Source organism: Saccopteryx leptura, chromosome 1, assembly GCF_036850995.1.
Source record: "Saccopteryx leptura isolate mSacLep1 chromosome 1, mSacLep1_pri_phased_curated, whole genome shotgun sequence".
In the NCBI taxonomy this organism is placed as follows: Eukaryota; Metazoa; Chordata; class Mammalia; order Chiroptera; family Emballonuridae; genus Saccopteryx; species Saccopteryx leptura.
In genome coordinates this window covers 257,151,490-257,223,578 of record NC_089503.1, presented here as the reverse complement: position 1 = coordinate 257,223,578, position 72,089 = coordinate 257,151,490, and the positions used below count along the sequence as shown (strand labels likewise).

The following is a 72,089-nucleotide window of genomic DNA, read 5'->3' as shown; positions in this document are numbered from 1 at the left end:
CCTCTGCCCCAGGCTCTAGAGTGGCTCTGGTTGCAACAGAGCGACGCCCCAGAGGGGCAGAGCATCGCCCCCTGGTGGGCGTGCCGGGTGGATCCCGGTCGGGCGCATGCGGGAGTCTGTCTGACTGTCTCTCCCCGTTTCCAGCTTCGGAGAAAAAAAAAAAGAGTGGGAATAAGGGAAGGGGAAGGAAAAGCCAGATCACTCATGTGGTCAGTTATCAGAGTTAATCAGAGTTTTCTAAAAGGAAAATATTATAACATGTTAATTCTTGTATAAAAATGATAAGAATTTTGTGTATATTCCTGTGTGTAATTCAAATAACCTTTGGTCCCTAGACACATCCATTGTCTAATGTGAACTTTCTCTCTTTGTTATTATTGAAATTGCTTCTTATTAAAAGTAAAATTGCAAGGACCTCTGGTCAAGATGGCAGCATAAATAAATGCAGTACTTACCGCCTCCCCATAACCACATCAAAATTACAAGTAAACTACAGAACAATCACCATTCACAACTGCCTGAAATCTAGCTGAATGGAAGTCCTACCACTCAGGATTTAAAGAAGAAACCACATCTAGACAGGTAGGAGAGGTGGAGATGTGGACTGGGTTGGTCTCATGCACACAATGGTGGTTTAAAATCAAGAGGGATATCTTTGCTGCACATGTCCTCCTGAAGACTAAGGGGTCCCAGCGACTCACCTGGCCCTCCAGCCCAGGGTTCCAGAGCCAGGAAGAGAAGTCCCCATAACTTCTGGCTTTAATAATCAATGAGAATTGTGGCTGAGAAAGAGCTGCAGCGTCCCAGGCAGCCTCCTCTTAAAGGAAAGAGCTGCAGTGTCCCAGGCAGCTCCTCTTAAAGGGCCTGCACATGGACTTGTACTCACTCCCTCTGAGCTCCAGCTCTAGGGCAGCTGTTCAAAAGGAACTGGGGACATATGGGGAGGAAGCAGATTGTCTGGCATTGAGGCAAGAGCTGGGAAAGAGCTGCTTTCCATCAGATAAAAGTGTTGGCAGAGGTCCTTGGTCCTTTTCTGAGCCCCTCCCTCACAGAGCCACCTGGTGCCACCATATCTGAGTTTCCATCAACCTGACTCACACTTTTGCCCTGCCCATGTGATTCCCTGAGGACCCACCCCAATTTGTGGGACTACCCAAGCCATTTTTAGTGGCTTTTTCCATACAAAAGACATGTCTTGGCTCATGTTTCAGATTTTCCTAAAATCTTTCTTTTAAAAAAAATTTATTTACATTGATTTTTAAAATTTATTCATTTTAGAGAGGAGAGGGCGGGAGAGAGAAAGAAAGAGAGAGAGAGAAAGGGAGGAGCAGGAAGCATCAACTCCCATAGGTGCCTTGACCAGGCAAGCCAGGGTTTTGAACCGGCAACCTCAGTGTTTTCAGGTTGATGCTTTATCCGCTGTGCCACCACAGGTCAGGCTACATTGATTTTTAAAGAGAGGAGAGGGAGAGAGAGAGAGAGAGAGAGAGAGAGAGAGAGAGAGAGAAGAGAGAAGCAAGAAGCATCAATTCACAGTGGTTGCTTCCTGTATGTGCCTTAACCAGGCATGCCCAGGGTTTCAAACTGATGACCTCAGCGTTCCAGGTCAATGTTTTATCCACTGCACCACCACAGGTCAGGCAAGATTTTCCTAAAACTTTTCAAAAAGGACCATGGCCTCTGTGTATCTTATACCTTTTGCTAAGTGGCCCTAAGTCTGACCCAAGTGGCAGCCAGCCTTGGTTCTCAGCTTGGCTGCTCCTGGGCACCTCCAAGCCCAGTGTAAGTAGCAACCACCTGCAGGTTGCACCTTAGCTCATGCCAGGTGGCCCCAGGCAGGGCATAGGTGATGGCTGAACTTCCATCTCTCAGGAAATTCCAGAGCCAGTGCACCCAGTGGGCAGCTTCAGACCACTGCATAGCACACCCCTACCACCTCCATAAGCAACACACTAAAGGGCAGACTCAGTGAGCACAAAAGCCGCAATTAAGCAAGTCCTGCTCTGTAAGGTTGACTCCTACACAGCAGCTCCTCTGCTGTAGTTGCAGCCAGCTCTTGCAACTGATCAGACTGAGGGTTAATACCTGCCAGTGATGCCAACAGCAAACAAGACTCAATTAAAACAGAACACTGCACACAGCCCACATAGTGGTGCACCTGGAGCACCTGAAGCTTGGATGACTGGGGAGGCTATGCTACTGTGTCCTATCATACATCTACTGCAGAGGGCCTATCTGCCAAGTCTAGGAGACATAAGAGCTCCACTTATTACATAGAAACAAACATATAGAAGCACCCTATATGTGGAGAAAAAGAAATATGTCCCAAATGAAAGAACAAGAGAAATCTTCAGAAAAAAAATTAAAAAAATAAAGACAAGCAAATGATCAGATACAGACTTCAAAACAGTGGTTATAAAATGCTCAAAAAACTTAGTAAGAACATAGAAACCATAAAAAAGTACCAGTCAGAAGTGAAGGAACACTCATTGAGATGAAGAATAATTTATAGGGAATCAACAGTAGAATAAATAAAGCTGAAAATGAAATCAGCAATTTGTAATATAAAGAAGCAAAAGCACCCAATCAGAAAAAGAAAAAAGATTTAAAAAAATGAAGATAATGTAAGGAGCCTCTGGGACAACTTCAAGCATGCCAACATTCACATCATGGGAGTCCCAGAAGAAGAAGAGAGCAAGAAATTGAAAACCTATTTTAAAAAATGACAGAAAAATTCCCTAACCTGGTGAACAAAGTAGACATACAAATCCAAGAAGCACAGAAAGTTTCAAACAAGATGAACCCAAAGAGGTCCACAACAAGATACATCATAATTAAAATACAAAAGGTTCTAGACAAAGAAAGAATTTTCAAAGCAGCAAGAGAAAAGCAATTACCTACAAGGGAACTTCCATAAGACTGTCAACTGATTTCTCAACAAAAACTTTGCAATCCAGATGAGATTGGCAAAAATTTTCAAGGTGATGAAAAGCAAGGACCTACAAACAATATCATTCTACCCAGCAAAGCTATTACTTAGAATCAAAGGACATATAAAGAGCTTCCCATAGAAAAAAATTGTAGTGGTTACCAGGGGGAAGGAGGTTGTGGGAGAGGGGAGTAAAGAGGGACAAATATACGGATATGGAAAATAATTTGACTTTGGATGATGGGGACACAACATAAGCAACAGTTCAAATATTGTAGAAATGTTTACTTAAAACCTATGCACTCTTATTGATCAATGTCACCCCATTAAATTAAATTTTCTAAATAAAATTTTTTTAAAAAATGAGTTTCCCAGGCAAGAAAAAGCTAAAGGAGTTCATCACCACCAAATCAATACTATATGACATGTTAAAAGGTCTTCTTTAAAAATTAGAAGAAAAAAATGAAAAATATGAACAATAAAATGGCAATAAATATGTATCTATCAACAACTGAATCTAAGAAAAATCAAAATAAATAAGTAAGCCCAACAGAAACAGACTTATATATACACAGAACATTTTGATGGTTGCTAGGTGGAAGAGGCTTATGGGGATGGGTGGAAAAGGTGAAAGGATTAAGTACAGATTGGATTTTACATAATAGTAATGGGAATATAAAGCACAGCATAAGGAATAAAGTCAATAATATTCTTATAACTATGTGCGGTGTCAGATGGGTATTAGACTTATTAAGGATGATCACTTAGTAAGTTATATAATGTCTAACTATTAAATTGTACACCTGAAACTAATATAATATTGTATGTCAACTGTAATAAAAAATAAAAACAATTAAAGAATAAAACACTAATAAAAAATAAAATTATGGCCCTGGCTGGATGGCTCATAGAAAAAAGTGTTAGGGCCCTGGCCGGTTGGCTCAGTATCAGAGCGTTGGCCTGGCGTGCAGGAGTCCCGGGTTCGATTCCCGGCCAGGGCACACAGGAGAAGCGCCCATCTGCTTCTCCACCCCTCCCCCTCTCCTTCCTCTCTGTCTCTCTCTTCCCCTCCCGCAGCCCCGTTTCCAACCTCAATACAAAAAATAAATAAATAAATAAATAAATAAATTCCAACGGCTTCTTTAAAAAAAAAAAAAAGAAAGAAAGAAAAAAGTAGTAGAGCATTAGTCTGGCATATGTATGTCCCAGGTTCAATTCTTGGTCAGAGCACACAGGAGAAGCAACTATCTGTTTCTTCACCCCTCCCCTTCTCACTTCTCTCTCTCTCTCTTTCTCTTTTCACCTCCTGCAGCCATGGCTCTATTGGAGCAAGTTGGCCCTGGGCGCTGAGGATGGTTCCATGGCCTCGCCTCAGGTGCTAAAATAGCTTGATTGCCACAGAGTAATAACCCCAGCTGGGCAACAGAGTAATAACCCCAGCTGGGCAGAGCATTGCCTCCTAGTGGGCTTGCCAGGTGGATCCCAGTCGAGGCACATGCAGGAGTCTGTCTCTGCCTCCCCTCCTCTCACTGAATAAATGAATGAATGAATGAATGAATGAATGAAATTGCATATCTTTCAAGTTCTAAAACAAAACAAATAAATTAAAAATAAAAGGAGAGCTTCATAAATTGCAACATGAGTGCTTATGTAGTTAGTTGTGCCATACATCTGGCAATATGATTATTTGAGATGATGTCTTTGAAACGAAAGTCAGATACTTACACTACAAACATGCTACTGTGTTTTATTCTTAATTTCCAGTTTTAATTTTCTTATTTAGCTAAAGGTCCAGAACACTTATCATAGGTACTGGCAAAAAATTGATTATCAAGTATATATCTTCCAATAAAGTCTGTTTGGAAATATATGTGAGAAATTCAGAGACAGAAAGGGAAAATAAGGTACATATGACATTCTGAGCTAAAGATGAGATAAGGCACCTGGTGTTTGGAAGAGAGGAAAGACATTGTAGAAAAATAAAAAGAGTAGAGATGTCAAGTAATTAGAAATTTGCCATCTATACATATGTTATGAAAAGTCATCTCTGATTATGTCTTATTATAGACAAGAACTCATATTTAAATTTTTAATTTATTGTGTTAACATGGATTCAAGTGTCCCGCTGAATATAACTCCCTCACCCCCAACCCCTGTGTCCCTTTTTATAACCCCTTAGCTCTCCTCCCCTTAACTCCCTCCCCCCTTCCCTCTAGGATTTGCTGTCCTGTTATCTATATCTCTGTATTATGTATATATAGTTACACTAATACCTTCGACATCTCTGATCCCATCCCCTCATCCCCCTTCCCTCTGACAGCTGTCCCTCGGCTCCCTGTGACCCTGCCTCTGCCTCTACTCCATTCCTCAGTTCACTTTGTTCATTAGATTCCACATATAAGTGAGATCATATGACACTTGACTTTCTCTGCCTGGCTTATTTCACTTAATATAATAATCTCCAGGCCCATCCATGCCATTAGAAAAGGCAAGATTTCCTTCTTTAATGCCACATAATATTCCATTGTGTATACGAACCACTGCTTTTTTACCCACTAGTCCACTTATGAACACTTGGTCTGTTTCCAGATTTTGGCTATTGTAAACAATGCTGCAATAAACATTGGGGTACATATCTTCTTTTGTATCAATGTTTTGGGATTTTTAGGATATACTCCTAAGAGTGGGATAACTGGGTCAAAAGACAGTTCCAGTTTTAATTTTTTGAGGAAGCTCCATACTGTTTTCCACAGTGGCTGCACAAGTCTGCATTTCTACCAGCAATGCAGGAGGGTTCCTCTTTCTCCACACCCTCGCCAGCACCTATGGTGTGTTGTTTTGTTAATGAGCGTCATTCTGACTGGTGTGAGGTAGTATCTCATTGTGGTGTGGTTTTAATGTGCATTTCTCTGATGATTCGTGACATTGAACATTTCTCATATGCCTATTGGCCATTTGTATGTCCTCTTTGGAGAAGTGTCTATTCAGTTCTTTTGCCCATTTTTTAATTCGATTGTTTACCTTCCTGGTGTTGAGTTTTAGAAGTTCTTTATAAATTTTGGTTATTAACCTCTTATCAGACATATTGATGAATATCTTCTCCCATTGTGTAGGTTGTCTTTTTATTTTGTTCATGGTGTCTTTTGCTGTGCAAAAGCTTCTCAATTTGATATAGTTCCATTTGTTCATCCTGTTCTTTGTTTCACTTGCCCATGGAGAAAAATCAGCAAAAATATTGCTACAAGAGATATCAGAGAGTTTATTGCCTACATTTTCTTTTTTTTTTTTCTTTATTCATTTTTAGAGAGGAGAGAGAGAGGGAGAGAGAGAGAGACAGAGAGAGAGAAGAGGGGAGAAGCTGGAAGCATCAACTCCCATATGTGCCTTGACCAGGCAAGCCCAGGGTTTTGAACCGGCGACCTCAGCATTTCCAGGTTGACGCATTATCCACTGCGCCACCACAGGTCAGGCATATTGCCTACATTTTCTAACAAGATGCTTATGGTTTCATGACTTACATTTAAGTCATTTATCACTTTAAGTTTATTTTTGTGAATGGTGTAAGTTGGTGGTCTAGTTTCATATTTTTGCATCTACCTGTCCAATTTTCCCAATACCATTTATTAAAGAGACTGTCTTTACTCCACTGTATGCTCTTACCTCCTTTGTCAAATATCAATTGACCATAAAGGTGTGGGTTTATTTCTCCGGTTCTCTGTTCTGTTCCATTGATCCATATGCCTGTTTTTATGCCAGTACCAAGCTGTTTTGAGTACAATGGCCTTGTAGTGTAACTTGATATCAGAAAGTGTTATACCTCCCACTTTATTCTTCATTTTCAAGATTGCGGAGGCTATTCGTGTTCTTTTCTGGTGCCATATAAATTTTTGGAATATTTTTTCTATATCTTTGAAGTATGCCATTGATATTTAAAAAAAATTTTTTTAAAGACTTTATTTATTCATTTTAGACAGGGGGGAGAGAGAGAGAGAGAGAGAGAGAGAGAGAGAGAGAGAAGGGAGGAGCAGGAAGCATCAACTCCCATATGTGCCTTGACCAGGCAAGCCCAGGGTTTTGAACCGGCGACCTCAGCATTCCAGGTTGACGCTTTATCCACTGCACCACCACAGGTCAGGCACCATTGGTATTTTAATAGAAATTGCATTGAATTCATGGATTGCTTTGGATAAAATAAACATTTTAATGATGTTTATTCTTCCTATCCATGAACATGATATATGCTTTCACTTGTGTGTATCTTCCTTGATTTCTTTTTTTCTTCTAAGCACAATTCACATTTTATTAATTCATTATCTATTTAATAATTTCCAAATACATATAATTTTATTTCCAAGTATTTTTCCAAAAATCAAGTTTTAAAATGAAAATCTAACCTCAAACCATATCTATTTTTTTTACAATTTTTTAATTTATGATTTTAATTTGTGTTTACATAGATTCAAGTGTCCCACCAAATATATCTCCTCCTCCCATTCTTGATTTCTTTTATCAATGTTTTATAACTTTCTTAAAACAAGTCCTTTACCTCCTTGGATAAATTTACTCCTAGGTACTTTTTTGTTGTTGTTGCAATAGAGAAGGGTATTGTTTTCTTAATTTCTCTTTCAGACAGATTATTGTTGGTGTATAAAAATGCCACTGATTTCTGAATATTAACTTTATATCCTGCTGCCTTGCTGAATTCATTTATCAGGTCCAGTAGTTTTTTGACTGAGACTTTAGGGTTTTCTATTTACAGTATCATGTCCTTAGCAAATAATGATAATTTTACTTCTTCTTTTCCAATTTGGATGCTTTTTATTACTTCTTCTTGTCTGATTGCTGTGGTTTGAACTTCCAGAATCATGTTGAATAAGAGTGGTGAAAGGGGGCACCCCTGCCTTGCTCCTGATCTTAAGGAGATTGCTTTTAATTTTTGCCCACTGAGTAGATGTTGGCTGTGGGTTTGTCATAGATGGCCTTTTTTTATGTTGAGGTATGTCCTCTATATTCCCACTTTGCTGAGAGTTTTGATCATAAAAGGGTGCTGGATTTTATCAAATGCTTTTTTGCATCTATTAATATTATCATGTGATTTTTATCCTTCTTTTTATGTGATGAATCACATTGATTGATTTGCAAATATTGTACCAGCCTTTCCTCCCCAAAATAAATCCCACTTAATCATGCTGTATGATTTTTTTCATGTATTGCTGGATCTGGTTTGCTAATATTTTTTTGAGAATTTTAGCATCTAAATTTATCAGGGATATTGGCCTATAGTTTTCTTTCTTTGTAGTGTCTTTACCTGGTTTTGGAATGAGGACTATGCTTGCCTCATAAAAGGAGCTTAGAAGTCTTTCCTCCTCTTGAATTTTTTGAAATAACTTGAGAAGGATAGGTGTTAGTTCTTCTTTACTATTTGGTAAAATTTGCCTATTAAACCATCTGGTCCAGGACTTTTGTTTGCTGAGAATTTTTTGATAACTGTTTCCATTTCATTTGTTGTAATTGGTCTGTTTAGGTTTTCTAATTCTTCCAGATTGAATTTGGAAGAATATATGTTTCTAGGAATTTATCCATTTCACCTAGGTTGTCCAATTTTTTGGCATACAGATCTTCATAGTATTTTCTTACAGTCCTTTGTATTCCTGTTGTGTCAGTTATTATTTCTCCACTTTCATTTCTAATTGTATTTATTTTAGTCCTCTCTCTTTTTTTCTTGATGAGTCTGGTTAAAGGTTCATCAATCTTGTTTACCTTTTTTAAAAACCAGCTCTTGGTTTCATTGATGTTCTGTATTGTTTTTTTTTAACCTCTCTGTCATTTATTTCTGCTCTGATCTTTATTATTTCCTTCCTTCTACTTCCTCTTGGCTTTATTTGTTGTCTTTTTTCTAGTTCTTTTAGATGCAGAGTTAAGTTGTTTATTTGAGCTTTTTTCTTGCTTCTTAAGATATACTTGTAATGCCATGAACTTCCCTCTCAGGACTGCTTTTGCTGTGTTCCATAAATTTTGAGTTGTTGTATGTTCATTTGCATTTGTTTCAAGGATATTTTTTATTTCTTCCTTGATCTTATTGTTAACCCATTTGCTATTTAGTAACATGCTATTTAAGCTTCAAGTGTTTGAATGTTTTTTAATTTTTCTATTGTAGTTGATTTCTACTTTCATGTCATTGTGATCAGAGAAGATGCTTTATATGATTTCAATCTTCTTCCATTTATTGAGACTTGTTTTGTGTCCTAACATGTAATCTATTTTAGAGAATGTACCCATGAGCACTTGAGAAGAATATATATTCTGCTGCTTTGGAGTGAAAAGTTCTGAAGACATCAATTAAATCCAGTTGATCTAGTGTGTCATTTAAGGCTGCTGTTTCTTTGTTAATTTTTTGTCTGGAGGATCTATCCTTTGATGTTAGTGGGGTATTAAAATCCCCTATTATTATAGTGTTGCTGTTGATCTTGCCCTTTATGTCCATTAAAATCTTCTTTATATATTTAGGTGCTCCTATATTAGGAACATAAATATTTACAATTTTTATATCCTCCTGTTGGATTTCTCCCTTTATCATTATGTAGTGACCTTCTTTATACCTTGCTATAGCCTTTGTTTTAAATTCTTTTTTGTCAGATATAGGTATTGCTACCCCAGCTTTTTTTTTCCATTTCCATTTGCATGAAATACTTTTTTCCATCCCTTCACTTTTAGTTTATGTGTATCTTTTGTTCTGAGATGGGTCTCTTGTAGACAGCATATGTATGGGTCCTGTTTCCTTTTTTTTTTTTTTTTTTTGTATTTTTCTGAAGCTGGAAACGGGGAGAGACAGTCAGACAGACTCCCGCATGCGCCCGACTGGGATCCACCTGGCACGCCCACCAGGGGCGACGCTTTGCCCACCAGGGGGCGATGCTCTGCCCCTCCGGGGCATCGCTCTGCCTCAACCAGAGCCACTCTAGCGCCTGGGGCAGAGGCCAAGGAGCCATCCCCAGCGCCCGGGCCATCTTTGCTCCAATGGAGCTTTGACTGCGGGAGGGGAAGAGAGAGACAGAGAGGAAGGAGGGGGGTTGGAGAAGCAAATGGGCACTTCTCCTATGTGCCCTGGCCAGGAATCGAACCCGGGTCCCTCGCACGCCAGGCCGACGCTCTACCACTGAGCCAACCGGCCAGGGCTGGGTCCTGTTTTCTTATCCATGCCACTTCCCTGTGTCTTTTGATTGAAGCATTTAATTTATTTACATTTAAGGTTATTATTGATATGTAGTTGTTTATTGCCATTTTATTCTTTAAATCTACAATCCTCTTTTTCTCAATTTTTTTTCTTTGCTCTCTTTACAGCAGACCTCTTAACATTTCTTTCAGTACTGGTTTGGTTGTAATGAATTCCTTGAGTTTTTATTTGTTTGTTTTGTTGGGAAAGCTTTTTATTTCTCCTTCTATTTCAAATGATAGTCTAGCTGGATAAAGAAATCTTGGTTGTAGGTTCTTGCTTTGCATCACTGAATATTTCTTGCCAATCTCTTCTGGCCTCAAGTGTTTCTGTTGAGAAGTCGGATGTCATTCTTATGGGGGCGCCTTTGTAAATAATTAACTGCTTTTCTCTTGAAGCTTTTAGTATTTTTTCTTTGTCTCTTAACTTTGGTATTTTAATTATGATGTGTCTTGCCATCAGCCTCCTTGGGTTCCTCTTTAATGGAACTCTCTGTGCTTCTTGAACTTGTGTGACTTTTTCCTTTATCAATTTAGTAAAAATTTCAGCTATGATTTCTTCAAACAGGTTCTCTATTCCTTGTTCGTTCTCTTCTCCTTCAGAAACCCCTATGATGAGGATGTTGTTTCTCTTCATGTTGTCACAGAGCTCTCTAGAGTTTCCTCAGACTTTTTGAGCCTCTTTTCTTTTTGCTTCTCTGCTTTCATGTTTTTGTTTATCTTGTCCTTTAAATTGCTGATTCGATCCTCTGCTTCACCCAGCCTGTTATTAATTTATTCTAGTGCAGTCTTCATTTCTGATATTGTATTTGTTGTTTCTGACTGTTTTTTTTTATTATTATTTCAATGTCCTTTTTGCTGCTTGTTATCTTGTTATTTAGGTGCTCATTATGTCCATTCATTGCTGCTCTAAGATCCTTGAGCATCCTAAAAACTATTGTTTTAAACTCTGAATCTGGTATTTTGGTTACTTCCATCTCATTCAGTTCTTTTTCTGGGGATTTCTCTTGTTGATTCATTTGGGTCACATTTCTCTGTCTGCCCATTTTTTTTCAGTGTATTAGGTAGTGTTGTCTGACTTTGAAATTTCTGTGTGGTCTTTATGAAGAAGATAGACTCGGGTGTACTGTCCTTCAGGCCACTATTTTTGTTGTTGTTCTATCAATGCTTTTATTGGGTACTATTTTCTCTCTTGTTGTATGTAAGTATTAGATGCAGTTGATCTTTTCATGGATATGTTTATCCCTTCAGGCTGGCTGGCTCTAAGGGTCAACCTTGATCATATGTATTACACACTGTGCAATGTCTGTCCTGTTGGGCATATTTATTCTCCACAGTGTCTGGTGCCTGCTAAACTCCACCTTTGGGTGTGCTGCTTGTATAGGTAGTTGAGTCTAGGGTTGGTGCTGTCTGCCACCCACTACCAGTAGTGTTGGTTCTAGTTCTTCTTGGGTTGGCATCAGTTGTTGTTTTTAACCCACTGTGGGCTACCAGTCTGCAGCTACTTAACTTTTTGTTGTTTGTGTCTGTGTTTTCTGTGTCTGGACACTGTGGGAGGGGTCAACCTTTGTATAAGGATTAGCTTCCTCCTGCTTAGAGATGACAACAGCTCTGTAAAAGCCCCAAGCTCTGTAAGATTTGTCTCCATTTTTCAGCTGCTCCTTCTCCTCTTGCAGCTGTCTGGTCTTCCTGCAGTGTCTTCTGTAGTAAGGCTATAGTGTGGGCTCAGATTGGCCTCACCCAACAAACTCTTCTACAGGTTGCATGCTTGGTAGGTTAGGGCAGCTGAGGTGGAATACAACATTTGTGGAATCCCCACTTCAGGAGTGTCTTGGTCAGGAGCATAGTACTGGGTATGTGGCCCCTACTCAAGAGCTTGATCTCTCAGCCACTGCTGGATATGCAAATTTTATTTCTCCCCAATAAGGTGAGCAGCAGGTTCAGATTGAGTGTGACTGACAGTCCACTATGCAAAAGTTCTTTCAGCTGTTGAGACCCCAGTCTCAGGGAAGAAGATTGAGAGACTCCTCTCCTGGGGCAGACTGTGCCCCTCCCAAAGGTAGCTAAGCCCCAACCAGATCCAACAATAGACTCACAGGGACCCACACTTTAAGTGTGTAGGCTCCAAACCTCTCTCCTTTCCCCCGTGTAATCTAGCCTAGCAGGACAGAATACCCAGTGTCCAAGCCAGCTGACTGTGAAGCTCCACCCTACCCAATGCACATAAGCCGCTGTGCCAGTGCTGATCAGAGAGAGTGGAACTCACCTCAGCTGGGCCTGGTGTGAGGAGCTTTTCCTTAGGATACCACTCTAGTAAGGGTTGTTAAGTCCTGAACCAATGCTTTCTGCAGCTGGCCCTGGATGTGCCAGCCCTGGGCCTCCCAAGCAGGAACTCAGTGCAGACCAGTGGAAGACACTACCTGTGACTGCCCCTCAGCAAACTTCTTGGAGATATAAGCAATTCAGAGTTTGTGGCTGCCCCTACTGGGCCCAGGTGTACATGAAAATACCAAACTGCACTCCAAGGCTGGCTTTTCCCACTCTGGTCCTGGGGGAAAGTCCGTTCAAACAGCCAAGTTTCCCTGAGTTCTCCTGCAGCCTGACTACTGGTTGCTTGTTGGGCTCAGCCACTGAAAAAAACCTCTGCTAGAGTCTAGAGCAGTAATAGTCAACCTGGTCCCTACTGCCCACTAGTGGGCATTTTAGCTTTCATGGTAGGCAGTAGCAGAGCAACCAAAGTATAAATAAAAAGATAAATTTAACTATAGTAAGTTTTATAAAGATTTATTCTGCCAAACTTAGCAAAAATTTGACATAAAGTACTTGGTAAGTAATTATTATTATATGCTTTAGCTTGCTGTAACTCTGCTTTATAAATTTTATAAAGTAAAGTTACTTCCCTACTTTATAAATCACCATTACTGTGGAACCGGTGGGTGGTTAGAAAATTTTACTACTAACAGAGATACAAAAGTTGGCAGTAGGTATAAAAAGGTTGACTACCCCTAGTCTAGAGCCTGCAGCAATTCAGCAATTAGGAAGGGTGATTGGTGTGGCTTCACCCCTTGGCCCCAGGTGTCAGTCTATCTAGACTTTTTTCACAGACCTCAGAAGGGTGTGGCTCCAGGAGTCTGGTGGGTGTGGCCTCTGAGACCCAGAGGTGTGGTCTGCCCCCTCCTAGGACAGTTTCAGCTGAGTATCTTGTGAGGTGGAAGCACCAGTCATAGACTCGGGAGAGTGTGGTGAGGAGCTCCCGTCTCAACACGAGAAAACTGAGTCAGTGATACACCCCCTGCTTCCTAGCCTCTCAGAATGACCCATCACCATCCCTGGGGTAGGAGAGACTCTCGAGGGCAGAGCAGCTGCTTTTCCCCAAGCTGATGCCGCACAAAAGAGATGCTCTGCCCAAGAAAGATGGTGACTGCAGTACTGGAGAATGATTCTGCACAGAGGTTCCGGTGGCCATTCCCACAGTGTCTCTCCCTGGGCCTCCAGCTTTACACTCTCCTCCTGCAACTCCAGTCCTCTCAGCTCTCCCCTGCCAGAGCCCTGGGTAAGTGGCTGAGAATGAGGTTTTCTTTGCCAGCCCTCTAAAACAGAGTCTGCATCCAAGAAGTGTGTCTCTTTCTCATGAACAGAAACCCGGCTCTTTTCAAAGCTAAATGCTGTCTGGGTGCCTCTTCTAGGCTCTGGGGCTCTAGGCTGGGGCTCTAAGCCTGGGGCTGAGGACCCACACCTCTCAGGGAAACCCACCCCACTGTGAGAGTCCTTCCAGGCCGCTGCTCGCTCTTTGGAGCAGGGCAGCCCTTTCCATGTCTTCACCCTTCCTACCAGTCTTAATGTGGTTTTCTTGGTGATCCTTAGTTATAGATTCCTCTTAGTTTAGTCCAAAGTTGGTTTTTCAAGATGATTGTTCTTAAAGTAAGTTGTAATCCAGTTTGGTCCTGGGAGGTTGCAGTTGGACGTCTGCCTACTCCATTGCCATCTTTCTTCTCAGTTTATTGTTTCTAATAGGTTTTTGGTGGATTTTTGGAGTATTCTATATACAGGATCATGTCATCTTCAAAAAGTGATGTCTTTACTTCTTATTTGCAATGACTGGGGGGCTCCAGCAGAGCCGGCGATCCCTTTCTCAAGCCAGTGACCTTGGACTCAAGCCAGTGACCTTGTGACCATGGTATCATGTCTATAATCTCATGCTTAAACTGAAGATCCCCACGCTAAAGCCTGTGTTCTCAGGGTTTCGAATATGGGTGCCCTGAATCCCAGGCCAATGCTCTATCCACTGTGCCACTGCCTGATCAGGCTATGTCAATTTAAAAATAGTTGTCATAGAAATCTTGATATTGAGTGTCTAACTTATACTAGCCAGAATAGGTTCATAGGTCAAATTGTGTCCTCCATCACTGCTTCCCTCATGTTTGATGGAGCCCTGAATGTTGATCTGACTAAATTCCAGACCAACCTAGTGCCCTATCCCCGCACCCACTTCCCTCTAGCCACATATGCCCTGTCATCTCTGCTGAGAAAGCCTACCATGAACAGCTTTCTGTAGTAGAGATCACCAATACGTGCTTTGAGCCAGCCACCCAGATGTGACCCTCACCATGGTAAATGCATGGCTCACTGCCTGCTGTACCAAGGTTATGTGGTTCCCAAAGATCTCAATACAGCCATTGCCACTATCAAGACCAAGCATACTATCCAGTTTGTAGACTGGTACCCCACTGGCTTCAAAGTTGGCATTAATTATCAGCCTCCCACTGTGGTACCTGGTAGAGACCTGGCCAAAGTACAGTGAGCTGAGTGCCTGAGCAACACCACAGCTATTGCTAAGGCCTGGGCTCTCCTGAACCACAGGTTTGACCCTGATGTATGCCAAGTGTGCCTTTGTCCACTGGTACATGGGTGAGGGCATGGAGGAAGGAGAATTTTCTGAGGCGCGTGAGAATATGGCTGCCCTTAGGAAAGATTATGAGGAGGTTGGAGTGAATTCTGTTGAAGGAGAAGGTGAAGAAGAAAGAGAGAAATACCAAAGTCAAAATGTCACAGCAATGCTGCTTTTATAGGGAAGCTTATTCTGTGTGAAACATTGAAAAGTTGTGGTCTGATCAGTTAATTTGTATGTAGCAGTGTATACTCTCATAAACAATTCCTAGCCTATGCTTTAAAACAATGCTTTGTTACAGACCCAAACTGTCCATTTCTCTGATATGTTTGAATAAAGGATTCCCTATCTTAAATGAAAAAAAAAGAAGAGTAGTTGAGTTACTGATGTACAGAGAATGAGGGAAACAAGAGTGAAAATTGAGGTTTCAGATTTTCCTGGAATGAAATTATGTAAATGTCTGAGTAACCAAGTGAAATTTTTTTTCCACATGAGTAATACAAGTTATGAGTATTCTATCTATAGAACAGGAACAACTTACAAAGATGGCCATCATTTGAAAAGAAATTTTTCATTTTTTTAAATCTTTTTTTCTTTATTCATTTTTAGAGAGGAGAGAGAAAGGGAGAGAGAGAGAGACAGAGAGAGAGAAGGGGGGAGGAGCTGGAAGCATCAACTCCCATATGTGCCTTGACCAGGCAAGCCCAGGGTTTCTAACCGGCGACCTCAGCATTTCCAGGTCGACGCTTTATCCACTGCACCACCACAGGTCAGGCATGAAATTATTCTTAAGAAATCTATGTTGCTCATGAAATTAACTGAAATTTACAAATATTTATGATCAAAATTGGAAAAAAAAACTATGCGAGGTTAGAAAAAAGGAGAAAAGAAAAACTGTCCAAATAGTAGACAGAGCTAAAAGCTCAACAAAATGTTTACTTAAATTGAATAGAGAAGTTGAAACAAGCAAAGGAAATTCCAGGACTGAAATAACAGGAACAAGTTCTACAACCACATGTTGACTTAAGGATCTCAACTTCTGGTTTTCTGTCTTGAAGCCATAAATCAAGTGTACTTTGTCAGACTCAGCAAAACTGGCCTTTTTATAGCTGCCATCCCACAGAATCTTTTCAGATTCCCCTTTATGTCTTTGTCTTGAGACTGGAGATAAAGGGGTTCAGCATGGGTGTGACCACGGCGTACATCACTGAGGCTGTTGCACCTGAGTGTGAGCTGTGGGTAGCAGCAGAGCTGAGGTACACTCCTAAGCTCGTACCATAAAATAAGGAGACAGCTGAGAGGTGAGACACACAGGTAGAAAATGCTTTATACTTCCCCTGAGCTGATGGGATTGCACGTATGGAGGACACAATCTTAAAGTAGGAGTAGATGATATTGGTGTAGGATCCACCACCCAATAGCACAGTTATAAAATAATCACAATGTTATTAAAAAAGGGTGTCAAAACAGGCAAGGTGGATCACCTGAGTTCACAGAAAAAGTGAGGAATTTCCAAGTCTGCCCGGAAGGACAGCTGCAACACCATTAAGCTTTATAACAATGAATACAAGACACCTATGATAAAGGACATCAAAACCAGCAATCCACAGAACACAGGATTCATGATGACTGTGTAATGCAGGGGGTGACAGATGGCCACAAAGCAGTCATAGGCCACCATGGTCAAGAGGAGGTCATCCAACACTGCAAAGGATATGAGAAAATACATCTGTGTGATGCAGCCTTCATAGGCTATGACTCTGCTCTGAGTGTGGATGTTCAGCAGCATCTTAAGGACGGTGGTGGAGGTGGAGCAGATGTCCACCAGGGACAGGTTGCAGAGGAAGAAGTACATGGGCGTGTGGAGGTGGGAGTCTGAGCTGACGGCCAGGATGATGAGCAGGTTTCCCAACACAGTGATCAGGTACATGGACAGGAAAAGCCCGAATACGAGGGGCTGCAGTTCTGGTGCCTCTAACAGTCCCAGGAGAAGAAAGTCTGAAACTCCTATAAGATTCCCTAGTTCCATGAGGTATAGGTAACTTTCAAGAAAGAGGAAAAGAATATGAGTAATTTTCATACAAATCGGTAGTACTCACAAAGCTCTAATGTTACAATTTATATTTTGTGGTCAAGAAATTAATTTCATAATTTTAGTATAAACCTATTCCCCTCTAGGTAGTTCTTGTGTTATTTCAGAAGAGGAATTTTTGTCCCAATGTTGTTTTCCTAAGATATCAGGTATACCACAATTTTAATGAGAAAATTTTCATATATTTCAGGAATATAAATTGAGTGCTGATGGTATTTCACACTGTCTGGGCTGTGAGTAGAAGGTGCTGAAGAACAAAAGTTTCTACAAGTTAATGTTGTGGAAAGAATATAGAAGAAAATAACAGAAATATATAAATATAACATCACAGATGTGACAGATCATATGAAGAAAATAAAAGCAGGTCTAAAGGAAAGTGATAAGGGCGTTCGGTTTTTTTATGGGTATCTAGGCAAGACCTGCAAACAAGATGACTTTGAGCACAGAACTCAAGGAAGAGAGAAAGGGAGATCATGGTTATGTGCGCAAGTGCATACCCAGCAGAGGAAATGTTCAGTACAAGGGCCCTAGGGGGGAGCTGATGGGGGTTAGTGATCAGCTCAAAGTTAATATCAGTGTATGCGATTGGCTTTGATTATAATTTTTTCAGGTTGCTTGTAGTCAGTGGGTCTCACCTAGAAATGATTTTTCCTCCTAGAATGTCTGGCACTGTCTGCAGGGATAGCACTAAACACCTACAATTCACAAAAAAAGAACCCCCCTAAGATGTTATTCTTCTTCAAATGCCAGTGGTAAAAGATGAGAAAACCGAGTTTAGACCAGTGCTTCTCCAATTTCAATGGCAAAGGAAGTTCCCAGGATGTTAGGGTTAAATTAGCCCCTGTAACACTCATATTCTCCTCACCCAAACACTTTGTAAAGATAGAGTTAATTTGCTTGCTATTCTCTCTCCTAACAGCTGCCTAGCTTTTGCGTTTTCACTTTGAAATGTAGCAAAGCTCACATTGGGGAGGAACCTGACCATTAGGGGAGCTCTAAATCACAATAGCTGTTTGTGAAATTGGGCTCACAGGCCCCAAAGAGACTGACACCTTGCCTGTCTTCAGAATTCACCAAGGACACCAAGTCTGCTACATCAAAGAACTTGTGTCTTGTGGCAGAATTTCCCTCATTAAGTCAGTAACCAAGGCCACAAAAACCCCGATATGCTAATCTAAGCTTGCCCAGGTGCCCATGCCAGCAAATTCTCTATATCTAATGTCCCCCTTCCGCAGTGTAGGGATGACACTTGTTGGTCTCAGCCCTCTTGAATGCTTGCACTCGGACGTTTTTAAAATAAATTTTCCTTTTGGAATAAACCAGCTTTGTGTTTTCAGCTCGACTCTCCTTGGGTGCGCACCCACAGACCCAGGAAGGGGCTTAGCCTGTCAGTTATCTCATACTGGATAAGGCAGTCCACTGGGATTCTCTCCAGGTCAGACCTAGTGGTGGTGGGGGGGGGGGGGGGGGTTATACCAACCTGCCAGTTATGAAGAGAAACTGAAAGGAGGCTTTCCCCTTCCCCAGTGAATGGCTCCCCACGGCTTTAACCTAACACAGAATACTAGTTCAAATGCAGAATCTGACTCAGCTTGTCCTTCAGGACTCAGACTCTGCATTTCTGACATGCTCCCAGGTGTTGATGCTACAGGTCCTGATCTGTGGACCACTCTCTGTAGAAAGGCTGTGGTTTTGAGTTAGAATTAGTTGCAGGCAGTTTTAGGTTTTATGCAAAATATTGTTTTTACATAGAATTTGAAGGACTAGTGTATTCACTTATTCTAGAAGTTGTGATAAATTCTGTTTGCTTCTTTTATATGAACATCCTTGAGTGACACAAAATAATTGGCTTCTGAAAAAGTCTATAGCAGGCGGGCAGAACAAGAGCCTCCAAAAGATGCCTACACCCTTAACCCCCAGTACCTTGTAATATGATATTTTATAGCAGGGAAGGACTAGGGTAGCAGACGGAAAAGGGTGCTCATCAGCTGACTTTAGTTAGAAGATGAGCTGGGATCATCCAGTGGGACTAAGGTAACCATAGTGCTCCCTCAGATGCATCAGAAGAGAGGGACAAGAAGAAATTGCTACAATGCTGGCTTTGAGAAAAGAGGAAGGTCCCTGAGCCAAGGAATGCAGGCCAGCAATACAAACTGGAACTAGAAAGAAATCAGATTCTCCCCTGAACCTCTAGAAAGAACCCAGCCGTTTTCTGATTTGCTTATTGCACTCAGTATAATGTTCTCAAGGTCCATCCCTGTTGTCGTAAATGCTACTATGTCATCACTTCTTATAGCTGAGTAGTATTCCACTGTACTGTATTTCTCCATGTATAAGACACACCCTTTTTGAAAAATTTGGGGTCTAAAAACAGGGTGTGTCTTATACAGTGGTTATAGGTGTTGTTTTTTTTTTACTTGCATTTCCCACTTTTTTGTGCTTGTTTTTGCACTCATTGTTGTAGATTTTTTTACTTGCATTTTCCGCTTTTTCACGCTTGGTGTCTTTGTGCTCATTGTTTCTCACTTTTTACCAGTATATTATGGTAGGTTATGTTTTGCCATGTTCTGCTCAGAAATGGCTCAGAGAAGATTTTTGTACAATGCTGAATTCAAGTTAAAAGTGATCCATTTTGCAAAAGTGAATTGAAATCATGCTTCTGAATGTAAGTTTGGTCCTCCTCCAACTGAGAAATCAATCTGAGCCTGGCTACGGGAAGAAGAAAACCTACTGAAAACGCCATGGTAGAAGAAGGCCATGAGAGGCAAGTCAGCAAAATGGCCTGATTCAGAGAGAGAATTGAAGACATATGGATTGAAGAGCAAAGGGCAATTGGAATTCCTGTGTCCACAAATATGGTTCAGCATGAGGCAAGAAGAATTGCTGATGAAAAAGAAGTTAATGATTTCAAAGGAGGACACAATTGGTGCTTCAGGTTCATAAAAAAGAATGGACTAAGCATGCATACATGCACCAGACTTGCCCAAAACATGCTTGAAAGCTATTAGCAGAAGGTCCTTGAACTTCATCATTTTGTCATTCAATGTCAGAAGACACATCAGTTTGAGTTGGGACAGATTGCAAATATGGACGAAGTCCCCTTTCAATATGATATCCCAAGTAACAGAACTATTGATAAGAAGGGGGTGAAAACTGTAACTGTGAAGACAAGTGGACATGAAAAGAGCCATTATACAGTTGTTCTAGTTTGTTGTGCCAACAGAACCAAGCTGGCTTCTGTGCTGATTTTCAAATGCAAAACAATGCCAAAAGAAGACATTCCTTGAGGAGTGATTGTCCACATTCATTACAAGAGTTGGATGGGTCAGGATGGGATGAAGATCTGGTTTGAGAAAGTTTGGAGAAGAAGACCAGGTGGGCTCTTACGCAAACCTGCCCTATTGGTGCTTGATCAGTTCAGGGCACACATAACAAAAAACACAAAGATTGCTGCAGAGCAAAAAACAAAACTTGCCATCATACCTGGAGGTTTGATATCCCAGCTCCAACCACTTGATGTCAGCATTAACAAACCCATCAAAGCTGCCATGAGAGATGAATGGAATCAATGAATGAAGTCTTCTGGGGATAATGTGACACCATCAGGAAGAGTAAAGAAACCAACTATAGGATGTGAGGGCAATCTGGCTGCGACATCTGTCACCCCATTGATCGCCAGGGTTGAATCGGCTGATCTGGCTGGCTAGGCGGGTGTCCCCTTCCTCCCTCACCGCTCCATGTGCGTCCCTCCCGAAGCTGCGTGCTCGGTCGAAGAGGACGACCTTCCCCGCTAGAGGAGAGGACCGTTCTTCGGTCAAGGGTATACGAGTAGCTGCGCTCCCCTGCTAGAACCTCCAAACAAGTCTCAAGAAACCAACTATAGGAGAAGTTTGTACCTGGGTGAAAAGATCCTGGGATAATATCAAGATTGAGATCATTGTCAAGTCATTTAAGAAGTGTGGCATTTCAAATGCCATAGATGGAACTGAGGACGAGCCAATATATGAAGATAGTGATTCGTCATCAGACACAGATGAGGACAAGCTAATGGATGGGAGTTTTGACAGAGATGAGAAGTTGTATGAATTTTATGATGAATAAAACTTGAGTTCAATAACTTTATGTAATACTTTTTTTTTTTCAAATTTAGGGCCCCAAAATTCAGGTGTGTCTTATACATGGGAGCATCTTATACATGGGGAAATATGGTATATAAATGTGTGTGTGTGTGTGTGTGTGTGTGTGTGTGTGTGTATCACATCTTTTTTGGGGGGGGATTTTTCTTAGGTGAGAAGCAGGGAGGCAGAGAGACAGATTCCCACATGCACCCGACCGGGATCCACACAGCATGCCCACTAGGGGGCAATGCTCTGCCCATCATGGGCATTGCTCTGCTGCAACCAGAACCATTCTAGTGCCTGAGGCAAAGGCCATGGAGCCATCCTCAGGGCCTGGGCCAACTTTGCTTCAATGGAGCCTTGACCGTGGAAAGGGAAGAAAGAGACAGAGAGAAAGGAGAGGGAGAAGAGTGGAGAAGCTGATGGGTGCTTCTCCTCTGTGCCCTAGCTGGGAATCAAACCCAGGATTTCCACACATCGGACCGATGCTCTACCGCTGAGGCACTGGTCCAGGCCATATAACACCTTTTTTATCCAATCCTCTGTGCAGTGCTTACCAGGGGAAGGAAGATATGGGAGTAGGAGTGGAACAAAGGGCGTAAAGGACAAATATAAGGTGATGGGAAATTATCTGACTCTGGGTGATGGGTATACAACATAACTGACTATTCGAATGATATAGTGATGTTCTCCTGAAATCTATGTATACTTGTTGATCAATGTTACCTTGTTAAATTTATTTTCTAAATAAAAAAATGGACCCCAGTCCTGCAGATGTCTTGATAGTAGCCCAATGAGACCCATTTCAGGCTTCTGACATCTAGAATGTAAGAGCACATACCTTTCACTTTAAACAACTACTGTAGGATAATTTTCCAACAGCAGGGCAAATCTAATAGTCATTTATTCAGTAGAATTTGTTTGAGGGAACTGAGTTTAAGTCTCTCCATTCATTAGCTTCCTTGAGTAAGTGCATTTTACTTTGAAAATGTACATGAGGTAGAAAAGAAATTTTAAACAATGTGGAGACATTCCATCTCATCAACCAGTACAGTGAAGTCCTGTTTGCCTAATAGAAATGCTGTGGCCTGAGATGCCTTTGCAGCATTAAGATTTAAGGTACAATGTGTGAGCTTAATTTTGCCATCACTAAATAATAAAAACTTTGTTTTCAGCACACTATACTTTTTCACTAGAAGTTGGTCAGTCTTCAACTTATATTCCCCAAGTGCATGGCAGAATTTCTCATTCAAAGTATAGAAAAATGACTACTGCAGGTAAAGCTGAGTATGGGATAGGAACTTCTACTCACTGTTCCAATGGAGAAAGTCAAAGGGTACAAAACCCCAAATATATGCTACCTGGTCGGTAATGAAGTAAAACTAGTATGCCTTTTTACACTTACTAAACTTTTTTTCATGGGAATACCCAGCATGAGAGAAGAGACTGCAACGTATGTCTTACTAACTGCTGTTGCAAGGTTTTATCTACACTCATTTGTCTGGATCTTTTCAATGAATATAAACGTGCTCAATGCATTTCATCTTAGAAATTTAACACAAACACTCTGACTTCACAGCACCATCTTCCACATCTAACACTCTCTTTCCTTCTCCCCAAATAGCAGAAGTCCTCAGATGTGCTGTCATTTTACTGCAATCATTTTACACATCTTACTAATTCTACAGTGTCCTCAGGGGGACTCTTATTTCCATTTCTTAATTGCTAACTAAGGGTTGTGTATTAGAGATTCAAACAGATATAACCTTATTAACATATTAAGTAAATTATTCATAAATTAATTACTTAACTTAGAATACAAACAGAGATATCTGGTCTCCGGGCTAGGCTGACCAGAGACACAGTGACACAAGTAAAAGTTCTCAGGTTCCATCCTCTCTGACCCTTTCCTGATATACCTACTGGGCTTCCAGACTCACCTGGATGGGGTCTCTGAGAGGAAGGTGTCTGTGTGGAAGTCTGAATTGCTCCTGGATGGTTAATAGTGGAAACCGAAGCTCTGTCCCCACACAAGACAGCAGGAATGAGTGAAGTATCAGTTCCTGAGCCACCTTAAGAATCATCAGCACCAACTATGTCCTGTCCACCAATGTTGTACAAGCTGAGGGACTGCACAGGGGAGATATTTACAGCTCTCTCTATATCACTAATCAGGCACATTTCCCTTGTATTATGCCAACTTCTAAGCATGTGATTTCCCCTGGGCATCTGGAAGAAATAATAGAAAAATTTTCCTAATGATTCTCTGATCCCAAAAGACCATATTAAAAGTCAGGTGAATTTAGTTTTTATGACTACTTGTCTTGGACCTCATTTGCTTCCCAGAAGTCTAAATTCCTAAAGACTTATTCCTCCACTGAGTTAACATTTTCTCCAATGTCAGATATATAGATCCCATCAGGAGTAGGTCCCTTTGATCCTTAAAGCCCTGATATAAGATGGGGACACAGTTCTGATGTTTCTAGAGAATTGCTATTTCCTCTCCAACAAGACGAGAACTGTGTTCCTTTGATATGGAATCTTGAGCACCATATTCTTTGGCTTACTGACACATCTGTCAAAATGATTAGGAATTCTGTACTTATTTCGCAAGTTAAGAGCTGTCATTTATTTCCTTATTATAAATATTTGTTAATTATAAGAGATACATTTTGATACCTTATGGACTTAATCTGATTTAATTTTTTGAAAAGTTCATTCTATAAGCTATTACTATGTTGAACTTCATTCCCCTCTGCAGAAATGGGGCTTGAAGGAGCTTAGTGATCTGCTCAGAGTTATAAACAAAGTGAAGGTGGGTCTTGATTGATATCTGTTGGTTTGATTCCAATTTACAAATTCTGCTCTAGTGGCTCTCTACCTGAGATCATTTTGCTCCTGAAGATATTTGACAATGTCTACAGAGAGGCTGCTGAACACCTACAACACCCAACACAAATAACTATGCCAACAGGAAAAGGTGAGAAATCCTAGTCTAGACCAGCACTTCTCAACTTCTTTGTGCATATGAGTCACCCGGGATGCTAGTTCAAGTGCAGATACTGAATTCAGCAGGTCCTGTTTAGTCCAGAGAGTCTGCATTTTTTTAAGCACAAGGGAGATGCAGGTTCTGGTCTGAAGACCACTCTTTTAATAGCAGAGTTGTGGTCCTGTGACATCATAAAGTGCACTTACACAAACCTAGATGCTACAGCCAAGAAGTACACAGCTGGGCTATATGTTGTAGCTTATTGTTCTGTAGGGGAAGACAAACGATTTCTCTCCACCCTTCCAGGTTCTTGGCTGACAAATTAATAGTAGAAAAATAAAAAATGTTTAATAACATGTATACCTCCTGTAAACATGGAAGAGATCCAGAAAAACTGAGTAACTCCCTAAAATGGCCTGAGCTACCAGCTTAACTCACATCTTTAGCTGGAGACAGTAGTGATGATGGGTACAGTCAGTTATAGGAAGTTACCAAAACAAGCACAGTAAACAGGGTAAGTTGTTTTGCAGTTTTAAATTAAAAGAAATCAATTGATTGATTTTACAGAGAGAAGGGGAGGTTGTGATGAGAAGTATCAACTCATAGTTATGTACTTTAGTTGCTCATTGATTGCTTGTCATATATATATGCCTTGACCAGGCAAGCTCAGGGTTTTGAACAAGCAACCTCAGTGTTCCAAGCCAACACTCTAGCTACTGCACCATCACAGGCAAGGCTGTTTTTGCAGTGTTTGTTTGTTTGTTTGTTTTAGGAGAGAGGAGAGGAGATAGTGAGACAGACTCCCAAATGCGCCTCAACCGGGATCCACCGGGCTACCCCATCTGGGCTTGATGCTCCAGTACCAAGCTATTTTTATCACCCGAGGCTGTCACACCTGGACCAACTGAGCTATCCTCAGCGCCTGGGCCACGCTTGAACCAGCTGAGCCAGTGGCTGCAAGGTAGGAAGAGAGGAAGAAGGGGAAGAAGGTGGGAAAGAGAAGCAGATGGTCACTTCTCCTATGTGCCCTGACTGGAAATTGAACCTGGGACATCCATAAACTGGGCTGATACTCTATCCCCTGAGCCACCGGCCAAGGCCTATTTTGCAGTTTTAAGTAATTGTCTTCTGCATTTGTAAGAGTTTCTAGAGATGAGGTAATTGCCCCTCATCCTGATACAGGCAAGGAGACACCCTTACAAGTGTAGATTTTCCTTACAAATGTATATATCTTTACAGATGGTAACATGTACTTGGTTTTCAGACCTTCTTCCATGTTTGCTGTTCTTAAAATTAACCAACCTAAAATAATCAATATGCCAGACATATTTTTGAAAAATTCTGCTCTGCTATAGTTCCTTGGCTGTAACCTGTACATCATGTTACCTTACTGAATATTGTAGGTAACTGTAACAGTGGTAATGAGTGCACTACAATGTTAACATGGTTATGATATCATTAGGCAATAGGAGTTTTCTTTTTTTTTTACAGTGTATTTTATTCTTTTATTTCTTATTTTAATTTTTAAATTTTATTTAGAAAATTAACTTTAACAGGGTGACATTGATCAATAAGAGTACATAGGTTTCAGGTAAATATTTCTATAGCATTTGAACTGTTGATTATGTTGTACACCCATCACCCAAAGGCAAATCATTTTCCATCATCTTATATATGTTTCTCTTTACACACTTTCCCCCACTTCCTCCCCAATCACCCTCCTCCACATCCCCCTCCCCCTGGTAACCATTTCACCTTTATTTATGTTCATGGGTCTCAGTTTTATATCCCACCTATGTGTGATATTATACAGTTCTTAGCTTTTTCTAATTTACTTATTTCACTAAGTAGAATGTTTTTAAGGTCCATCCATGTTGTCATAAATGTCACTATGTCATCATTTCTTATGGCTGAGTAGTATTCCATTGTATGTATGTACCCCTTCTTCTTTATCAAATCCTCTATCAAGGGACACTTTGGTTGTTTTCATGTCTTGGCCACTGTGAACAATGCTGAAATAAACATGGGGGTGCATGTGTCTTTATGTACCATTGTTTTTAAGTTTTAGGTGTAGATACCCAGTAGAGGAATTGCTGGTTCATATGGTAGTTCTATTGTTAATTTTATGAGAAGCCACCATACTTTCTTCCATAGTGGTTGTACTAATTTGCATTCCCACCAGCACTGAATGAGAGTTCCTTTTTATCCACAGCCTCTCAAATACTTGTTATTACCTATCTTGTGATAATAGCCAATTTAACAGGTATGCAATGATATCTCATTATAGTTTTGATTTGTATTTCTCAAATCGCTAGTGAAGATGAGAGTTTTTTCATATATCTGTTGATCATTTGTGTGTCTTCTTGGGAGAAGTGTCTGTTCAGGTTTGCTCCCCATATTTTTATCTGATTGTTTGTTGAAGACCTTTTTGAGTTCTTTATATTATATATTTTGGATATTAACCCCTCTCGGGACTGTTGTTTGCAAATATCATCTCCCATTTACTTGGCTGCCTATTTGTTTTGTTGCAAGTTTCTTTTGCTGTGCAAAATCTTTTTAGTTTGATATAGTCCCATTCATTTATTTTTGCCTTTATTTCCCTTGCTTTTGAGCTCTAATTCATAAATTATTCTCTATGGCCAAGGTCCATGAATTTAATACCTATGTTTTCTTCTATGAACTTTATTCTTTCACATCTTATATTTAGGTCTTTGGTCTATTTTGAATTAATTTTTGTGCAGGGGGACAAACTATAGTCAAATTTTATTCTTTCACATGTGGCTTTCCAATTTTTCCAGCACCATTTATTGAAGAGGCTTTCTTTTCTCTATTGTGTGTTTGGCTTCTTTGTTGAAGATGATTTGTTTATATATATGTGGTTTTATTTCTGGGCTCTTGATTCTCTTCCATTGGTCTATATTTCTGTTTTCCTGCCAAAACCATCTATTTTAATTACTGTGGCTCTATAGTATAATTTGAAGTCAGTGATACCTCAGCTTCATTCTTTCTCCTCAGGATTGCTTTAGCTATTCAAGGTTTTTATGGTTCTATACAAATCTGGTGATTTTTTTGTTCTATTTTTTAAAAATGACATTGAGATTTTGATAAGGATTGCATTAAATGTGTATATTGCTTTGGGTAATATGACCATTTTAAATATGTTGATCCTTCCAATCCATGGACATGGAATACTTATCCATTTCATTGTGTCTTTTCCATTTCTTTCAATAATACTTTGTAATTTTTAGTATCTAGGTCCTTCACATCTTTTATTAAGTTTACTCCTAGGAATTTAATTTATATTTTGTTGCAAAAAAAAGAATTGTATCTTTTTAGTTCATTTTTGGAAGTTTCATCCTTGGTGTATAGGAAAGCAATAGACTTCTGTATATTGATTTTGTATCCTGCAACTCTGCTGTATTGGTTTATTATTTTTAATAGTTTTTTGGTGGTCTTTGGGTTTTCTATATACAGGACCATATCATCTGTAAAAAATGATACCTTTGCTTCCTCTTTCCCAATATGGGCATAAAAGGAAAGTACATCAACATAAGAAAAGCCATATATGACAAACCATCAGCTAATATACTAAATGGTAAAAAAATTGAAGACTTTTCTTCTAAAATCAAGAATAAGGCAAGGCTGTCTAATCTTTCCACTCTTATCCAACATAGTTCTGGAAGTTTTATCCAGAGCAATCAGGCAAGAAAAAAAATTTTTTTAATCCATATCGGGAAATTAAGAAGTAAAAATATCACTTTTTGCAGATGTTATGATCCTGTATATAGAAAACCCCAAGGACTCCACCAAACAACTATTAAAAATAATAAACCAATAGAGTCGAGTCACAAAATACAAAATCAATATACAGAAGCCTATTGCTTTCCTATACACCAAGGATGAAACTTTGAAAATGAACTAAAAAAACTAATCCCTTTTACAGTTGCAACAAAAAAATAAATAAATAAAATATCTAGTAATAAACTTAACAAAGAATGTAAAAGATATATATACTGAAAACTATAAGACATTATTAAAGAAACTGAAAAAGACACAATGAAATTAAAAAATATTCTATGTTCATAAATTGGAAAGCTCAACTTACTTTAAATGCCCATATTACCCAAAGCAATATACACATTTAATGCAATCCTTATCAAAATCCCAATGTCATTTTTAAAAAATAAAACAAAAAATCACCAGGTTTGTGTAGAACCATAAAAACCCCTAATAGCCAAAGCAATCCCAAGAAAAAAAGAACAAAGCTGGAGGCATTACAATACCTGGCTTCAAATTATATTACAGAGCCATGGTAATCAAAACAGCATGGTATTGGCAGGAAAACAGACATACAGACCAATGGAACAGAATCGAGAGCCAGAAATAAAACCACATATATATGAACAAATCATCTTCAACAAAGGAGCCAAAAACACACAATAGAGAAAAGAAAGCCTCTTCAATGAATGGTGCTGGAAAAATTGGAAAGCCACATGTGAAAGAATAAAATTTGACCATAGTTTGTCCCCCTGCACAAAAATTAATTCAAAATAGATCAAAGACCTAAATATAAGATCTGAAAAAATAAAATCCATAGAAAAAAACATAAGTACTAAACCAGAGGTCAGGAACCTTTTTGGCTGAGAGAGCCATGAACGCCACATATTTTAAAATGTAATTGTTAGAGCCATACAATATGTTTAACACTAAATACAAGTAAATGTGTGCATTTTATGTAAGACCAACACTTTTAAAGCACAATAAGTCTCTGAATTCTTTTTAATAACATTATTGTTGTAATACATGAGAATGTTTTATATTTTTAATGTTATTATTATTATTTTTTAAAGCTTAACAATCAAATTTTATTGCTTTAATCATGTGGTGCTTTTGCAAGGCACTGTGGTGTGAACTAGAAAACTTGGAATGACTTGTGAAGAAACCTTGGAATGACAGATGAATGATGATATGAAAACTCATTCTGAGGCAGGATGATTTACTGAATTGTTTTTAACCAGGGTATCAAAAATAGGGAATGAGTTCAAGTTAAAACTCACAGGAGAATGGAAACATCATAAGGTCAGTCACTTCACATGCCCATCCTGATATTTTGAATAATCTGGAAAATTGCAGAACCACAAACAGCAAAAATGAAGAGAGCCAATAACCAGGGTCCTACGGACGCCTTCTTCTTGGGAGCATTTCTCTAGGTCTTGGCGACGTTGTCGCGCTCGGTGACGTTCTTGCTGTGCTTTTCGTTTGCCATGTAGATCCGCTGCTTGGCGACCAAGTTCGTGGCGCCGCCACCTGCCCAGGAGCGGCCGACCAACAGAGGGCATCGCGCGGACCGCGGGCAGAGGGGCGGGCGCCAGGGAGGAGGGCAGGCCGCCAGCACAGGCTCCCCCGCAGCCGCCGCCCGGAGCGTGGAGCCGAAAAGGAAGGAAACGCAACGGAACAAGCAGACCCGTACGTTTCGACTATTTCGGGCTCGGCTGCCAACGTCCATTTATTGAATATTTTTTTTATTAAAGATTTGTCTGCGAGCCAGATGCAGCCATCAAAAGAGCCACACTTGGCTCCCGAGCCATAGGTTCCCGTCTCCTGTACTAAACTCATGGACCTTGGCCATAGAAAACGATTTATGAATTTGAGCTCAAAGGCAAGGGAAATAAAGGCAAAAATAAATGAATGAGACTATATCAAACTAAAAAGTTTCTGCACAGCAAATGAAGCTAACAACAAAACAGAACTCACAAAGTTCAACAAACAAACAATCAGATAAAAATATGGGGAGTGGACCTGAACAGACACTTCTCCCAAGAAGACACACAATGGTCAACAGATACATGAAAAAATCCTCATCTTCACAAGCTATTAGAGAACTGTAAATCAAAACCACAATGAGATACTACCTCACACCCATTAAATTGGCTATTATCACAAGACAGGTAATAAGTTTTGGAGAGGCTGTGGAGGAAAAAAGAACCCTCATTCACTTCTGGTAGGAACACAAATTAGTATAACCGTTATGGAAGAAAGTATGGTGGTTCCTCATAAAATTAACAATAGAACTACTATATGATCCAGCAATCTTTCTACTGGGTCTATACCCCCAAAACTCAAAAACAATGGTTCATAAAGACACATGCATTCTTATATTCATTGCAGCATTTTTCACAGTAACCAAGACATGGAAACAACCAAAGTGTCCCTTGATAGAGGATTTGATAAAGAAGAAGTGGTACATATATACAATGGAATACTACTCAGCCATAAGAAATGATGACATAGTGACATTTATGATAACTTGGATGGACCTTGAGAACATTATACTTAGTGAAATAAGTAAATCAGAAAACGCTAAAAACTATATGATTTCACACATAGGTGGAATACAAAACAGAGTCATGGACATAAATAAGAGTGCTGTGGTTATCAGGAGGAGAAGGATATGGAGGAGGAGTGAAGAGGGGGTGTTGCTGAAGGGTATAAGGAGGGACAAATATAAGGTGACAGAAAATGATTTGACTTTGGGAGATGGGTATACAACATAATCGACTGTTTAAATGATGTGGAGATATTTACCTGAAATCTATGAGCCCTTGTTGATCAATGTCACACTGTTAAACTTAATTTTCTAAATAAACAAAGAAAAGAAACTATGCTCCAGAGAATGGCCGTTTTACGGCTTTTTTATAAATTAGAATCAAAGGAAGAGATGTGGGGATGTTACTTGAAATTCATTGGTGGTAGATGAGGAAGCTGGGAGAAAGCAAAGCAGTGAAATCTCTCAGATTAAATAAGGAACAAGATGGAGAGACAAGTATTTTTATATTTGTTGGTACAGGGTAGTTAACAATTAATATTTGCACATAGAAAATGTATTCAGGGACAAGATAACAATAAGATGTTCTGTGGTCTTGTGCTACAATGTGATTTTGTGCCCTGAGAATTCTAAAGAAAAAACAATTACTCTGACAATTTAAAGGTATGTTATTTTAGATACATAATTACAATCCACAGGTTCACTTTATGGCAAAGTTTGACCTTTGTCAAGAAAGTTATAGGTCTAGGATATTCCTACATGCCATGATCTGCTTTTAATCAGAAATTTTAATATTCAGATCTTCCTATATGGTTGCCCTAGGTCTCTGAGTTTTCAAGGTGTGCCATGTAGGCCTCCCCTGGGCATGTCAAGGTTAGTACATGGCCCTTTTATATCCACAACTTAGTAGCCAAAAAAAGTTTTTTCCACATGAGTAATACCACTTACGACTATTCTATCTATTAAAAAAGAACAAATTACTTACTATGATATATGTCAGTTGAGAAGAAATTATTCTTAAGAAATCCATGTTGCCCATAAAATGAGCTGGAATTTCCAAATATTTCTGATCATATTGGGAAAATCTTTGTAAAGTTAAGAAAAAGGACAAAGGGAGAGATTGTATAACAGCAGAAAGCTTAATAAAATGGTTTTTTAAATTGTATAGAAAAGTTGAATTTAAATAAATGGAAATTCCAGGAAGTAAATAGAAAGAGAAGATTATATTTCCAGTCTGAAAATAACTGAATATCTGACTTCTGAGCCTTTGACCTCTGCAATCATGAGCTCTTCTTCAGTCTAGGACAACTGGCCTGATTGTAGTTTCCTTCACAAAGAATGCTTTCGAGCCTGTTTGATGTCTTTGTTCCTGAGACTGTAGATGAAGGGTTCAGCATGGGTGTGACCACGGCATACATCACTGAGGCTGTTGCACCTGAGTGTGAGCTGTGGATAGCAGCAGAGCTGAGGTACATGCCTAGCAATGTACAGTAAAATAAGGAGACAACTGAGAAGTGAGACGCACAAGAAGAAAATGCTTTATACTTCCCCTGAGCTGATGACATTCCAAGTATGCAGGACAATATCTTAGAGTAAGAAAGACTAAAGGATCCCAGCGAAAGGACCACCTGCCATCAGGAGAGCTGCTGCATAGATGACCATGTTATTAAGAAAAGTGTCAGAGCAGGCAAGTTGAATCATCTGATTGAGTTCACAGATAAAGTGGGGGATTTCCAAGTCTTCACAGAAAGACAGTCTCAACGTCATTAAGCTATGTAACAAGGAATCTAGGACACTAATGATCCAGGATACCAGAACCAGCAGTCCACACAGCTGGGAATTCATGATGACCGTGTAGTGCAGGGGCTGGCAGATGGACACAAACCTGTCATAGGCCATCACAGTCAGGAGAAATATGTTCATCACTGCAAAGAGTATAAGAAGATATATCTGGGTGATGCAGCCTTCATAGGTTATGACTCTGTTCTGAGTGTGGATGTTCAGCAGCATCTTCAGGACAGTGGTGGAGGTGAAGCAGTTGTCCACCAGGGACAGGTTGCAGAGGAAGAAGTACATGGGCGTGTGGAGGTGGGAGTCTGAGCTGGCGGCCAGGATGATGAACAGATTTCCCAATACAGTGATCAGGTACATGGACAGGAAAAGCCCAAATATGAGGGGCTGTAGTTCTGGTGCCTCTGACAGTCCCAGGAGAAGAAACTTTGAAACTCCTGTAAGGTTCCCTAATTCCATGTGGTTGAGGTGACTACCAGAATATAGAAAAAGTACATGACTAATTTTCACACAAGCAAGCATTAGTAACCTAGCACAATGCTACCATCTATATTTTAGAATCAAGAAATTAATTTCTGGCCTGACCAGACGGTGGCACAGTGGATAGAGCATCAGACTGGGCCACAGAGCACCCAGGTTTAAAACCCCAAGGTCACCGGCTTGAGCACAGGCTCATACGGGTTGAGTGCGAGCTCACCAGCTTGAGCGTGGGGTCTCTGGCTTGAGCGTGGGATCATAAACACGACTCCATGGTCATTGGTTTGAGCCCAAAGGTAGCTGGCTTGAAGCCCAAGGTCACTGGCTTGAGCAAGGGGTCACTTGCTCTGCTGTAGCCTCCTGGTCAAGACACATATGAGAAAGCAATCAATGAACAACTAAGGTGCCGCAACGAAGAATTGATGCTTCTCATCTCTCTCCCTTCCTGTCTGTCTGTCCCATCTGTCCCTCTTTCTGTCTCTCTCTCTCTCTGTCTCTGTCACAAAACAAAAGTTAATTTTCATATTTGGTTATGATCTGGTCTCCTTTAAGACATCTGTAATGCCATTCATTTTAGAAGTTCTTTTTCCATGTGAATACACATTAAGAATTATTGTGTTTTATTCAATTCTTTCAGTAAGAAAATGAAAATAAAAAAGCAATGATGGGTTGTAAAACACAGCAGGGTGACTGTAGTCAATAATACTGTATACTGTGTATTTGAAAGTTGATAGAGAGTAAATTTTAAAAGTCCTTATTACAGCCTTGACCAGATAGCTTGGTTGGTTAGAGTGTTATCCCAAAGTGCAGAAGTTGCTAGGTTTGATTCTCAGTCAGGGTACATATAGGAGGAGATCGATATCCCTGTGTCTCTCTCTCCTTTTCTCCCTTCCTCACTTTCTAAAATCAATAAAATAAACATTAAAAAGAAAACGTCCTTATCACAAGAAAAAAAAATTGTATCTGTGTGGTGACAGATATTAATTAGACTTATTGTGGAGGATATTTTGCAATATATACAAATATGAAATCATTATGCTGTACACTTAAAACTAATATAATATTTTTATGTCAATTACAGTTCAATTAAAAAAATTTTAATGGAATGGAGGGAACACAGTAGGACTGATTGGGCCACACAAAATTTATGAACTTTATACATTCTTCACAAATACATTTGCACTTACATAAAAGAACTAAAAGGAAAACTGTGTGTGTAAAAAAATTCCAATTATTTGTTAGAAACAATCTAATAAAAAATGGAATAAGGGAATATAGTTAATAATATTGTGACAAGTTTGCACAGTGACAGTTGATTATAAGACTTAGTGTGGAGGCCCTGGCCGGTTGGCTCAGTGGTAGAGCGTCGGCCTGGCGTGCAGAGGTCCCAGGTTCGATTCCCGGCCAGGGCACACAGGAGAGGCGCCCATCTGATTCTCCACCCCTCCTCCTCTCCTTCCTCTCTGTCTCTCTCTTCCCCTCCCACAGCGAGGCTCCATTGGAGCAAGGATGGCCCGGGCGCTGGGGATGGCTCTAGTCGCAACAGAGCGACGCCCCGGAGGGGCAGAGCATCACCCTCTGGTGGGCAGAGCGTCGCCCCCTGGTGGGAGTGCCAGGTGGATCCCGGTCGGGCGCATGCGGGAGTCTATCTGACTGTCTCTCCCCGTTTCCAGCTTCAGAAGGGTACAGAAAAAAAAAGACTTAGTGTGGTGATCACATTGTAATACATATAAATGTTGAATCACTGTATTGTACACTTAAAACTACTGTTATATTGTATACAGACTGCTTAAATAAGCAAACAAACAAAAAAGAAAAAAAGAGACTCTTCTAACACTATCCAAAAGCAAAGAACTTAGAGGTGGACACAATAGTGAGTGTTATAATATTGTATGCCAACTATAATTTAATATAAATAAATAAGTAAAGCAAAACCTTACTCCCAAAAAAATTTAATAGTGACTTTAAATAGCTAACAAACCCACAAATTTTATTACTCAGCCTCACAGGTAATGGAATAATTACAAAGTGAACCTCCTTAATATACACATTTTCGCCTACCAAATAAATATATTTTCATGTGAATTGCCAGAGTGAGAGAAGATACTGTGAACTGTGTGTCTCATACACTGCTGTGTAAAGGTGTGTTTGCAAGCCTTTCTCGATCTGGAGTTTTCTCATCCATATGGAAACATAGTCTAATATGTCCCATCAGAAAATGTTTAAAATGCCCTCACATCACTGCATATTCCTTCACAGCGAATAATTGTCTATTCTTACTCATTAATGAAATCCTTGAACATAAGTTCTGCCACTGGAAGAACTTTACACCTCCAATTCCCTCTCTTAATTTGTCTTGCATTAATACCTTTTAATTGTCAATATTGACACTTGCATTTTTTAGTGCAATGCTCACTTTCCTTTTAGAATCCTGAATAAGCAAATTCATTTATTAGTAAAGCTGGCCAACAACCATAGTGATCTCTGGTATTTAGGCTATGTTGAAATGGTTCTCAGGTGACTTCAGGTGCAAGTTCTTGGCTTCCAGTCTCTCTGATCCTCTCCTGCCACATCTGCTGTGCTGAGACTCACCTGCATGGGAACTCTGAGAGGAAGATAACCTGAGCAACTGATGATGGAGATCAAAGCTCTGTCCCAGACAAGACAACAAGGAGTGCTCAAGCATTGGTTTCCCCAGACAGATTTGGGACTCCAAAATCAACAACTCCATCCTGTTCCACCAAAGGTGCTCATGCTGAGGGTCTGCAGTAGAGGAGCTATTTATTGCTCTCTGTCTGCTCATTAGGCACATTTAATTCTTGTTACTCACATGATTCCCCTTGGATACACTGGTCTGGACAGAATGGAAAGTTTTCCTGCTGATTCTCTGTTCCTAAGAGACTATGTAATAAGCCAGGTGAGTACAGTTTTGACTAGTCCTTCTCCATGAACTGTCCTGCTCTCTGACGTCTACACTTTCCAGTCCCAAGTCTGAGCTAAAGTTTCTGAAAGACGGACCTAGAGAGTATATGCTTAGTGAAATAAATCAGTCACGAAAAGACAAATACCATGTGATTTCACTTACGTGTGGAATCTGAAGAAAAAAATTGAAACAGAGATCAGTCTGGTGATTGTCATATGGGAAGAAGTTTCTGGAACTGGGGGGAAAAGGTGAAGGGATTGAGAAGTACAAATTAGTAGTCACAGGAATGTAAACTACAGCATTAGAATATAGCCAATAATATTGGAATAACTGGATAAACCAGTTGCGTACTGGGAATATTGGTGAGGAACCTTATGTAAAGTATATAATTGTGTAACCGCTACACTGTACACCTGAAACCAATTCAAAGTAATATTGAATGTAATCTATATTTGAAAAAAATAAGTCTAGTAGTGAGAAATTTGTCTCACTGGTCTTTGGGTGTTCAAAGCATTGATTTATCAGGGACACAACCCCTGATATCTCTAGAAAATTACTATTTCCCTCTTTAAGAAAGGGGAGACATTTGGGGGGGGTAGTATAAAACCTTGGGCACTATATTCCTTGGCTTCATGATCATTTAGCCAAAATAATTAGGAGTTTATAGTTATATTACAAGAGCTGCCATTTACTCCTTCATTATAAAGTTTCCTAAATATAGGAGATACATTTATATTTTATGCACCTTAACCCAGCTTAGCACATTATATCGATTGTCATATTTTTGTTTTACAGAAATGCATTTTATGAGCCAGTACCTTCCCCAGTACAGAAATGGGGCCCAGAGGGATTGAATGTTGTGCTCAAGAGTACAAACCAAGAAAGGGGTGGGGTTATGATTGGAGTTAGAATGCTTCCAGTTCTGAGATTCTGGGGCTGTGGTTCTCAAACAGAGATGACTTTGCACTGGGGATGTTTGTAATGTCTGAAGGGAGGCTGCTAAACACCAAATGCACAAGACAGCACCCAACCCCAATAGGTACTGAGCCCCAAGTGTCACCAGCGACAAGGTGAAAACACCTATTCTAGACTAGCTCTTGTCCACTTCAGTGTGCATACAAATCACCAAAGCTTGTAGCTCAAATGCAGATTCTGATTTCTCAGTCTCTAGTAGGCCAGGGACTGAATTTCTGACATCTCCCTGGTGATGTTGATTTGCAGGTCCTCCTGCTCTGTAGACCACAGTTTGAGTCACTAGGCTGTGGCTCTGTGTTAGAGTCAGGTATAGATAATTTTAGGTTTACTCCACCAGGAATCTTTTGTGTATGTAATTTTTTTTAATTGAATTTATTGGGGTGACAATGGTTAACAATTATGCAGGTTTCATGTGCCTGATTCTACATCTCTATACACCATATTGTGTGCTTACCCCCTCCAATTTAAGTCTTCATCCATCACCGTTTCTCACCCCTATACCTGTAAGGTATTCTCTGCCGAGGAAGAAAGAAGGGCGTAGCCACCATGTGTGGGCTAGCAAAAGCTTTATTTAGAGGGCATCCCTGACGAAGTTTACTGGTCCGTGAGACAGGGGCCAGGGAAATTGCGCAGCCTCCCCCGCTGGGGGGGGGGGGGGGTTAATTTATAGTGTTCGTATGGTGGTGGCGGGTTGATATGACGTGGTAAAATTTCATTGGCTGACAGACAGTCGTTCTTTTTCAAAGTGCTCCTGGGCCATTTCTTTTGGCGGGCATGAATGTGGGTGGTTCCAGCCAAAGTCCCAGGACCTGGTTTCTCACGTGACCTTCCCCCATTGCCAACCGACCTCACATTCTGACCTTTTATGTTAGATAGGGGCACCGCTATTCATCTGGCTACTTCCTGCTGGTTAAGGTGTCATGGGGAAGGGAGGTCGGAAGGGGTGGCTCTGAGGGGAGTCACGTATATGGATGTAGGGGCATCTGGTTGACCGTGACTCGAGAAACCTCATGGATGCAGCCCTATAAGAATCTAAGGAAAAAAAGGAGCAAACATGAGTAATATGCTGATAATTAGAAGAGGACAGGGGCAACCCAGGTGAGGATGAGTGGCTGCCACCAGGAGTTAAGCAGGTTGTAGGAAGAGAGGTCCTTGTGCAGTTTCTCTTGCAGACAGTTGAGGACATTGATATTTTCTTCCATCAGGCCAGTCTCATTGATATAATAACAGCATTGCTCCCTGCTTTAATTCACTCTGTCCTTGTGGTAAGGCAATTCTATCCCCGAGAAATATCCATCCCTGGAAGGCCTGTTCTTCCTCAGGAGTGTAGGAAGGTTTCAAGGAGGTGGAGAGAAACATGAGAGGAGTGGGGGAGGCTCCAGGGTGAGGTTTTGAGCCACCACGTCAGCCTGAGCATCTCAAGGCCACTGGGTCCTGAGAGGTTTGATGGTTCCTACAATGTACCACAGCCACCTCAGTGGGAAGCTGTAATGCCTGCAAAAGTTTAGAAATGAGGGTAGCATTGATTATGGGGGAGCCCTTGGTAGTGGGCCCTTTGAGATTGCATGCATCTAGATCCCGAGCTAGTGCCTGCCGAAACAGGTGTGGGCTGTCCCTGAACCCCTGGGGTAGGACAGTCCACATAAGCTGTTGGGCTGCGTTAGTGTCCGGGTCAGTCCAAGTAAAGGCAAACAGAAAGTAAGAGTCAGGGTGTAGAGGAATGGTAAAGAAGGCATCCTTGAGGTCTAGGACCATGAAGTGAGTGATGTCTGAGGGAATGTGTGGCAATAATGTGTAGGAATTAGGGACTACTGGATGGAGGAGAACTACTGCCTCGTTGATTAGGCATTAGTCTTGTACGAGGTGATAAGCCCCTGAAGGTTTTCGAACAGGAAGGATGGGGGTGTTGCAGGGAGAGTCCGTGGGGATGAGTAAGCCTTGGTTCAAGAGTGGGTAATTATTGGTTTAAGGCCCTGACTGTGACTTGCTGAAATAGGGAATTGGGGTCCAGATAGGAATTGGTAGGGATTCTTTAAGCGGATGTGAACGGGTGGGTGGTGGGTTGCTACTACAGGGGTAGAAGTGTCCCAGACTTGAGGGTTGACAACATCTGGTGTAATAGGGGGTGTGATTGGGTTAGGGTGATCTGTGGTAGTGGGAGAGCCTTCAGTCAGGAGTGGTAGAAGTAAGTGGGTGGAAAGATGCTGTCAGCTGGATAGTGGCTCTGAGAGTACCCAGGAGGGGTACAGAGCATGAGGGCATAACTAAGAAGGAGTGTGAAAAGGGGAATCTGTCCAAACTCCATGTCAGGGGTGGTGTGCGAAGAGGAAAAGAAGGGGTCCCATCCACTCCCATAACTGAGACCCATGAGGGAACTAGAGGTCCAGAGTGTGATGGCAAAACAGAGAAGGTAACCCCCTTGTCCACAAGAAATGAGATGGACTTACCTGCTACCTGCAGCATTACCCTGGGCTTGGCGAGGGTGACGGGGGTCTTCGAGTCCGGGCCGCGTCAATTGTCCATGAGGCCGAGGAGTTCGAGTGATGGGCCCGCCTGGCTGGCTTGGCCTCCCATTTGGGTGGCTTGTCCTCTGTGTGGAGGCGCTGAGGAAGAGCCTGTTGCCCAAAGGGAGCAATCGCTCTGCCAGTGACTGGGCTGCTTGCAGTCAGGGCAGGGCTTGGTAGGTGCTCTCAGACAGGGGCACTGCCGGGCCCAGTGACCCTCTTTGCCACCATTTAAAGGAAGCTCCTGGTGGGGTTCCTCTTTGTGGCTCGGACTTGGGTCGGGCATCTCCTATGCCTTGCCCCTGTTGCTCTGCCGGCCACAGATCAACAAGAGCCTGGGTTTGAAGAGTTACCTTCTGCTGCATGTGGGCCTGGCGAGCAGCCTTGACCTTTTTCTCCCGACCATTAAAAGCTTTAAATGCCATGTTCATCAGGTCTCAGATAGGGGCTTGGGGGCTGAGAATAAGAAGAGGAGGGCTCCTGGGGAGCCTGGCACCCAGATCTGGCCTGAAATGCCAGAGCCAGAGGCAGGACAAGGCTAGGCCTTCCTGCCAGAAGACTGAGGCTGGGCCCTGCAAACCCACGTGAGGGCCAATGGCCGGTGGAGGGCGGCCTGATGGGGAAGGGGCTAAAGTACACAGCAGAGAAGGGAGGGGCTACTGGCCAGCAGGAGAGGGGGCTTTTCGGAGTGAAGAGACTCGAGTGGAAGAGGTCCACAGAGGGACCAGAGAGGGGTCCCGAGAGAGGGGTGCCCCCAGGGGTTGGGCAGGAGGGAGAGAGAGTTCCTCAAGGGGTCAGTGAAGGAGAAAAGATCAGGAGCGAAGTGTTTAGCTGAGGTTTCTCTGGCAAAAACAGGCGTGGCCAACAGTTTCTGCCCCCAGGCCAGATTAGAAAGAAAACTTTTTTCACGGGCCAGATGAAATATTAAAATTAAAAAATGTTAAATACAAAAACAATTCATTTAAGTAAAAAAAAAAATTTTTTTTTAAATATGGAACGCTTCATGAATTTGCGTGTCATCCTTGCGCAGGGGCTATGCTAATCTTCTCTGTATCATTCCAATTTTAGTATATGTGCTGCTGAAGCAAGCACAACAAAATTTTATTATGTAATTTTCTATGAATAAATGTGAGTGAAAAAAATTTTAATATAGTGTTATTTTAATAAAAATATATTTTAATAAAAATTAAATTACATACCATATAAATATTCAAACTGTATCGCAATCAATCGAAACAATATTTAATTAATAGAATGAGTTTGAAGGGGTTATATCACAAATAAAACAATTATTTCGTTTTACAAACAGCCTGAACACGTTTTCAGTTATCAACTGCAGCTGTTGTCTATGCTACAATGCCACTTGATTCAGCACACTTGACCACAAAAATAACAAATTGTTTGACCTTGGGTGCGCACTGGCAAACTCCGCCTAAACGAATGTGGGTTTCACATCACTGCAAAATGTCAAACAGTTCATATCGAGTACAGACGAGTACAAAAATTGTAAATCTTTATAATGAAATTTTTTTTAAAAATAAAGAAGTATCGCGAATCCATTCAACCAATTATTGGAAGTTAACCCTAGATTAGTCACACATGGAATTCTTTTCCGTGTATCACTATCTTCTTAAATATCTCAATTTCCAATAATCAAAGACACTTCCGCTTCTGAGTAGCTGAGATTTTAAAGTAGTGGAGAATATTAAAAATTTAATCACAGGCCGCATAAACTCATTATGCAGGCCGATCTGGCCCACAGGCTGTATGTTGGCCATGCCTGGGCTAAAAGGACCTTCACTGTAGAGCAGGCAACACAGTGATTAGGATGGGAGCGCAAATACCAGAAGCCCTGAATGTAAGGGATCACTGACCATTTCCCAGTTCTCTAGCAATAGTTCTTTCTGCAAATTGGTGAGGATGTTAAAATCGAAAGTCCTTTCAGGAGGCCAGCTAGTTCCGATGATCCAGTGGGTATTGTGGTTCGGCCACATCGGAGAAGAAGATCAGTTTCTTCTTCTTTAGGGAGGGAGAGATTCTGGATAAGGCACCCCAGGGGTGTTTTTGAGTCAGGTTTAGATTCCTGTGCCTCTATTGCCGCCCTCAGCCTCAGAGTGATCAGAGATGAGAATTGGCGTCCTGCAACTCAATCTCTGGCCACCGGATGGTCAGGTAGAGTGGGAGTGTCCAAGATGTCTCCACAGGCACACATGCACTCGGAATGGATAGGAGGTCCCTGACCCAGCTGCAATTACAGACAGGGAGTCTCAGAGATGGAAAGAACTGAGGCCGGAGGCAGGGGACTTACCGCACCATGTGCCAAAGTGGGTGGGAGGTTGGAGGTCCTGATCTTCCTGGGAAGGTAAGGGGAGAGGAGCAGCCCTTGCGGGCTCAAGCTCCTCCTGGGTTTCAACCCCAAATGTAAGGTATTTTCCACCAAGGAAGAAAGAAGGGCATAGCCACTAGTGTGGATGATCAAAAACTTTATTTAGAGTGCATCCTGGGCAAAGTTCACTAATCCGTGAGACAAGGGCCAGGGAAGTCACGCAGCCTCCCCCGCCCGGGAAGGGAGGGTAATTTATAGCGTTGGTATGGTGATGGTGGGTTGATATGATGTAGCAAAATTTCATTGGCTGACAGAGAGTCATTCTTTTTCTTTTCTTTTTTTTACAGAGACAGAGAGAGAGTCAGAGAGAGGGATAGACAGGGACAGACAGACAGGCATGGAGAGATGAGAAGCATCAATCATTAGTTTTTCATTGCGCATTGCAACACTTTAGTTGTTCATTGATTGCTTTCTCATATGTGCCTTGACCGCGGGCCTTCAGCAGATCGAGTGACCCCTTGCTCGAGCCAGCGATCTTGGGTCCAAGCTGGTGAGCTTTTGCTCAAACCAGATGAGCCCATACTCAAGCTGGCAACCTCGGGGTCTCGAACCTGGGTCCTCGGCATACCAGTCCGACGCTCTATCCACTGCGCCACCACCTGGTCAGGTGAGTCATTCTTTTTCAAAGTGCTCCTGGGTCATTTCTTTTGGCAGGCATGGATGTGGGTGGTTCCAGCCAAAGTCCCTGGACCTGGTTCCTCACATGACCTTCCCCCATTGCCACCTGACCTCACAATACCTTCCTCAACCTGCCTCAACCTCCCCGGCAATTACCACACTGTAGTCTGTGTTCATGAGTATCTCTCTCTCTTTCTTTTTGGTCTTTATTTGCTCATTTCTTCCACCTACCACGTTCAGCACTCAGCCCCCAACCCCAACAGCTGTTTGTCTGTTTCTATTTTGCTTGTTAGTTTGTTTTGTTCATTAGATTCCACATATGAATGAAATCATATGATACAGTTGTCCCTTGTCATATCGTGGTTCACTTTTCATGGTCTCAACTATATCATGATTTAAAAATTGTATATGTCTAATTTTGTATCACATATATTTTGCTATATTGCGGGATTTTGCAGTATATAGGTATTTTTATATATTTATTATTTTAATTATTTTTGCAGTAAAATAAGCAAAATAAGTGGGAAAGTTTAATAACAGTGTGGGAAAGGTTTATAAGAATGTGGGGAAGGTTTTTAAAGCCTTAAAATATATATAAATAATAAAATAAATATAAAGTCGCTACTTTGTGGATTATTGCCTATCGCAGGGGTTCTGAAATCTAACCCCCACGACAGATCAGGAACCACTGTATTAAGTTGAAGTCCTTTCCATTTATATTCATTTTATTGAATGTTTTTTATAATATCTCATAAATGGGAATTGTATCTTGTCAAATGTGTCTGTATCTACTGATAGGATAATATTTTTATTTTTTTATTTTAATTGTATCTTGTCAAATGTGTCTGTATCTACTGATAGGATAATATTTTTATTTTTTTATTTTAATTGTATCTTGTCAAATGTGTCTGTATCTACTGATAGGATAATATTTTGTTAATGTTATTGAACCATCCTTGTACCCCTGGAATGAACCTTACTTGATCATGATGTATGATCCTTTAATGTTTCGTTGTATTTGATTTCTTAATATTTTGTTGACAATTTTGCATCTGTGTTCATCAGAAATATTAGCATATATATATAGTATTGTTCTTGCCTAGTTTTAAATCATGGTAATGTTGTTGCTAACTCATGAAATGAGTTAGGAAGCCTTTCTTCTTTTTAGATTTTTTGGAAAACTTGTGAGAAGTTTGTATTAAATATTCTTTGAATATTTGGTAGAATTCACCAGTGAAGTCATCTGGTTTTGGAAGGTTTTGGATTATGGTTTCATTTTCTTAACTAGATCAGTCTATTTAGGTTCATCACTTCTTCATGATTCAGGGTAAGAAGGTTATATTCTAAGAATTTGTTCATTTTTTCTAGGTTATAAAATTTGGTGGCATGTAGCCCTTCATAGTTTTCTTGTACAGTTCTTTGCATTTCTGTGCTGTCCATTGTAACTTTGCTTTCATTTCTAATTTTATTTGAGTTTTCTCTTTCCTCCTTAGTGTGTTTAGCCATATTTTTTTATTTTAAAATTTCAAAGTACCATATCTTTTTTTCATAATTTTTTTTTTCTACAGGGACAGAGAGAGGGATAGATAGGGACAGACAGACAGACGGGAATGGAGAGAGATGAGAAGCATCAATCATCAGTTTCTCGTTGCGACATCTTAGTTGTTCATTAATTGCTTTCTCATATGTGCCTTGACCGCAGGCCTTCAGCAGACCGAGTGACCCCTTGCTCAGGGACCTTAGGTCCGAGCTGGTGAGCTTTTTTTGCTCAACCCAGATGAGCTCATGCTCAAGCTGGCGACCTCAGGGTCTCGAACCTGGGTCTTCTGTATCCCAGTCCGACACTCTATCCACTGCACCACCTCATGGTCAGCTTTTTTTCATAAATTTTTATAGTCTTTTTGCTCAGATTTTTAATTTTTTTTCCTTTTACTGACCTTTTTTTTTTGTTCTTTTTGTAGTTTGTTCAGGTGTAACATTAGATTGTGTATATGAGATTTTCTTTTTCTTTTCTTTTTTTTTTTCAACAGAGACAGAGAGAGGGACAGATAGACAGGAAGGGAGAGAGATGAGAAGCATCAATTCTTCCTTGCGGCACCTTAGTTGTTCATTGATTTCTTTGTCATATGTGCCTTGACTGGGGGGCTCCAGCAGAGCGAGTGACTTCTTGCTCAAGCCAGTGACCTTGGGCTCAAACCAGCAACCCTGGGCTTTAAGCCAGCAACTTTAGGCCCTGGCCGGTTTGCTCAGTGGTAGAGCGTCGGCCTGGCGTGCAGAAGTCCCGGGATCGATTCCCAGCCAGGGCACACAGGAGAAGCGCCCATCTGCTTCTCCACCCCTCCCTCTCTCCTTCCTCTCTGTCTCTCTCTTCCCCTCCTGCAGCCGAGGCTCCATTGGAGCAAAGATGGCCCAGGCGCTGGGGATGGCTCCTTGGCCTCTGCCCCAGGCGCTAGAGTGGCTCTGGTCACAACAGAGCGACGCCCTGGAGGGGCAGAGCATAGCCCCCTGGTGGGCAGAGCCTCGCCCCTGGTGGGCGTGCCGGGATCCTCGGGTGCATGCGGGAGTCTGTCTGACTGTCTCTCCCCATTTCTGGCTTCAGAAGAAAAAAAAATAAGCCAGCAACTTTAGGGCTTAAGCCAGCAACCATGGGGTCATATCTAGGATCCCACGCTCAATCCAGTGACCCTGAATTCAAGCTGGTGAGCCCACATTCAAGCCAGATGAGACCATGCTCAAGCCAGCAACCTCAGGGCTTCAAATCGGGATCCTCTGCATCCCAGAATCACGCTATCCACTGTGCCACCACCAAAGCAGGCATGAGATTTTTCTTGGTTTTTAAAGTAGGCTTGTAAAGCTATAAACTTTCCTTGTAGTACCACCTTTGCTACATCCTAAAGCAGGGGTTGGGAACCTTTTTGGCTGAAAGATCTAGGAACGCCACATATTGTAAAATGTAATTCCATGAGAGCCATACAATATGTTTAACACTAAATACAAGAAAATGTGTGCATTTTATGAAAGACCAACACTTTTAAAGTACAATAAGTCTCTGAATTCTTTTTAATAACATTGTTATGCTGTTGCTAACCAGTGATGAATAAAGTACTTCTTACCATTAATGCGACTTCTGGTGCTGCATGGTTTTGCTGATGGGTTTGTAGTCTGGTTGATACGTGATGAGGTTAAGCTTCATGCAGACATTGAGACTTTCATCCTTTACGTGATCGTAGGTTGGTCTTAACATTCTTTAGATGTGAGAAAGACTGCTCATGTACATATGTAAAGCCAAACATTGTCAGTACAGCAATACTCACACACTGCAGGGTGTGGTATGTGATGGGAAGTGCATTCCAAGTTTTGGCAATCAGCTGGTCTGCGGGTTGAAGTTTTTTCATTTCTCCCCACTTGTGTTTGCTCGCCAACTCTGCTTGCTGTCATGCAAGTCTTTCCAAATCTTCATTCAGTGACTTGAACTTATTCACCCACATGTCTGAGGCCTTCAAGTCAGTAGCTTGTAGCTCAGAATCTCTGATGGAGACACTGGGCATGTAACTCAGGTCGGCGCTGTCCACTGCACACTTGTGTGGATGGGTGATGAACTTAAAAAAGTGTGCTCACGAAATTCTCCAAGGCACGCTTTGAATGTCTGCAAGAGATTAGATGTGAAGCCCGCTAGCTGCTGGAGATCAAGATGTTGTTCAGGGTCACTTGTTGTGCATGCATCTTTAAACTCTCCCAGTTTTTCAAAGTGTAGTAAACGACCTGTTTTAATGTTGGCAATGAAGAGTTCCAGCTTGTTTTCAAATGCAAACACTGCTTGTTGAAGGGATGACTGTATTTCCAACGCCTTGCATTTTCACATTGAGCTGGTTCAGATGTTCAGTCATGTCCACAAGATAGTAGAACTTCAGGAGCCACTCAATGTTAGCTAACTCAGGATGCTCAATGTTTTTCATTTCAAGAGAAGTCCAAAAAAAAAAAAAAAAAAAAAAAGAGAAGTCCAGATTTCGCTCAGACAAGCTGCGAAACAGCTGAGCACCTTCCCTCTTGACAACCAATGCACATTGCTGTGCAGAAGCAGACCAGGATAATTATTCCCAACTTCAGCCAGCAGTGTTTTAAACTAGTGATCATTTAAAGCTCGGGCAACAATAAAGTTGACCACCCGAATGACCAGTGACATCACCTCACCAAGCTGCTTGCCACACATCTGAGCACAAAGCGCCTCCTGATGTAGGATGCAGTGAAAACTTAGGATGGGTCTCTTTCCATGTTCACTAAGAAACTCTATGAATCATCTGTTTTTTCCCACCATGCACACTGAAATAAGTTTATCCATTGGTAGATTTTTTTTCTTTAGCGAACTCAGTGAAAGACTTGAATAAATCCTCCCCTCTTGTTGTCTCTTTCATAGGCAAAACAGCAAGACTTTCCTCACATAGTGTGTCACCGACAGCATACCTTGCAATCCCACTAAACTGGGATAAATGGCTTACATCTGTTGGCTCATCCAAAGCGAGAGAAAAGAATGGTGCTGCATTTATGTCCTTCACTTGTGTTGCTTCAATTTGATTTGCCATCATGATGGTACGATCATGAACAGTTCTTGCTGACAGAGGCATGTCTTTTATTCGTTTGATTATCTTGTCTTTATCTGAAAAGTCGTCAAAAAGTTCATTGGCAACATCAAGTATGAATGTTTTGGCATACTCCCCATCTGTGAATGGCTTTCCATTTCTCACAATTGCTAAAGCACTGGCAAAGCTAGCTGAATTCCAGTCACCTTGTTGGGTCCAAACACGGAGTTGCTGCTGACTAGCTTGCACTCTGCACAGTAGCTCTTGACATACTTTCTTCCTGCTGTCCCCCACTGGATATTTCAATGCAAGTGTAGTATGGAGTGTGTCAAAGTGCTGCTTTATATTTGACTGTTTCATTGATGCAATGTTATCATTGCATATTAGATACACTACAGAATCTGCTCTCTCCACAAAGGCAAATTCCTCTGTCCATTCCTGCTGAAAAATATAATACTTCTCATCTTTTTTTCTTTTAGCCATCTTGTTTGCCAAAAAGGTTTCTGCAATTAGCTAGCTACTTGATTAAAAGGAGGGAAGTTTACTTCCTGACCTCACAATGACCTGTGTAGTTTACACATTATCCAATAAAAATTTGGTGTTGTCCCGGAGGACAGCTGTGATTGGCTCCAGCCACCAGCAACCACAAACATGAGCGGTAGGAAATGAATAGATTGTAATACATGAGAATGTTTTATATTTTTAAAGTTATTATTATTTTTATTAACGATTTGTCTGCGAGCTGGATACAGCCATCAAAAGAGCCACATCTGGCTCACAAGCCATAGGTTCCCAACCCCTGTCCTAAAGTTTTGGTATCTCATGTTTTCATTTTAGTTTGTCTCCATGTATTTTTTGATGTATTCTTTTTTAATTGATTTTAATTTATTGTGTTTACATAGATTCTAGTGTCGCCCCGAATGCATCTTCCCCTCCCCCGTATTCCCCTCAACATCTCCCTTTCCCCCTTCCTTACAGGACCCTCCCCCCTCCCTTCAGGTTTATCCCATCCTATCATCCCCTTTCCTTTTGTCCTCTTTTCCTCTGGTCCCTTTGATCCCACCTCTGTCTCAATTCTGTTCCTCAGTTCACATTGTTCATAGATTCCTCAAATGAGTGAGGTCATATGATATTTTTCTTTCTCTGCCTGGCTTATTTCACTTAACATAATAGTTTCCAGGTCCAACCATGTTGTCGCAAAAAGTAAAATTTTCTTCTTTTTCATGATCCCATAGTATTCCATTCTATATATATGTACCATGGCTTTTTAATCCATTCATCCACTGATGGACACTTGGGCTGTTTCCAGATCTTGGCTATTGTGAACAATGCTGCCATAAACATAGGGGTGCATTTTTTCTTTGAATCAGTGATATGGTGTTCTTGGGATATATTCTTAAAAGTGGGATTGCTGGGTCACAAGGCAGTTTCATTTATAATTTTTTGAGGTATCTCCATATTGTTTTCCACAGTGGCTGCACCAGTCTGCATTCCCACCAGCAGTGCAGGAGGGTTTTCTTTTCTCCACATCCTCACCAGCACTTATCTGTTGTTTTGTTAATAAGTGCCATTCTGAGTGATGTGAAGTGATATCTCTTTGTTGTTTTAATTTGCATTTCTCTAATGATTAGTGATGTTGAACACTTTTTCATCTGTCTATTGGCCATCTGTATGGCCTCTTTGGAGAAGTGTCTATTCATTTCTTTTGCCCATTTTTTGATTGGATTGTTTATCTTCCTGGTGTTGAGTTTTACAAGTTCTTTATAAATTTTGGTTATTAACCCCATATCAGACATATTGTCGAATATGTTCTCCCATTGTGTGATTTGTCTTTTAATTCTGTTCATATTGTCTTTAGCTGTGCAAAATCTTTTTAGTTTGATATAGTTTCATTTGTTTATCCTGTCTTTTATTTCACTTGCCCATGGAGATAAATCAGCAAATATATGCTGCGAGAGATGTCGAAGAGCTTATTGCCTATGTTTTCTTCTAAGATGCTTATGGTCTCACGACTTACATTTAAGTCTTTTATCCATTTTGAGTTTATTTTTCTGAACGGTGTAAGTTGGTGGTCTAGTTTTATTTGTTTGCAGGTAGCTGCCCAATTTTCCCAACACCATTTATTAAAGAGGCTGTCTTTACTACATTGTATGCTGTCACCTCCTTCGTCAAATATCAATAGTTCATAAAGGTGTGGGTTTCTTTCTGGGTACTCTGTTCTGTTCCATTGATCTATATGCCTGTTCTTATGCCAGTACCGAGCTGTTTTGAGTACAATGGCCTTGTAGTATAACTTGATATCAGGAAGTGTGATTCCTCCCACTTTATTCTTCATTTTCAAGATTGCTGAGGCTATTCGTGTTCTTTCTCGGTTCTATATAAATTTTTGGAATACGTGTTCTATATCTTTGAAGTAAGTCATTGGTATTGCATTGAATTTATAAATTGCTTTGGGTAATATAGACATTTTAACGGTGTTTATTCTTCCTATCCATGAACATGGTATATGCTCCACTTGTTTGAATCTTCCTTGATTTCTTTTATCAATGTTTTATAATTTTCTGAGTACAAGTCTTTAATCTCCTTGGTTAAATTTATTCCTAGGTACTTATATATTTGTTGCAATAGTAAAGGGGATTGTTTCCTTAATTTCTCTTTCTAACAGTTCATTGTTGATGTATAAAAATGCCTCTAATTTCTGAGTATTAATTTTATATCCTGCCACCTTGCTGAATTCCCTTATCAAGTCCAGTAGTTTTTTTTATTGAGACTGGGTTTTCTATATATAGTATCATATCATCTGCAGATAATGATAGTTTTACTTCTTCTTTTTGAATTTGGATGCCTTTTATTTTTACTTCTTGTCTGATTGCTGTGGCTAGGACTTCCAGAACTATGTTGAATAAGAGTGGTGAAAGGAGAAACCCCTGCCTTGTTTCTGATCTTAAGGGGATTGCTCTTAATTTTCGCCCATTGAGTATGATGTTGGCTGTGGGTTTGTCATAGATGGCCTTTATCATATTGAGGTATGTTCCCTGTATTCCCACTTTGCTGAGAGTTTGATCATAAATGGGTGTTGGATTTTATCAAATGTTTTTTCTACATCTATTGATATTATCATGTGGTATTTCTCCTTCTTTTTGTTTATGTGATGAATCATATTGATTGATTTATAAATATTGTACCAGCCTTGCCTCCCCAGAATAAATCCCACTTGATCATAATGTATGATTTTTTAAAAAATTAATTTTAATAAGGTGACATTGATAAATCAGGGTACATATGTTCAGAAAAAACATCTCTAGGTTATTTTGACATTTGATTATGCTGCATTTCCATCACCCAAAGTCCAATTGTGTCCATCACCTTCTAACTGATTTTCTTGTGCCCCTACCCTTCCCCAACCTCCTTCCTCCCTCCCCTTCACCCCGTAACCCCCACACTCCTGTCCATGTCTGTAAGTCTCATTTTTATGTCCCACTTATGTATGGAATCATATAGTTCTTAGTTTTTTCTGATTTACTTATTTCGCTCAGTATAATGTTATCAAGGCGCATTCATGTTGTAAATGATCCGATGTCTTCATTTCTTATGGCTGAGTAGTATTCCATGGTATATATGTACCAAAGCTTTTTTTTTTTTTTTTTTTGTATTTTTCTGAAGCTGGAAATGGGGAGAGACAGTCAGACAGACTCCTGCATGCGCCCGACCGGGATCCACCTGGCACGCCCACCAGGGGCCATGCTCTTCCCACCAGGGGGCGATGCTCTGCCCCTCCGGGGCGTCGCTCTGTGGCAACCAGAGCCACTCTAGCACCTGGGGCAGAGGCCAAGGAGCCATTCCCAGTGCCCGGGCCATCTTTGCTCCAATGGAGCCTTGGCTGCAGGAGGGGAAGAGAAAGACAGAGAGGAAGGAGGGGGGGGTGGAGAAGCAAATGGGCGCTTCTCCTATGTGCCCTGGCCGGGAATTGAACCCGGGTCCCCCACACGCCAGGTCGATGCTCTACCGCTGAGCCAACCGGCCAGGGCCTGTACCAAAGCTTTTTAATCCACTTATCCACTGATGGACACTTGGGCTGTTTCCAGATCTTCGCTATTGTGAACAATGCTGCCATAAACATGGGGGTGCATTTCTTCTTTTCAAACAGTGCTATGGTGTTCTTGGGGTATATTCCTAACAGTGGGATAGCTGGGTCAAAAGGAAGTTCGATTTTTAATTTCTTGAGGAATCTCCATACTGTTTTCCACAGTGGCTGCATCAGTCTGCATTCCCACCAGCAGTGCAGAAGAGTTCCCTTTCCTCCACATCCTCGCCAGCACTTATTCTGTGTTGTTTTGTTGATGAGCGCCATTCTGACTGGTATGAGGAGATAGCTCACTGTGGTTTTAATTTGCATATCTCTAATGATTAGTGATGTTGAGCATTCTTTCATATGCCTATTGGCCATCTGATGTCCTCTTTGGAGAAGTGTCTATTCATTTCTTTAGCCCATTTTTGATTGGATTGTTTGTCTTCCTGGTATTGAGTTTTAAAGGTTCTTTATAAATTTTAGTTATTAACCCCTTATCAGACGTATTGTCAAATATGTTCTCCCATTGTGTAGTTTGTCTTTTTATTCTGTTCTTATTGTCTTTAGCTGTGCTAAAGCTTTTTAGTTTGATATAGTTTCATTTGTTTATCCTGTCTTTTCTTTCACTTGCCCGTGGAGATAAATCAGCAAATATATTGCTACAAGAGATGTCAGAGAGCTTACTGCCTATGTTTTCTTCTAAGATGCTTATAGTTTTACGGCTTACATTTAAGTCTTTTATCCATTCTGAGTTTATTTTTGTGAATGGTGTAAGTTGATGGTTTAGATTCATTTTTCTGCAGGTAACAGTCCAATTTTCCCAACACCATTTGTTGAAGAAGCTGTCTTTACTCTATTGTATACTCTTACCTCCTTTGTCAAATATCAGTTGTCCATAAAGGTGTGGGTTTATTTCTGAGTACTCTGTTCTGTTCCATTGATCTATATGCCTGTTCTTATGCCAGTACGAGGCTGTTCTGAGTACAATGGCCTGGTAGTAAAACTTGATATCTGAAAGTGTGATACTTCCCACTTTATTCTTCATTTTCAAGATTGCTGAGGCTATTTGTGTTCTTTCTTGGTTCCATATAAATTTTTGGAATATGTGTTTTATATCTTTGAAGTAAGTCATTGGTATTTTAATCGGTATTGCATTGAATTTATAAATTGCTTTGAGTAATATAGACATTTTAATGATGTTTATTCTTCCTAACCATGAGCACAGTATATGCTTTCACTTGTTTGTATCTTCCCTGATTTCTTTTATCAATGTTTTATAATTATCCGAGTAAAAGTTTTTAATCTTCCTGGTTAAATTTATTCCTAGGTACTTTATTTTTTTGGTTGCAATGGTGAAGGGGATTGCTTCCTTAATTTCTCTTTCTGACAGTTTATTGTTAGTGTATAAAAATGCCTCTGATTTCTGAGTATTAATTTTATATTCTGCCACTTTGCTGAATTTATTTATCAGGTTCAGTAGTTTTTTGAATGAGACTTTAGGGTTTGCTATATACAATATCATATCATCTGCAAATAATGATAGCTTTACTTCTTCTTTTCCAACTTGAATGCCTTTTATTTCTTTTTCTTGTCTGATTGCTGTGGCTAGGACTTCCAGAACTATGTTGAATAAGAGTGGTGAAAGAGGCACCCCTGCCTTGTTCCTGATCTTAAGGGGATTGCTTTTAGTTTTTCGCCATCAAGTATGATGTTGGCTGTGGATTTGTCATAGATGGCCTTTATCATGTTGAGGTATGTTCTCTGTATTCCCACTTTGCTGAGAGTTTTCATCATGAATGGGGGCTGGATTTTATCAAATTTTTTTCTGCATCTATTGAAATTATCATGTGGTTTTTCTCCTTCCTTTTGTTTATATGATGAATCACATTGATTGTTTTGCAAATATTGTACTAGCCTTGCCTCCCCAGAATAAATCCCACTTGATCGTAGTGTATGAATTTTTTTATATATTGCTAGATCTGGTTTGCTAATATTTTGTTGAGGATTTTAGCATCTAAATTTATTAATGATATTGGCCTATAATTTTCTTTCTTTGTGTTGTCTTTGCCTGGTTCTGGAATCAGAATTATGCTCGCCTCATACAAGGAGCTTGGAAGTCTTCTTTCCTCTTGAATTTTTTGAAATAGCTTGAGAAGGATAGGAGTTAGTTCTTCTTTGAACATTTGGTAGAATTCACTTATGAAGCCATCAGGCCCCAGACTTTTCTTTTTGGGGAGTTTTTTGATAACTGTTTCCATCTCATTTTTTTAAATCAGTTTGTTTAGGTTTTCTGATTCTTCCAGATCAATTTTTGGAAGATTATATGTTTCAAGAAATTTGTCCATTTCTTCTAAGTTGTCTAGTTTTTTGGCATACAGTTCTTCATAGTATTTTCTTACAATATTTTGTATTTCTGTTGTGTCAGTTGTTATTTCTCCACTCTCATTTCTAATTTTATTTATTTGAGTCCTCTCTCTTTTTTTCTTGGTGAGTCTAGTTAAAGGTTCATTGATCTTGTTTACTTTTTCAAAGAACCAGCTCCTGGTTTCATTATCCTCTGTATTGTTTCTTTAGCCTCTATGTCATTTATTTTCACTCTGATGTTTATTATTTCTTTCCATTTACTACCTCTGAACTTTATTTGCTGTTCTCTTTGTGGTTCTTTTAGTTGCAGGGTCAAGTTCTTTATTTGAGCTTTTTCTAGCTTTTTAAGGTATGCCTGTAATACAATGAACTTTCCTCTCAGGACTGCTTTTGCTGGGTCCCATAAATTTTGAGTTGATGTATGCTCATTATAGTTTATTTCTAGGATTTTTTTTTATTTCTTCTTTGATCTCATTGTTAACCCATTCATTATTTTTTATTATTATTTATTTATTTATTTATTTATTTTTGTATTTTTTTGAAGCTGGAAATGGGGAGGCAGTCAGACAGACTCCCGCATGTGACTGACCGGGATCCACCCGGCATGCCCACCAGGGGGCGATGCTTTGCCCATCCGGGGCGTCGCTCTGTCATGACCAGAGCCACTCTAGCACCTGGGGCAGAGGCCAAGGAGCCATCCCCAGCACCCGGGCCATCTTTTGCTCCAATAGAGCCTCGGCTGTGGGAGGGAAGAGAGAGACAGAGAGGAAGGAGAGGGGGAGGGGTGGAGAAGCAGATGGGCGCCTCTCCTGTGTGCCCTGGCCAAGAATCGAATTCAGGATTTCTGCACGCCAGGCCGATGCTCTACCACTGAGCCAACTGGCCAGGGCCAACCCATTCGTTATTTAATAACATGCTATTTAGTTTCCAAGTGTTTGAGTATTTTTCAGTTTTTCTATTGTGGTTGATTTTTAGTTTCATGCCATTGTGCTCAGAGAAAGTGCTTGATATGATTTCAATCTTCTTAAATTAGTTGAGACCACTTTTGTGCCCTAACATGTGGTCTATCCTAGAGAATGTACCATTAGAACTTGAAAATTATGTATATTCTGCTGCTTTAGGGTTTAAGGTTCTGAAGATATCTATTAAATCCAGTTGATCTAGCATGTCCTTTAAATCTGCTGTTTCTTTGTTAATTTTCTTTCTTGAGGATCTATCTAATGATGTTAGTGGGGTATTGAAATCCCCTATTATTATAGTATTGCTGTTGATCTTGTTCTTTATGTTCATCAAAGTCTGCTTTGTATATTTAGGTGATCCTATATTAAGTGCATACATATTTATAATGATTATCTCTTTCTGTTGAATTGCTCCCTTTATCATTATGTAGTGACCTTCTTTATCCCTTATTATAGTCTTTGTTTTAAAGTCTATTTTGTCAGATATAAGTATTGCTACCCCAGCTTTTTTTTTAATTTCCATTTGCATGAAATATTTTTTTCCAACCTTTTACTTTCTGTTTCTGTGTATCTTTATTTTGAAGTTGTCTCTTGTAGATAACATATGTATGGGTCCTGTTTTCTTATCCATGCAGCTACCCTATGTCCTTTGATTGGATCATTTAATCCATTTACATTTAAGGTTATTATTGATATGTAGTTGTTTGTTGCCATTTTATTCTTTAAAGCTACATTCCTCTTTTACTATATTCTTTTCCTTCTTTGTTTTGTTCACAACAGGCCCCGTAACATTTCTTGCAGCATTGGTTTGATTGTAATGAATTCCTTGAGGGTTTTTGTTGTTATTGTTTTGAGGTTTGGTTTTGTTTTTGTTGGGTTTTTTTGTCTGGGAAGCTTTTTATTTCTCTTCTAATTTTAAATGATAGCCTTGCTGGATAAAGAAGTCTTGGTTGTCGGCTGTTGTTCTGCATTACTTTGAATATTTCTTGCCATTTCCTTCTGGCCTCGAGTGTTTTGTTGAGAAGTCAGATGTCATCCTTATGGAGGCTCCTTTGTAGATGATTGACTTTTTCCCTTGCAGCTTTTAGTAATTTTTCTTTATCTCTTAGCTTTGTTATTTTAATTATGATGTGTCTTGGTGTAGATTTCTTTGGGTTTCTCTTTAATGGAATTCTCTGTGCTTCTTGAACTTGTGTGGCTTTTTCCTGTATCAATTTAGGGAAGTTTTCGGCTATGATTTCTTCAAACAGGCTCCCTATCCCTTGTTCTTTCTCTTCTTCTTCAGAAACTTCTGTGATGCGAATGTTGTTTCTCTTTAGGTTGTCCCAGAGCTCTCTTAGAGTTTCCTCAGACTTTTTCAGCCTCTTTTCTTTTTGCTGCAATGCTTCTGTGTTTTTGTTTATCTTGTCTTCTAAATCGCTGGTTCGATCCTCTGCTTCATCCAGTCTGCTTTTAATTGCTTCTAGTGTAGTCTTCATTTCTGACATTGTATTTTCATTTTTTATTTGTTCTTCTTTATTATATTCAATGTCCTTTTTGATGCTTGTTATCTCTTTATTTAGGTGCTCATTGTGTCCATCCATTGTTGCTCTAAGATCTTTGAGCTTTCTAATAATCATTATTTTAAACTCTGCATTCTGTACTTTGGTTATTTCCATTTCACTCAGTTATTTTCCTGGGGGTTTCTCTTGTTGATTCATTTGGATTGCACTTCTCTGTCTTCCCATTTTGTCTGTGTATACATTCCTCATTTGGGTGTGCTGTTTGTGAAGCTAGCTAAGTCATGTTTGGTATTGTCTGCCTCCAATTTTCAGTTTTGTTATTTCTAGGTCTTCTTGTGTCGGCATCAGCTGTTGTTTATAATCCGCAGTGGGCTACTTATCTGCTATCACTGTTCTTTTTGCTGTTTGTGTCAGAGTATTCTATGTCTTAGCTGGGTCAGGTGTGAGGAGCCCTTCCTTAAGCTTCCACTCTAATAAGGGTTGTTAGGTACTGAACTGGTGTTTTTTGGCCACTGAATGTGCCTGCCCTGGATTTCCCTGTCTGGAGCCCGGGGCAGATCACTGGGGGTCACTGTCTATGACTGGCTCTTATCAACCTTTTTGGAGCTACAGGCAATCCAGATCTTCTGGCTGCCTCTGCTGGGTCCAAGTGCCATGGTAAATATCAGCTGCACTCCTAGGCTTGCTTTTATCTACTCTTAGCCTGGGGGAAGTTCCTTTCAAAGTTCATGTTCCCCTGAGATCAGCTTTCTATTGCCTCTTATTGCTGGCTACTTGTTGGGCTCAGTACTGTAATTCAGTGATTAGGTACGGTATTGGATGTGGTCTACTCCTTAGCCTCAAGTGTCATTCTATCCAGACTTTTTATTTTATTTTATTTTGGGGGTTTTTTCTTCTTTTTCAGCACTCAGTAGGGTATAGTTGCCAGGGTCCAGTGGGTGTGGCCCCTGTGCTCCTGTTGTGTGGTCTGTCCACCAGGCCACCGCTGCTGTTGCTGCCTAGGGTGTTTGGGCTTAGGTGCTGCTGGTGCCAGCCCACCTCCATCGCCGTCATGGCCTCTGCTGCCACGGGCAGGCTTATGCATGCCTGCACACAGCTGTTGGACTGCTTCTGTGGTCGCCCCAGCTTCCACTGCCACTGAGGGCCGGCCTGCACCATGAGCAAGTTTGCTCACAGGTTTGGACATCCACCATGGCTTTTGCCCCTGCAGGTGGGTCTGTACACACACACTCAGACCACTTCCAGGGCTGCTGAGGGCTGGTTCTCGTCACTGGGGGTCTGTGCATCAGCTCAGACCTTCTCAGCAGCTGCCGAGGGGGGACCCATGCACACCCACTTGGACCAGCACCCCACCCCACCCCAGAAGTCGCCCAGCTTCCGCTGCTGCTGAGGGTGCACTGGTGCCACAGGCAGGTTTGCGTGCCAGCCCGGATCTCCTCAGTGGCCGCTGTGACTTCTTCCCTAGCTGGTGGTCTCACATGAGCCTGTGCAGACCCCCCTCCAGTGTTGCTTGGGCCTCCGCCCCCGCCAAGGTTGGGCCCACGCAGCAAGCAGGACTGTGTGTGAGCTTGGACTTCTGCAGCGCAGCCTGGCAGCCACGGTTCCTGCCTCCACAGGCCGACTTGCATGTGCTCGCTTGGACTGCTCTGGTCTCCGCAGCCCCATCCTGGCTTCCACAGCTGCAGCCTGCTGCCTCCGACCCTCCCACCCCGGCGAGCACTCAGCAGCACGGGGTGGGGGGCAGCTTAGACCTCTGCACTCCCTATTTGTGTCCCTAACGTGCTGCCTGCCTCTAAGCACCTTTGTTCTAACTGGGGCAGATGAGCCTCTGGTGGATGGGATCATTTCTTCCCTTTGCCGGTGATACTGTTCCCAGGAAAAATGTTCACGTTAGATTTGGGGAGTGACTCAGCCCAGTGGTTAGGGTGTCCACCCCTCAAAGTGTCTCCTGTGCTCCCTGATCCTGGAGATCCAGAAAAGTGGCCATGAGCGAGGATCTCCGTGCAGTCCCTTTAATATGGAGCCTGGGTCCGAGAGTTCTGCCTCTTTCTCTCAAACAGTATCTAGGCTCTTTTCTCAGCTAAATATTGTCTGTAAGCCCCTTCCAGGCACCAGGGCTCTAGGCTGGGATTCCAGTTTTGGGGCTGAGGACCTACAACTCGCTGGGCAACCCTCCCTGTCAGAATCCCTCCCGGCCGCAGCTCACTCCCAGGAGCAGGACAGCCCTTTCCGCATCTCTACCATCCCTACCAGTTTCATTGTGGGTTCTTTTGGGGCCCTTGGCTGTAGAATCCTCTTATTTTAGTCCAAAGTTGGTCTTTCACAATGAGTGTTCTCAGATTTAAGTTGTAATCCGCCTTGGTTCTGATAAGTGGGAGTTGGAGCGTTCACCTACTGTGTGGCCATCTTGTCTCTCCTATGTATTCTTTTATTTCTTCTTTGACCCAGTAATGATTTAATAGCATGTTGTTTAATCTTCATATATGTGTAGTTTTTCCATTTTTCTTCTTGTAGTTTATTTCCAGTTTTATACCATTGTAGTCAGAAAATATTTTAGTCTTTTAAAATTATTTGACGGTAATTTTCCACTCCAACATATGGTCTATTTTTGAAAATGTTTTGTGCACATGGAAAAGAATGTGTATTCTGTCATTTTAGGTTGGAAAGTTCTATAAAATCAATTAAGTTTATTTGTTCTTTTTTTTTAATCCAATAAGATATCTTTTAAATTGCAGATGTCTTGTTGAGCTCTAATCTCACAGACAAGTGTTGAACTGTTCAGATAGTTTATGAAGAGGAAGAGAAAAAGTATTTTTTCTAATAGTATTTTAATATTGTTAACATGAAGTTATTGAAAATAATTTAACTTTATTTGTTTTTTTAGTTTACTCATAACAACATTATTTGAGCAATGTCTTATTCATTCAGTAAGTTCAGTTCATGTTTCTCAGAATATACTGTTTCAATGATTGGCTTTGGATATTGTTACACTAGACTGCAGAATCCATAAATTTGTTTCTCACTATGCCTTATTTTCTATCATTTTTTTCTCTTATAAAAGAAAGAAACTTAATATTGTCATGTTTATTTTTATGTTTCAATAACTGGTGTAATGTTGTATATAATATTAATTAAATTATATTAAGTATTCATGAATTAATAAATTAAATGAAGCATGATAGTATTGATAAAATGTATTTTAAGCTAACACTTTACTAATGATTGAATTTTAAAACATAATACCTTCAGATTAAAGAAAAACTACTTTGTTGTAAAAAGATAGAATGATATATTCTTATTATCATAGTGTGAGGAATGAAACAGATCTGTTGTGCTATTTTTTTAATCTTTTATTAATTTTAATGGGGTGACATTGATCAAGGGTACATAAGTTCAGAAAAAAAATATCTCCAGGTTATTTTGACATTTGATTATGTTGCATACCCATCACCCAAAGTCAAATTGTCTTCTGTCACCTTCTATCTAGTTTTCTTTGTGCCCCTTCCCTCCCCCATCCTGAGTTTATTTGTTCTAATGTGACATTTAAGGCCCTTATTTCCTTATTGGCTTTCTGCCGGGATAATTTATCTATTGTCAATAGTGGGGTGTTCAAATTCCCTACTATACTTGTATTTTCTTAATTTTATTTAAAAGATTAAATTGATCAATAAGAGTACATAGGCTCAGGTAAGTATTTCTATAGCATTTGAACTGTTGATTATGTTGTATACCTATCACCCAAAGGCAAATCATTTTCTGCAACCTTATATTTTCCCCTTTTTACACCCTTTCCTTCATCACCTCCCCAAGATTCCTCTCTCCCATATCACCCTCCCCCTGGTACCCACTTCACTTTTATCTATGTCCATGAGTCTCAGTTTTATATCCCACCAATTTGTGAAATCATACAGTTCTTAGCGTTTTCTGATTTACTTTTTTCACTCAGTATAATGTTCTCAAGTTCCATCCATGTTGTCATGAATGGCACTATTTCTTCATTTCTTACGGCTGAGTAATATTCCATTGTATATATGTACCACATTTTCTTTATCCACTCCTCTAACAAAGGACACTTTTGTTGTTTCCATGTTTTGGCCACTGTGAATAATGCTGCAATGAACATAAAGGTGCTGTGTCTTTATGTACCAATGTTTTTGAGTTTGGGGGGGGTAGATATCCAGTAGAGGGATTTCTGGGTCATATGGTAGTTCCATTCTTAGTTTTTTGAGGAACCACCATACTTTCTTCCATAATAGTTGTACTAAGTTGCATTCTCACCACCAATGAATGAGAGTTCCTTTTTCTCCACAGCCTCTTCAACACTTATTACCTATCTTGTTGATAACAGCCCATCTAGCAGGTGTGAGGTGGTATCTCATTGTAGTATGGATTTGCATTTCTCTAATAGCTAGTGAGGATGAGCATCTTTTCATATATCTGTTGACCATTTGTATGTCTTCTTGGGAGAAGTGTCTGTTCAGGTTCTCTCAGGACCTTGAGAACATTATACTGAGTGAAATAAGTAAATTGGAAAAAGCTGAGAACTGTATGATTTCACACATAGGTGGGATATAAAACAGGCTCATAGACATAGATAACAGTGAAGTGTTTACCAAGGGGACGGAGTTTTGAGGGAGGGGGTTAGGTGAAGGATGTAAAGAGGAACAAATATACTGTGACAAAAAATGATTTGACTTTGGGTGATGGGTATACAATACAATCAACAGTTAAAATGTTATAGAAACATTTACCTGAAACTTATGTACTCTTATGATCAATGTCACCCAGTTAAATTTAATTTTCTAAATAAAATTTTTTTAAAAAATAATGAAAGGGACCTGCTCTTGACAAGTTTCTTAGTCTCAGATGTTGGAGCAAATGTTATCTCAGGGTTGAGATAAGGTGGTAAAAGTTTAGATCTCTGAAAAGCAAGTGGATCAAGGACAAGGAAAAATAAAACTAAATTTACTTGACTTCAAACCGGGTCTCTTGAGATCAGAATATCATTAGGAAAAATTTTCTTTCTGTTTATTCCAGAGGCCCAGAGGGAACTCACATGCTTAGAAGTTGGAATAACAGGAAGGAAATTGCTAATACAGAGAGAACTGTAAACATCTCCCCTGTGCAGTTCCTCAGTTTGTGAAATGTTGGTGGATAGGACATGCTTGTTGCTGTTGATTCTGTAGCTGGCTAAGGAACTAAGGCTTTGCTACTTCCTGCTGTCTTGTGTGGGGACAGATCTTCATCTCCATCATCAATCATCCAGGAGCAATTCAGACTTCCACATTAAGACCATCCTCGCAGAAACTCCATCCAGGTGAGTCTGAGAGCCCAGTAAGCATGCCAGAAAAAAGTCAGAGAGAATGAAACTTGAGGACTTTAACCTGAGTCACCTGGAGCCCAAACAGCCTACCCTTGGGACAAGAGATTATTGTGTCTAAATTCTTAGTTAAATAACTAATTTATGATTAGTTATTTAATACATTAAGAAAGATGTGTTTGTTTGAATCTGCACTACAAGAACCATTGCTGACAATTAAGCAATAGGAATAGGAGTTTCCTTGGATGACCCTGTAGAATGAGTGAGATGCGTAAAATGGTTGCAGTAAAATGAAAATATATCTGAGGAGTTTTGCTGTTCAGGGAGAAGAAAAATGAGCACTAGCTGTGGAGGATGGTGCAGTACAGTGAGAGTGTTTATGTTAAATTTCTAAGGTGGGTGTATTTGAGCATGTTTTGTGTTTATTGAAATGATACAGACCAGGGGAGGTAGATGGTACCCTACACAATAGTTAGTGAGACAATCATTGCAGTCTCTTCTCTCATGTTGGGTATCCACATGAAAAAATTATTTCATAAGTTGAAAGAGGAATACTGAATATTAAATTAAATACAAGCTTGCTATATGGTAAATGTTCATGTACACTGAGACCTATTTCTGGAATCATTAAAGGAATAATAACTGAGCATCTGATATGTTCTAGGAATATTACATATTATATTCTTTTATGTCTAGGGCTTTGACAGTTTAATTATTAAACCATGTTGATATTAAATTATTGCTATTTATGGCTTGTTTTGGATAGTATTTGATTTTCCATTCAATTTGCTTCTATAGTTGAAACTATTCATTTTAACCTGGTTTCACTATCTCTTCATTCATTCCATGTTGTCACTTTTCACCTTCTTAGATTTGTTTCTATGTAAGTGCACATCTATTTGGATAACCCTAAAGGTGAAATAGCAGTGAGGGCCCTGCTCTTCTGGATCATGCAATGTAACAGCAAGGACGGAGAAGAATGAAATAAATGTGTGTTTAGATAATGTCCTCGAATGGAATAATATAAAGAAAGTTATTCAGTGTATTGTAAATGGATAGAACTGTCATGGTGTGGTCAGGATTTATAGAGCATGATCTGAGGAGGTTTTTGCATGTTTGATGAAGACCAGAACAAAGATTACAATGTGCCAACTGGGTTTGCATCACAAAAGAGATGAAATCTCAATACCCAAGAAATAATAAAAAAGATTCCACAGCCTGACCAGGTGGTGGCGCAGTGGATAGAGCGTCAGACTGGGATGCGGAAAGACCCAGGTTCAAGACCCCAAGGTCGCCAGCTTGAGCGCAGGCTCATCTGGTTTGAGCTAAAGCTCGCCAGCTTGGACCCAAGGTCCCTGGCTCAAGCAAGGGGTTAATCAGTCTGCTGAAGGCCCACGGTCAAGGCACATATGAGAAGTCAGTCAATGAACAACTAAGGTGTTGCAACAAAAAACTGATGATCTATGCTTCTCATCTCTCTCTGTTTCTGTCTGTCTGTCCCTATCTATCCCTCTCTCTGACTCTCTGTCCCTGTAGAAAAAAAAAAAAAAAGATTCCACATAAGAAAAAGAAGGAACAGGCTAACCTCATCCTCTATCAGACCATTTAAAAATAAACTGGTCAAATAATAATGAATTACAGTAGGTACAAAAAAAAAACACAAGTCTTCTAACTGCTGGATATTAAAAATGCCCAGGTTTGTTACAGTTCATATATTTTCTTCTGTGAAGTGTTGGTTTATCCCTTTGCTTAGGGTGTGAAATATGTAAAGTGACACCTCAAAGATATCACCTCTTTTGTCTTCTAGACAGGTTTATTTTTGTTCTCTTATTATTTTGCTGGGCATCAGGGGAAATGTCTTCAGGATCTAAATGCTGCCAGAACCAAGGAAGATTTTTCTTTCTCACACCTGAGCTTGTTAGATCATATTTTTCTCCTCATCCATTTCATTTCATTTCATTCTGTTTCTTTCCCTCTATTCATTTATTAAACAGATTTTTACAGAATTACAACTATTATTTCATTTTTATTTATTAAAACATAATTGTATATAGTTATATATTAGTTGTATAGCTTTATATAGTTGGCATGCAAGGTTATATTAATTTCAGGTGTATGACATAGTGATTTGACTTTTATATACCCTACAACGTGGTCACCACAATAAGTCTAAGCGTCTGTTGCCATGCAAAGTTGTAAGATATTATTCATTGTATTCCCCATACTTATTTATTTTATAACTAAAAGTTTGGTTCTTTTATTCCTCTTTACTTTTTTTTATTTTTTAGTGAGAGGATGGGAGACAGAGACAGACTCCCACATGCACCCAACTGGGATCCACCTGGCAAACCCACTAGGGGGCGATGCTCTGCCCATCTGGAGCCCTTGCTTGTTGCAACCGGAGCCCGTTGTTTTTTTTGTTTTGGTTTGGGGTTTTTTTAGCACCGGAGGCAAAGTCCATGGAGCCATCCTTGGCGCCCGGGGCCAACTCACTCCATGGAGCCATGGCTGCAGGAGGAGAGAAGAAGAGAGAGAGAGAGAGAGAGAGAGAGAGAGAGAGAGAGAGATGCAAGAGGGGGGAGAAGCAGATGGGCGCTCCTGTGTGCCTTGGCTGGGAATCGAACCCAGGACATCCACACACCGGGCCCATGCTCTACCACTAAACCAACTGGACAAGGCTCCTCTTCACCTTTTTTATCCATTCCCTCACCCCTTCCCCTCTGGCCATTTTTGTTTGCTTTGTGAATCTGAATGTTTTCATTTTGTTTTGTTTGTTCATTTTTTAAAAATCATATGGTATTTTTCTAACTTTGTCTGACTTATTTCACTTAGCATATGCCTTCTAGATCCACACATGTTGTCATAAATAGTAAAATTTTATTCTTTTGTATTGCTGAGTAATATTCCATTGTGTGTATACAGCATGAGTCAAAAGTAGGCTAACAATTGTACATGCAACCTCAAGATTATTCTTCTATTATTTTTTATTCTTTATTATTAATTATTAGTAACTATTGCATAATTTTCCATACAAAGAACTGTAAACCTACTTTTGCCACTGTGTGTGTGTGTGTATGTGTGTGTGTAACTTTCATTATCCATTCATCTACTGATGGACACCCAGCAATTCTACTTCTGGGTATTTATCTGAAGAAAAACAAAACACAAATTCAAAAAGATATTTGCACTATGTGATCATTGCAGCATTGTTTACAACAGTTAAGATATAAACAGACTTTTTTCTTTCACCCCAAATTTATTGATCATCTAGTGCAGGGGTCTCAAACTCAACTCAGCATGTGGGCCGCAGAGCAAGATCACAGCCATTCGGCGGGCCGCACTAGGTCTACAAAAGGCAACTGTTACGCAACACTTTTCTCACTGCAGTTGAAAACAAAAAAAAATCAGTACAACAAGCACAATCGTACATGCAGTTTACTCAGTGTCACAAAACGACCAGAAACTGTAGTTCGCATCACAACTGCTGTTAACTAAGCTAATATCTAGCTAGGATGCTAGAGAAATGAAAAATACAAGTAGGCCCCTAGGCTTACTTAATTTTATCCAAAATATTTTGAACTTCGTGGATTAGTCTGCGGGCCGCACAAAATTGTTCGGCGGGCCGCATGCGGGCCGCGAGTTTGAGACCCCTGATCTAGTGGGAGCACAGAACAATATTGATGGGGGTTATTTACAAGGAAATCTCTTACACTCCAATGAGTAGCAGGCCGTCCAATTGATAAATTCAGAGCTACAAAACAGACCTTCATGTACATACATATATATACAATAAGCAGTGGATTCCTGCAACAAAATAGTTCTTCAAGTGTCTTTATTCCCAAAAGAAGTTTTTATCCCACAGATTTGAAATAATTTATTTTAAAAATAAACTGGTACATACAGGACTCTAGATCATAATACCATTTTGCAGCATTTGCATTCAAAATAGCTACTTAAAATTTTATTAACTTTTGTTTAATCATTTTTAATTTTTCAATAACAGTTGACACAAAATATTATATTAGTTTAAGGTGTACACTCCAGTGAGTAGACATTATATACCATAACTTGCTAAGTCATCATCCAAATAAACCTCACACCCATCTGACACCATACATAGTTATTCAAACATTCCCTGTACTGTTTTACATCCCCATGACTATTCTGTAACAATCAATTTGTACTTTTTAATCCTTCACATTTTTCAACCAATACCCCAACTGCCCTTTCATCTGACAACTATCAAAATGTTCTCAGTATTTTTTAGTCTGTTTCTGTTTAGTTTGATTTTTAAATTCAGTTGTTGATACATATGTATTTATTGCCATTTTATTCATATTTTTATCTTTATTTTTCCTTCTTAAAGAATATCCTTTAACATTTCATGTAATACTAGTTTGGTGGTGATGAATCCTTTAGTTTTTTTTGTTTTTTTGTTGTTGTTTTTTTTTTGTATTTTTCTGAAGCTGGAAACGGGGAGAGACAGTCAGACAGACTCCCGCATGCACCCGACCAGGATCCACCCGGCATGCCCACCAGGGGGCGATGCTCTGCCCCTCCGGGGCATCGCTCTGTTGCGACCAGAGCCACTTTAGCGCCTGGGGCAGAGGCCAAGGAGCCATCCCCAGCGCCCGGGCCATCTTTGCTCCAATGGAGCCTCGGCTGCGGGAGGGGAAGAGAGAGACAGAGAGGAAGGAGAGGGGGAGGGGTGAAGAAGCAGATGGGCGCTTCTCCTGTGTGCCCTGGCCGGGAATCAAACCCGGGACTTCTGCACGCCAGGCCGACGCTCTACCACTGAGCCAACCGGCCAGGGCTCCTTTAGTTTTTTTTATGTCTGGAATGTTCTTTATATGTCCTTCAATTCTAAATGATGACTTTGCTGAGAAAAGTAATCTTGGTTGTAGGTCTTTGCTTATCATCACTTTGAATATTTCTTGCCACTCCTTTCTGGCCTGCAAAGTTTCTATTGAAAAATGAATTGATAGTCTTATGGGGGCTCTCTTGTAGATAATTAACTGTTTTTCTCTTGTGCTTTTAAGAGTCTCTCTTTGTCTTTAAACTGCATTTTAATTATGATGTGTCTTGGTGTGGACCTCTCTGGGTTCATCTTATTTGGGACTTCTCTGTGTTTCCTGGATTTGTATGTCTATTTCCTTCACCAGGCTAGGGAACTTTTCTGACATTTTTCAAATAGGGTTTCAATTTTTTTTCTCTTTCCCTTCTCCTTCTGGACCCCATTGATGCAAATGTTGGTACAGTTGACGTCCCAGATACTCCTTACTCTCTCTTCATTTTTGTTGCATTCTTTTTTCTTATTGCTATTTTAACTGGGAGTTTTTTGCTTCATTATATCCCAAATAGCTGATTTGATTCACAGTTTCATTTATTCTACTGTTGAATCCCTATAAAATATTCTTCAAGTGTGCTTTATAGTTCCCTTGGCTTTGACTCTGTGCTAGAGCAATGTCTGCCTTTTTCCTCTGCATTGAAAGGACTATTATCCTTTTACATGTATTCAGAAAGTCAGCACACTAAAAAAAAAGTGAGAAGAAGAAAAAAATTCTTTATTTCAGTTAGTGTATCCTTCATTTCTGACTGGTTCTCTTTTTATGCTTTCTATGTCCTTTTTATGCTGTTGAAGTTCTCACTAAGTTCCTTAAGCATATTTTTTTAGTTTTTATTAATTTTAATGCAGTGACATCAATAAATCAGGTACATATGTTCAAAGAAAACATGTCCAGGTTATCTTGTCATTCAATTATGTTGCATACCCATCACCCAAAGTCAGATTGTCTTCCATCACCTCCTATCTAGTTTTCTTTGTGCCCCTCCCCCTCCCCTTTCCCCTCTCCCTGCCCCCCCCCCGCCCGTAACCACCACACTCTTGTCCATGTCTCTTAGTCTCGTTTTTATGTCCTACCTGTGTATGGAATCATGCAGTTCTTAGTTTTCTCTGATTTACTTATTTCATTTCATATAATGTTATTAAGATCCAACCATTTTGTTGTAAATGATCCGATGTCATCATTTCTTATGGCTGAGTAGTATTCCATAGTGTATATGTGCCACATCTTCTTTATCCAGTCGTCTATTGAAAGGTTTTTTGGTTGTTTCCATGTCTTGGCCACTGTGAACAATGCTGCAATGAACATGGGGCTACATATATCTTTACATATCAATGTTTCTGAGTTTGGGGGGTATATACCCAGTAGAGGGATTGCTGGGTCATAAGGTAGTTCTATTTTCAGTTTTTTTCAGGAACCACCATACTTTCTTCGATAATGGTTGTACTACTTTATATTCCCACCAACAGTGAATGAGGGTTCCTTTTTCTCCACAGCCTCTCCAACATTTGCTATTACCTGTCTTGTTGATAATAGCTAATTTAACAGGTGTGAGGTGGTATCTCATTGCAGTTTTGATTTGCATTTCTCTAATAACTAATGAAGATTAGCATCTTTTCATATATCTGTTCACCATTTATATTTCTTCCTGAGAGTAGTGTCTGTTCATGTCCTCTTCCCATTTTTTATTGGATTGTTTGTTGTTGAGTTTTATGAGTTCTTTGTATATTTTGGATATTAGGCCCTTATCTGAGTTGTTGTTTGAAAATATCATTTCCCATTTAGTTGGCTGTCTGTTTATTTTGTTGTCAGTTTCTCTTGCTGAGCAAAAACTTTTTAGTCTGATGTAGTCCCATTCATTTATTTTTGCCTTCACTTCCCTTGCCTTTGGAGTCAAATTCATAAAATGCTCTTTAAAATCAAGATTCATGAGTAAAGTACCTATGTCTTCTTCTATGTACTTTATTGTTTCAGGTCTTATATTTAGATCTTTGATCCATTTTGAATTCATTTTAGTACAAGGGGACAAACTGTAGTCGAGTTTCATTCTTTTGCATGTGGCTTTCCAGTTTTCCCAGCACCATTTGTTGAAGAGGCTTACTTTCTCTATTGTGTGTTGTTGGCCCCTTTATCAAAAATTATTTGACTATATATATGTGGTTTTATTTCTGGACTTTCTATTCTGTTCCATTGGTCTGAGTGTCTATTTTTCTGCCAATATCATGCTGTTTTGTTTATCATGATTCTATAATATAGTTTGAAGTCAGGAATTGTAATGTCCCCAGCTTCATTCTTTTTCTTTAGGATTGCTTTGGCTATTCGGAGTTTTTTGTTTTTGTTTTTGTTTGTTTGTGTGTTTTTTTGTTTTTTCAGAGACAGAGAGAGAGTCAGAGAGAGGGATAGACAGGGGCAGACAGACAGGAACGAAGAGATGAGAAGCATCAATCATTAGTTTTCCATTGCGCATTGCAATACCTTAGTTGTTCATTGATTGCTTTCTCATATGTGCCTTGACCACAGGCCTTCAGCAGAAAGAGTTACCCCTTGCTCAAGACAGCAACCTTGGGTCCGAACTGGTGAGCTTTTTTTTTTCTCAAACCAGATGAGCCTGAGCTCAAGCTGGCGCCCTTGGAGTCTCGAACCTGGGTCCTCGGCATCCCAGTCCAATGCTCTATCCACTGCGCCACTGCCTGGTCAGGCTATTCAAGGTTTTTTATAGTTCCATATAAATCTGATGATTTTTTTGTTCCATTTCTTTTAAAAAATGTCATTAGAATTTTGATGGAAATTGCATTAAATTTATAAATTACTTTGGGTAATATGGCCATTTTGATTATATTTATTCTTCCTATCCAAGAACAAGAAATATTTTTCCATCTCATTGTATCTTTTTCAATTTCCCTTAACAATGCTTTGTAGTTTTTGTTATATAGGTCCTTTCCATTCTTTGTTATGTTTATTCCTAGGTATTTTACTTTTTTGTTGCAATCGTGAAGAGAATTATTTTTTTGAGTTAGTTTTCTAATGTTTCATTGTTGGCATATAGAAAGGCATATAGACTTTTGTATATTAATTTTGTATCCTACGACCTTACTGTATTGGCTTATTGTTTCTAGTAATCCTTTTGTGGAGTCTTTGGGATTCTCAATGTATAGGATCATATCATCTGCAAAAAGTGATACCTTTACTTCTTCTTTTCCGATATGGATGCTTTTTATTTCTTTCTCTTGTCTGATTGCTCTGGCCAAAACTTCTAGCACCACATTAAATAAGAGTGGAGAGAGTGGACAACCCTGTCTTGTTCCTGATTTAAGGTGGAAAGTCCTCAGTTTTATGCCATTTAATATGATGTTGGCTGATGGTTTATCATATATGGCCTTTATCATGTTGAGATATTTTCCTTCTATACCCATTTTGTTGAGTGTCTTAAACATATAGTTGTGTTGTATTTTATCTAAAAACTTTTCTGCATCTATTGATAAGATCATGTGGTTTTTTTCTTTGTTTTGTTGATATGGTATATTATGTTAACCATTTTACGTATGTTGGACCATCCTTGAGATTCTGGGATGAATCCCACTTGAACATGCTGTATTATTTTTTTAATATGTTGTTGTATTCAATTTGCTAGTATTTTGTTTAGTATTTTAGTATCTGTATTCATTAGAGATATTGGTCTGTAGTTTTCTTTTTTTGTGCCATCCTTGCCAGGTTTCGGTATGAGGGTTATGTTGGCCTCAGAAAATGTGTTTGGAAGTATTGCTTCTTCTTCAATTTTTTGGAAGACTTTGAGTAGAATAGGAACCAAGTCTTCTTTGAATGTTTGATAGAATTCACTAGTATAACCGTCTGGGCCTGGACTTTTATTTGAGGGGAAGTTTTTAATAGTTTTTTCTATTTCTTCCCTGCTAATTGGTGTGTTTAGGCTTTCTGCTTCTTCTTGACCCAGTCTAGGAAGGTTGTATTGTTCTAGGAATTTATCTATTTCTTCTAGATTGTTGAATTTGGTGGCATATAGTTTTTCATAGTATTCTACAATAATTCTTTGTTTATCTATGATATCTGTAGTGATTTCTCCTCTTTCATTTTGGATTTTGTTTATATGAGTCCTTTCTCTTTTTTCCTTGGTGAGTCTTGCCAAGGGTTTGTCAATTTTGTTGATCTTTTCAAAAAACCATTTCCTTGTTTTATTAATTTTTTTATACTTTTTCTGTTCTCTATTTCATTTATTTCTGCTCTGATTTTTATTATTTTCTTTCTTCGGCTGGTTTTGGGTTGTCTTTGTACTTCTTTTTCTAGTTCCTTAAGGTGTGAAGTAAAGTGGTTCACTTGGGCTCTCCCTTGTTTGTTCATATAGACCTGAAGTGATATGAACTTCCCTCTTATTACTGCTTTTGCTGCATCCCAGAGATTCTGATATGTTGCATTGTCATTTTTATCTGTATATATGTTTTGATCTCTGCGCTTATTTCTTCTTTGACCTATTCATTTTTTTAAAGTATGTTGTTTAGCTTCCACATTTTTGTGGGTTATTTTTCCTCTTTTTTGCAGTTGAATTCTAGTTTCAAGGCTTTATGATCAGAAAATATGCTTGGTACAATTTCAATTTTTCTGAATTTGCTGATGTTATTTTTGTGGACCCACATATGGTCAATTCTTGAGAATGTTCCATGTACACTAGAGAAAAATGTATATTCTGTCGCTTTGAGATGAAATGTCCTGTAGATGTCTATCATATTCAGGTGCTCTAGTGTTTTCTTTAAGGCCTATATTTCTTTATTGATTTTCTGTTTGGATGAATGATCTAGAGCTGTCAGCAGTTTATTGAGGTCTCCAAGTATGATTGTATTTTTGTCAGTTTTTGTTTTAAGGTCAATAAGTAGCTGTCTTATATATTTTGGTGTTCCTTGGTTTGGTGCATATATATTAAGAATTGTTATGTCTTCTTGATTCAGCATCTCCTTAATCATTATGAAATGACCATTTTTGTCTCTGAGTACTTTTTCTGTCTTGTAGTCAGCATTATTAGATATGAGTATTGCTACACCTGCTTTATTTGGATGTTATTTGGTTGGAGTATTGTTTTCCAGCCTTTCACTTTGAATTTGTTTTTATCCTTGTTGCTTAGATGTGTTTCTTGTAGGAAGCATACAGTTGGATTTTCTTTTTTAATCCATTCTGCTACTCAGTGTCTTTTTATTGGTGAGTTTAATCCATTTACATTTAGTGTAATTATTGACACTTGTGGGTTCCCTGTTGCCATTTTATAAATTGCTTTCTGTTAGTTTTGTATCTTGTTTGACTCTTCTCTTTTGTTTTTCTATCATTTGTTTTTGTTTGTTTGTATTCCATACTTCTTTCCTCTGTTGCTACCTTTTTTAAGTCATGTGCTTCTGTGGTGGTTTTTTTCAAGGGTGGTTACCATTAAGTAATGAAAAGGGTACCTACCATGTTCATTGTAGTACACTATCTTATGAGTGCTTCTGCACTTCATCGTCCTTTGCTACTGTTAATCTCCGTCCTCTCCCTTCTTTTTTTTTGTTTTTGTTGTCACAGTTTGAATTTGGTTTTATTGTGTTCTTGATGTAGTTTTTACTTGTGGTTTTGTTTTGTTTTGTTCTTTGAATCTGGTTGGAAAACCCCCTTTAGTAATTCCTGGAGTGGGGGTTTTCTGATGGTAAATTCCCTCATCTTTTCTGTATCTGTGAATGTTTTTATTTCTCCATATTTGAAGGATAGCTTTGATGGGTATAGTATTCTTGGCTGAAAGTTTCTCTCTTTCAGGATTTTAAATATTGGGGTCCACTCTCTTCTAGCTTGTAGAGTTTCTGCTGAGAAATCTGATGATAATCTAATAGGCCTTCCTTTATATGTTGTATCCTTCTTTTCTCTGGCTGCCTTGAGAATTTTTTCTTTATCGTTGGTTTGTGCCAATTTCATTATGATGTGCCTTGGAGTAGGTTTGTTGGGGTTAAGAAAACTCAGTGTTCTGTTTTCTTCTTGAATTTGAGGCTTTAGTTCTTTCCACAGACTTGGGAAGTTCTCATCTATTATTTGTTTAAATATGTTCTCCATTTCATTTTCTCTCTTTTCTCCCTCTGATATACCTATTATTCTTTTTTTTTTTTTTTTGTATATTTCTGAAGTTGGAAATGGGGAGGCAGTCAGACAGACTCCCCCATGCGGCTGACCGGGATCCACCCAGCATGCCCATCAGGGGGCAATGC

At 39.9% G+C, this 72,089-nt stretch overlaps 2 non-coding genes and 3 pseudogenes across 2 annotated transcripts; 2 read left to right on the top strand and 3 right to left on the bottom strand.

Moving 5' to 3' along the window:
* The first annotated feature begins 13,555 nt into the window (after window positions 1-13,555).
* Window positions 13,556-15,210, top strand: LOC136388305 (tubulin alpha-1A chain-like; annotated as a pseudogene).
* Window positions 15,211-16,094: 884 nt separating this feature from the next.
* LOC136388304 (olfactory receptor 7A10-like) lies at window positions 16,095-21,012 on the bottom strand (annotated as a pseudogene).
* A 10,835-nt stretch (window positions 21,013-31,847) lies between these two features.
* Window positions 31,848-32,803, bottom strand: LOC136388303 (olfactory receptor 7A17-like; annotated as a pseudogene).
* A 7,405-nt stretch (window positions 32,804-40,208) lies between these two features.
* LOC136390198 (U6 spliceosomal RNA) lies at window positions 40,209-40,315 on the bottom strand. The gene has a single exon (XR_010748631.1). It is a non-coding gene; the product is annotated as a U6 spliceosomal RNA (small nuclear RNA).
* Window positions 40,316-66,416: 26,101 nt separating this feature from the next.
* On the top strand, window positions 66,417-66,552 carry LOC136389863 (small nucleolar RNA SNORA22). The gene has a single exon (XR_010748424.1). It is a non-coding gene; the product is annotated as a small nucleolar RNA SNORA22 (small nucleolar RNA).
* Window positions 66,553-72,089: the final 5,537 nt, after the last annotated feature.